We start from the raw sequence: 72,089 nt of genomic DNA on the forward strand, positions 1-72,089 counted from the left end.
CTTACACCACACCCTTACACCACATCCACACATGACATCCTTCACACCGTCTTCGCATGACACATCTTACACACATCCACACACATGACAATTTTAACTTATATTTCACATGACACCCTTACACCACATCCGCACACAAGACACCTTATACACTGACATCCACACAAGACACACATTGACACCACATCCATATATTCACGCACCTACAACACCACATCCACACATGACATCTTACACCACATCCACATACACATCCGCATACACCACATCCACAAATGACTTCTTGACACTGATCTACACACATGACACCTTAACTTATATTTTCACATGACACCCTTACACCACGTCCACACCAAGACACCTTTTACACCACATCCACAGATGACACCTTTTACACCACATCCACATGATGAACCCTTACACACATCCACACATGACACTCCTACACCACATCCTCACATGACACCTACACACATCACACCCTTACACCACATTCCACACACGCTGACATATATTACACACATCCTCACATGACACCTTTCCCACCCACATCCACACATGACACCTTACACCACATCCACACATGACACCTTTCACCACATCCACACATGACACCTTACACCACATCCACACATGACACCTTACACCACATCCACAGATGACACCTTACACCACATCCACACATGACACCTTACACCACATCCACACATGACACCTTTCACCACATCCACACAAGACACCTTACACCACATCCACACATGACACCTTACACCACATCCACACATGACATCCTTACACCACAACCTCACATTACACCTTACACCACATCCACACAAGACATCTTACACACATCCACACATGACACCTTAACTTATATTTTCAAATGACATCCTTACACCACATCCACACATGACACCTTACACCACAACCTCACATTACACCTTACACCACATCCACACAAGACACCTTACACCACATCCACAGATGACACCTTACACCGCATCCACACATGAAACCTTACACCACATCCACACATGACACCTTACACCACATCCACACATGACATCCTTACATCACAACCTCACATTACACCTCACACCATTTCCACACAAGACACCTCACACCACATCCGGACATGACATCCTTACACCACATCCACACATGACACCCTACACCACATCCGCACATGACACCTTACACCACTTCCTTACACCACATCCACACAAGACATATTACACACATCCTCACATGACACCTCACCACATCCTCACATGACACCTTACACCACATCCACACATGACACCTTTCACCACATCCACACAAGACACCTTACACCACATCCACACATGACACCTTACACCACATCCACACATGACATCCTTACACCACAACCTTCACATTACACCTTACACCACATCCACACAAGACATCTTACACACATCCACACATGACACCTTAACTTATATTTTCACATGACACCTTACACCACATCCACACATGACACCTTACACCACATCCACACATGACACCTTACACCACATCCACACATGACACCTTACACCACTTCCTTACACCACATTCACACAAGACATCTTACACACATCCACACATGACACCTTAACTTATATTTTCACATGACACCATACACCACATCCACACATGACACCTTACACCACAACCTCACATTACACCTTACACCACATCCACACAAGACATCTTACACACATCCACACATGACACCTTAACTTACATTTTTACACGACACCTTACACCACATCAACACATGACACCTTACACCACATCCACACAGTGAACCTGTAAGGTGTCATCAACACATGACACCTTACACCACATCCACACATTACACCTTACACCATTTCCACACAAGGCACTTTACACCACATCCACACACGACATCCTTAACTACCACATCCACACAATACATGACACCTTACACCACATCCACACACCTGACACATCTTTTACACCACATCCACACAAGACATCTTACACCACATCCACACATGACACCTCCATACACCACATCCACACAAGACATCTTACACCACATCCACACATGACACCTTACACACCACTTCCCACATATGACACCTTTTACACCCTCACATCCACACATGACACCTTTACACCACTTCCACATATGACACCTTACACCACTTCCACACATGACATCCTTACACCACATCCGCATATGACACCTTACACCACATCCACATTGCACCTTTTGCCATCAAGACACCTTTACACCATACATCATCACAAGACACCTTACACCACATCCACACAAGACATCTTACACCACATCCACACATGACACCTTACACCACATCCACACATGACACCTTTTCCGTACACCACATCCACACAAGACATCTTACACCACATCCACACAAGACATCTTACACCACATCCACACAAGACATCTTACACCACATCCATATGAATGACACCTTTTCACCACATCCACACAAGACATCTTACACCACATCCACACAAGACACCTTACACCACATCCACACAAGACATCTTACACCACATCCACACATGACACCTTACACCACATCCACACATGACACCTTACACCACATCCACACATGACACCTTACACCACATCCACATGACACCTGACACATCCCTACACCACATCCACAAGACACCTTACACCACATCCACACATGACACCTTACACCACATCCACACATGACACCTTACACCACATCCACACATGACACCTTTCACCACATCATCACATGACACCTTACACCACATCCACACATGACACCTTTCACCACATCATCACATGACACCTTACACCACATCCACACATGACATCCTTACACAAGATCCTCACATGACAACAATCACTTTTCATCCTTACATGATACCCTAAAATAGTACATTCTAACACAATAGTACATTCTAACACAATTTTCTTACATTCTTAAGTAACATATTTTCATGACATCCTTACATGACATCAATATTTTGCATCCTTTTCAAATTAACATAACATCGTAAAATCCTTCCGTAACATCCTTACATGGCCTTTCATGGCCGCATAAGGTATTTACATAATGTCCCAACATGACATTCTCACATGTTAACTTTACAAACATCCTGAGACGACACTGCTTAAAACGCACAAAGATCCGTAATGACAAATTAGTTAGCATCAGACATTGCGAATTTCAGCTTGTCTGCTTCTCGCGACGTCATTGTCCTATCAGCTCTAATCAATACTAGCCCGGGTTACACAGGACAGGCTTTTGTTATTGTTAATGCACCGAAACAACAAACAGGCCGGATTCTACCGGTCACCGTTCACTGGCTTTCCAGGTCACAATGCCTCCGCGGTCACCGTCTTTAGCTGACATTTGACTCACACTTGCAGTTTTAATGTTGATGATGATGCTGATTTCTTTGTTTTATCCCCTTAATGCCTAGCACCGGGAGGGGTATTACCAGGAACCATCCTTAATGCCTAGTACCGGAGGGGTATCACCTTTATCCCCTTTAATGCCTAGCACCGGGAGGGGTATTACCAGGAACCATCTTTAAAGTATATTTGTAAAGGTATTTGTTTCAAAGTAACACTTATGCACAGAACAAATTAATGGATTCACAAATTGGTAAACAAGTCTCAACATCGAATGCATTTGTTCAAGGAACGTTCTCAGTGTTTGATGGCCATGTCCTATCGTGATCTAGATGTTGAAACCAGTACCATGTTCGTTCGTTCGTTCGTTCGTTCGTTCGTTCGTGTGTCTGCAAATCTCACTCAACAGAGAGTAGTCTGCAAACAAAAATTATTCTTGCATATCATCGTATCCCAGTTGCGTGGAACAATGCCAGTGTTGTCGATCACTGGATTGTCTGATCCAGTTTCCATTTTAACAAACCGCCGTGACAGGAATCTGTTGAGTGCTGCATTAAACAACAACCAAGACATCAGTGTGACGGTACGACGCAGGTAGTGAACCTGTGCCAAAAGTTCTTTGCGGACAATGGAATCGTGAAACTATTATCCTCGGGATGCAAAATCACAGAGCCATCAATGAACAAATATGGCTCATCTCCGCAATGTGCTTAACACTTAACAATATTCCAGCTACATGATCTGTACAGAATCGAGTCTGGATCAGACAAGCCAGTGATGAACATCAGGGGCATCGACCTACGCATTTGGGATACAATGACATGTGTCCACCAAGTCAGCGAGCCTGACATCCCGATCGCGTTAGTCGCCTCTTACGAGCATGGGTTGGTAAAAACCAATTCCAACCCGAATCTCCACGGGTCGTGCAAATTAGACACGACGCACGTCTTACTTTGCAGCAGTTGTAAACTCTTACCTTAAAAACAACCTTTTTTAGAAGATTAAGTTAAGGAAACATTATCTTACCTGGCTCATCAAGCTTCACCCACGAGGTGCTGGAACAGAAAAACGCCTCGCGTCTATCGCCTTTATTTCTTGCGGATGGAAGTATTGATCAGAATGATGCTTATCTGTCCGTATTGTTCTCTCATTTCCCATCGATCCATAATTATCGTTTCGCCCACTTCATTAAAAATAGAAAAACCGACTATCAATTAATCCTCTAACTTGAAAATATACCAACATGATATTTAAACAAACAAGAAATTCAGTTTCATTCAAAGAAATTCTCACCGTTTTTGTCGCAGGGTTTGCCCCAAAAGGGAAATAACTCTGTCGATTGTTGCCTTGTATTCTTTGGCTTTCATAGTATGCATGTAGTAGTAGTGTAGTAGTAACAGCAGCAGTAAGAGGCAGAAACAGTAGTAGCAGCTGCAGCAGAAATAGTAGTAGTAGTAGTAGTAGTAGTATCAGCAGCAGCAGTAGTAGTAGTAGTAGTAGTAGTAGTAGTAGTAGTAGCAGCAGCAGTAAGAGGCAGAAACAGTAGTAGCAGCTGCAGCAGAAATAGTAGTAGTAGTAGTAGTAGTAGTATCAGCAGCAGCAGCAGTAGTAGTAGTAGTACTCATAGTAGTAGTAGTAGTAGACCTTAGGTGTGTGTGTGTGGGTGGGGGGGGATGTGTGTGTCTTTCTGTATTTGTGTCCGCTGTGTCTACTTAGGTGAACGTCATTCTATTCCAGCGTCAAGTCCACTTTGGAGAACGTCTTTCTATTTGTATGTCTGCCTACTGGCATATCTACTGGAGCATTTGACAGCACACCCGCCTGTCGTAATACGTGTAATCATTGGTAAATACAAGCTAACGTTTACCCGCCGGTATAAATGTATGGTCCCATTATCCAATAGTTTTCTGGGGTGTATTGACCGATTCACTAACCTGTTTCCATCGCACACTAGAGATATGAGGGTACCAGCTTAGGTTGCGTATTGGGATTTCCCGTATTTAAGCCCACTCATAATTACGCCCATGGGCTTAATAACGGGATATTTCAAATGTTATTGTTTAGAGTGACGTGCTTTTGCAACAGCACATGGCAAACGTCAGCATATATAACGTTTGTAGAGCACGTTAGTTACTGAGTTTTCATGTTTACATGGAGTCCCAAGAGAGGTCAGGTCCTCTATACCCATATAGACAATCCCAATCCATATGACTCACACGCAGTCGCAATAAAATATCATAATAACATAGGACACCTTCCTCAAGAACAGTAAAGTATGTAAATATAAAAGAGAGGATGTCATTCAAGTTCAGGTTTAAGACAATACTTGGATGATTGTCTAAGGTTCTGGTTTCTGTATTACTCCGTCTATATTAAAGTTCATTCCATTTTATCGTGTCTTAGAATCATTTTCTTCAGTTACAAGCATTTCCCGAATTTAAGACCTGCGCTTAATTATGGGTATTTTTTATTTGTGAACGAGAAGGGTCATTTTCCGTTATTAAGCCCAGGGCTTAAATACAAGAATTCCCAGTACATTTGTGAACTGCCGGTACAATATTGATCCGTCATCCCTCAGTGTAACATAAAATAGTGTTTGAACACTTATCCATTCAACCGTTTTCCATTCTATACTTAAGGACCTTCGTATGATCAATACCCTACTTCATGTTCCAACTCGTGGACTCATGTGAGCATAAATTACTCATTTACCAACACAGTACAGTTCGGCAACCTAACTAAGACTATTTTATCATAAAGTTTCAGTGAGGTGAAATGGGGTTTAACAGCGTACTTACTAGTAAGTTTATTTCGCTCATATGACGACGTGCATGCGTGTGTATGTGTGGCTGCTTGTACTAGCCCAGACTGAAGCTGGTTTTATAGTGCTAGCTCACTGTGATACCATGCCGCAGTCAAGCATGAATACCCACATTATACTGACTCGAGCCGACCAGTCCTTGTTGTACCCATTAATGCCGAGCGCCAGGCAGGGACCAACAAGTACCATATTTTAACGTCTTTTTGAAATGACGCGGTCGGGGACCGAACTCGCGACCTTCCGCTCTAACCACTACACCACGGAGGCGGCCTGTTAGTAAACGAGCTGTACGGTAGAACTACTCGAGGTCTTGTCCTCGGTCGTGTTGTGCACAGGTTCTTCATGTCAGTGTGTATGCTGCCAGTTTGTCCCGTTATTTGCAGACCCGTGAAGGTCCGGGTTAGAACTGATCTTCAGTACCTCATGCTTGTCGTAAGAGGCGACTAACGGGATCGGGTGGTCAGGCTCGCTGGCTTGGTTGACATATGTCATCGTATCCAAATTGCGTAGATCGATGTTCATGCTGTTGATCCCTGGATTGTCTGGCCCAGACTCGATTATTTCCAGACCGCCGCCATTTAGCTTGAATATTGCTGACGCGGCGTGAAACTACACTAACTCATTCACTCACTCGTTTATCTGAAACACTTGTAGTGATGCTGGAACTCCATAACTTCAACGTTACATCCGGTACTAACCAGCCACACATCGTGTCTGTCTTTCCGGTCCAGTGACATGTAACTGATGATGAACCGTGAGTTCCCGTGGTTCCAACACGAATTTCACATTTACCTTCATAGCTTGTATGTCATCGTATCTCGATTGCGTAGATGATGCTCATGCTGTTAATAGGGCTGCGCAATATAACCGGTTTACCGGTATTTACCGGTTCAGACATGAAAACGATACGTATTGCAATACGTTGATCGAAAACCGGTATTTTGACATGCATTCGGAAAACTTCATAACACTCGGATATCTTAGGAAATTTCCGTTTTTTTTAAATTGTTCCTTTCCTTATTTCCTTTGTGCCAAACATTATTTACATTTGTATTTTGTCATGATTAAAAGTTTTTATCAACGCCTAATCAAGCATTGTGATGTTGTTGTGTTTTTACTTTATAAATCAAGCATTAACTCAATTATACGTATTTTGTGTTAAAGAAAACTTCTTGCAATATATCGCAATACATGCTTTCGCATCGCAATTTATCGCAATATGAAAATTCCTTGCAATACCCACCCCTAGCTGTTAATCACTGGGTTTACAGACCGCCGCCATATAGCTGTCATACTGCTGAGTGTGGCGTTAAACAGCAAACCAACCAACAAACCATAGCTTGTACCCAGCAACATGTCATCAAATTATTGTATTTACCCTGCTAGTAAATATAATTCGTTTTGAGACAGAATACAATAATGGTTTCACACCCAAGATCCGGGTCAGAAATGGAAGTCAGCACCCATGCTTGTCGTAAAAGGCAACAAACGGGAGTCAGGTCAGCTGGCTTGGTTGAAGAATCAATTCTACCATGAATTCGTGAAATACTAGAATTTGATTGGACAATCAATAAATTAGACACTATCAATTTCGTTTGAAAAATGCATCATTTTATGAGCGCTTCACTGCGCATGTATAAAACACTGCTGCACTACTCCCGCTTGACCACCAACATGGCTGATATCAACAAAGGAGACGTGGCTACGCGTTCGGTTTCAAATGAAATTTAGAGACTATTAGTTCGGCTTACGTTCATCTAATGTTCAAACACTGTACGTTTTATCTCCTAAATCCCAAATGAGTCACTGGATTGTCTGGTCCAGACTCGAGTATTTACAGACTGCCAGCATATAACTATGCCAGCAAACAAACAAACACATAAACAAACCAATGGTACGACGCAAAGATTGCCTTATAAAAAAGTGTCTCATTACCTGCATTATATTGTACCGAATTTAAATACGCTGGACGGCCTAAGTGAACCCGCGTTGACCAAGGTAGAGCAAAAGATGGCTGACCAAGATGAGCACATGTGAACTTAATTTCGTCATATTGTCTGTACCCATTTCACCCCGATCTTGAGGAGGGATCAATGGGATCTTGAATAAGAACTTCCAAGTGACGTCAGCGTTAAAGTTCCTTAGTTATAGTTTATTGATTTAGTTATGACTTAACGCCGTGGGGTATGTGCGTGCGCGTGTGCGTGCGTGCGTATGAGTGCGTCTGTCGGTCCGATTATATAGTGCTATACGACCAGTCCTGTTTTGTCTCAATAATTTCGAGTGCCAGGCCAGGCATCCTAATGTCTGTATTTATTACCACCATACCTGTGCTCGTAAGAGTGAGTGAGTATAGTTGTACACCTATACATACATACAAACATTTGTATAGCGCCGATATCCAGTATAACTGCTCAAAGGCGCTTTGTTTTTCCTCGATCATTGAATATCCATCACAACGGCATATCGTATTTTTCAATCCCAACTCCCTGGGGATCATACAACTCTTCCTGCCTACTAGGCGTACCGAGTTAATGTGGCTTTTCCATCCTTACGAGGTACCCATTCACCGCTGGGTGGACTTGGACACATAGTCACAGTACTTTGTCCAGGTTCACTGAACGTTGCTGTACCAGCAACTGGGTGTTTGCACGTATTCATGTGGCCAAATCTGGTCATCTACCAACGGATTCGTGGGTTCTTTTAAGTGCACAGTGTTGTGTACTGTACACTAGGTTTTGTGACAACACTGAAAGAGTCTGCACACAAAGTTGACTCCAAGGTTTTTTATACCCGGTCACAGGTGGGCTCGATCCCGGCACCTCCAAGATCGCTGGATTACTAGCCTGGCGCCTTAGACAGCTCGCCCACCGCGCCCCCACTTATCAGTAATAGTCCAGCAATCTCACGGTGAGGGGACAACCGGAAATGGGCTTACCATATTTAACCCAACTGGGTAATCGAACCAAAGTCTTAGGTGAGGGGACACCAGAAATGGGTTTTACATATACATTGTACTTATGGAACTAATAAATGGCTGCAAGAGTTGTAGGATCCCCAGGGAGTTGAGATTGAAAAATACGATATGCCGTTGAGATTGATATCCAATGATCGAGGGAAAGACAAAGCGCCTTTGAGCAACTGAGCTCAGCTGGATATTAGCACTATACAAATATTATATAATAAATAATAATAAATTATTGTTTGACAAGTGTTTTACTTTGACGTATGCTTAGAGATCCCTAATGTGCCAGTGGTTTGTAAATACTTCACTGATGCTGTTCAGCAGCAGCCCTCTGAAACTTTAATGGAGTACGTGTCGATTCCCAGGTTGAAATATACTCATGGAAACGAATATGGAACACATGAAAGTACAAGTGTTCCTTTATTCTTTTCCGGGTTTCTTCACAAGGTATGTATTGCACTGTGGGTGAAATTCTGGAAATAAATAAAGGAACACTTGTACTTTCATGTGTTCCCTTATTTGTTTCCATGAGTATATTTAACCCAATTGTGTAATCGAACCAGGGCCCCGTTCCTCAAAGCGATCGTAGCGCTACGACAGTCGTAAGTCTATGTTAAAGTATGGGAGTTACGATCACCTTAGCGGTACGATCGCTTTGAGGAACGGGGCCCAGAGTCGTAGGCGAGGGCACATCAGCAATGGGCTTAACATATTTAACCCTACTGGAGAAGCGAACCAGAGTCATCGGAGAGGGGAAATTCTACACATGGGTTCAATGTGTGAAGCCCATTTCTGGTGTCCCCCGCCATGATATTGCTAAACACGGCGTAAAACTAAACTCACTCACTCACACTCACTTAGGCGAGAGGACACCAGAAATGGGCTTAACATATTTAACCCAGCTGGGGACTCGAACCAGTCTTAGGCGTGACGAACACCTTAGCCGCTGCACTATCCACCTCTTTTCGTGGTAAGACCTACATCACCCCTGGCTTCCCTCCAACATCGAGAGGTCATAACTAAAATACTTTAAAGATGGATCAAAACACAACTCATTCATTTATACCAGTTGCCCACTTCGCTAGCCAGATAGCTGCTATCCAAATATAATGTCTTGCACAGCAGCGGGCGCTGAAAGAGCACGTGTCAGTTTAAGAGCAAACAAACACTGTTTAATGTCTCATATATGTCGTAAAAACAATAAATAATCATGTTTCGTAAATTGTTTTATTGAAAATAATATTGATTGAATGTGTGTTTAAAAAACCAAAAACTGTCAAGAACACATGGCCTCACTTAGCTGTTTTCATTTGGAAAGTCCTCCATGTAGTGTACACTCAACACATGGTCAGATGCTGGTGAAACATATTGCAGTTTGTCATCGCATACACGTGTTATGTACTAAATTGTTTGTTCATGCGATTTGCATTGCAGTTGATCTGTCACAAGAGCTCTCTGGATGTCAATGCCTCGTCTTCTCGAATATCCGGATATCTCGAAGTTATAACACGATTTCGCTGGGTTCGAGATGGGTTTCAGCTTCCATGAATTCACTACAAACTGTGTGTAACGCCAGATGCACAGCATATGTTCATGTAACCTGGCGTACCAGTGATGTTTTATGACATATTGTGTTGTGCTTGATAAGTAGTAGGCCTCAGAGGTGATTTGAGTGAGTTTAGTTTTACGCCGCTTTTAGCAATATACCAGCAATATCACGGCCAGAGACACCAGAAAGGGGCCTCACACATTATACCCATGTGGCGAATCGAACCTGGGTCTTCAGCGCGACAAGCGAACGCTTTAACGGCTAGGCTAACCCACCGCCAGAGAGTTGATTTGAAGAGAGATACACACAGGTGAGGTGAGGTGAAATTGGGTTTTACGTCGTGCATGAGAATATTTCGCTCATATGACGACGTGCATGCGTGTGTATGTGTATGTGTGGCTGCTTGTACTAGCCCAGACTTAAGCTGGTTTTATAGTGCTAGCCCACTGAGATACCACGCCGCAGTGAAGCATGACACATTATACTGACTCCGAGCCGACCAGTCCTTGTTGTTCCCATTAATGCCGAGCGCCAGGCAGGGACCAACAAGTACCATATTTTAATGTCTTTTGGTATGACGCGGTCGGGGATCGAACCCGCGACCTTCCGCTCTCCGAGCGGACGCTCTAACCACTACACCACGGAGGCGATGATTTGAAGAGAGACACACAGAAACAGTTTGGGCGGTCAAAGGTTGTGTTGTGCCATTTAATAGTCACGTGAACGAAAATACGTCCAACATGGATTCCTGACCCAATGCGCCTTTGAAAATCGTTCCAAGAACAGTTTCACGTTAGGTTTGAAATAAAAAACACGATTACCGACTACTGAATTCGTTGAATATTATTTTACAAAAGCAAATATATTCTGTTAATGTAATGATGTGTCTACAATCATAATTCCTCTTTGTGAATATGTTTAGAGTTCTGTTTCCCTGCTTTGATGAATGCATGATGGAAAGTCACGTGATCTGCTGCCCTTCGAACAAGTCGAAGAGTTTCATGTGAGTCAAACTCGTAGTCGACAAACTTGGCCTCGGCACCTCCTTTGTAGGCGTCGTCCTGTGACAGAACAGAAACATCGGTGAGTATATACTCATGATGACAAATAAGGTGACATAGGAGTATTGCATGGATATATTATTTATGGTTGAATAAATATGCTCCATAACAATGTATAGCTGCCTTTGATGTTTGTTTCTTAGCCCTCCAGTATAACTGAAAGCAAAACGATCAAACAGGACCCTGAAAATTACCTCTTTCCAAACAAAACTACACATTTTGACAATAATTCTATTACTCGATGTGTGTTTTTGCCCCGAACTGTTTTTCCCTTCTTGTGTTTTTTAGAATAGTATAGGCTGCTGTGAGAGTGAGTGAGTTTAGTTTTACGCGGCTTTTAGCAATATTCCAGCAATATTACAGCAGGGGACACCAGCAACAGGCTTCACACATTGTACCCATGTCGGGAATCGAACCCAGGTCTTCGATGTGACCAGTGACCAGCGACCTCTTGATTCTGCATGAGCTAAGTAGCGGATACCCCGTCGAAGGGCTAAGGGACCGCAATTCGCCACGTGTGCCCATAACCAACAATAGCGGGTTCAAATAATGTCAGGTGTCATCAGTATTTCAGCCATATTCTTTCCTGTTTTTTTAGAATTGCTATTAGAAGTAGGTTGGTTGGGTTGTTGTCTAACACCCCACTCAACATGATGTTTCTGGACACCATAAATAGTGTAGGTAAATGGTTCACCAATAAAGTCAAACGAACGTGCACAGTACAAACTTTTAAACCTAGAGACCCCATCGGAGCTAACCCGAATCAACTCACCACTTTGATGGTCTTTAGCTTGTCAACGTTTTCCCAGGTCATATATTTAATCCCTCGGAGGCGGGCAAGATTGAGGTAGCAAGAAGGATCCTCGCAATTGTAACTGAAAATAAGGATATCTGTGTGATATGTTAAAAGTAGCCACCGATCAACCATTCGAAACCGAGGCTTAATTTATAGAAATGAAATAATACGCAGTGAATCCAGGGCTTAGTGAAGATGTACCGAAATGTGAGCCCTGGCGATACAGAAGAATCTTGTGATGTTCAATGACTTCACAGACCTCTTTAACTGATGTGTCTACCAATGATGAAGCAACCTATTTCTTCATCTAGAGATTACATCGCGCCCAATGCAGTGATTTGACCGGTTCCACCTTTCATCAGGACTGGTTCCTATCTGCGAGTACGCTCAACCACCGAGTGAGTGAGTTTAGTATTCAGCAATATTCCAGCCATATCATGGCGTGTGACACCAGAACTGGGCTTAACACATTGTACCCATGTGGGAAATCGAACCCGGGTCTTCGGCGTGACGAGTGAACGCTTTAACTGACTGACTGACTGAGTTTGGTTTTACGCCGCTTTTAGCAATATTCCAGTAACATCACGGCGGGGGGAACGCTTTAACCACTAGGTTACCATACCGCCCCCACCATTGGAATGGTGTGAATTGACCTTCCTACATTTACGCGCAATATTTTTCTCTGCAAAGTATATATGCCCGTAGCTATGTTGCTATTGCACTTTATTTGACAATCGAGTGATCCAGTGATCAACAGCATGAGCATCGATCTACACAACTGGGATACAATGACATGTGTCAATCATGTCAAGAGCCCGACATCCGATCTCGTTAATCGCTTCTTATGACAAGCATGGCTTGCTGACGACCACTTCTAACCCGGATCTTCACAGGTCACTTAAAGAGGAGAGTTATGACGATTTGTTACAACAGTTATTATCCTTCTGTAAATCTGAACCACTTACATTTCAAACACCACCGCCCAGTCCGGTAGAAACAGCATGTGTGTCAGCCCCGCGCCGTGGATGCCGATGAGGATGTCAGTGTTGTGGGATATCTGAATAAGAATTTAACGTATGTTATATTTGGGATTACACTTTCTTAGTAAAGTACAGATTCTAGTACTTTTTGGGTTGAGTCCCATCCGGGATTCGAACCCACACCCTCAGAGTCTGGCACCTAATCGCCAGCACACAAAGTCAGACGCCTAGACCGCTCAGCCACCGCGGCTTCCACAAAAATGGAAGTCGGACAACTGGTAGTCTAGACTGCGGACTTTGTGTACCCCTCTGATAAGTGTTATTTGGCACGGCTCCCACGGCCGAAAGCTATGAAATACACAATGCCATTTTAGAAAGTGGTCAAATGCAACGTATGTTATATTTGGGATTACACTTTCTTAGTAAAGTACAGATTCTAGTACTTTTACTTTTTCCAGTACAGAATCTGTACTTTACTAAGAAAGTGTAATCCCAAATATAACATACGTTACATTTGCCCACTTTCTAAAATGGCATTGTGTATTTGAATAAGAATTGAAAATTAAATCTACAAAAACTTTTCAATGAATTTTAAGGTGAACTATTCTGGTACAACGCTCTTCTTCAGGGTGGTTAGTGATGTAACATTGTTCTTCGTACATCATCACATGAGGTTAAAAGTGTTTGTTAAAAGTGCTGAACATTTTTGTTTGTTTTGTTGGTTCGGCTGTTGTTGTTTTTAACTCAGCAATATTCCAGCTATGTGGAGACAGTCTGTAAATAAGTCTGGACCACACAATCCAGTGATCAACATCATGTGCATCGAAGGGATATGATGACATGTGTCAACAAAGTCAGCGAGTCTGACCACCCGATCCCGTTAGTCGTCTTTTACAACAAGCATTGGTTGCTGAAGACCAATTCTAACCCTGGATCTTCACGGGCTGCTTGCTGAATGAGGGACCGTTAATAGTTAGAGTTCTCCTTGAGGGCGGCACAGTGTTGTCCTGCTTCGTCAGGGTCGGTGGGTGTTGTTCTACTCACTATTTATATCAGGTTCAGTATGTGAATTATGAATCGGTAAACTTTCAGTTGTTTTCTTCCTAAAGGCACACAGCTGACCTTGCTTTAATGAGGTGAGGTGAGGTGAAATTGGGTTTAACGCCGCGCTGGAGAATATTTCGCTCATATGACGACGTGCATGCGTGTGTATGTGTATGTGCGGCAGCTTGTACTAGCCCAGACTTAAGCTGGTTTTATAGTGCTAGCCCACTGAGATACCATGCCGCAGTGAAGCATGAATACCCCACTCAGACACATTATACCGACTCCGAGCCGACCAGTCCTTGTTGTACCGATTAATGCCGAGCGCCAGGCAGGGACCATCAAGTACCATATTTTAACGTATGACGCGGTCGGGGATCGAACCCGCGACCTTCCGCTCTCCGGGCGGACGCTCTAACCACTACACCACGGAGGCGGTCTGACTTTAATGAACTAGTACGATGGTGTAGCATGCCATTTTTACTTTCTACTGTATCTGGTAAATCAAAGGTAAAGGCGATGTTACCAATCTAATTTCCAGTCGGGCGGTGGGGTAACCTGGTGGTTAAAGCATTCGCTCGACACGCAGAAGAACCGGGTTCGATTCCCCACATGGGTACAATGTGTGAAGCCCATTTCTGGTGTGCCCAGGCCGTGATATTGCTGGTATACTGCTAAAAGTGGTGAAAACTAAACTCACTCAGTAATTTTCATTCGCTTCGGTGTTCATATTATGACCAACAATCAATTATACATCCGAATGGCGCTATTCGTGAAGAAATGCGATGATTTTACGCCGCTTTAAGCAATATATGTGCAACATTACGGCTGTGAACACAGAGTAATGTACAGTTTGGCTTCTTAAAAAAGGATCTCAGTGTATTTGAAACTCAAGGACAGGTGAGGTGAGGTGAAATTGGGTTTTACGTCGTGCTTGAGAATATTTCGCTCATACGTGCATGCGTGTGTATGTGTATGTGCTGCTTGTACTAGCCCAGACTAAAGCTGGTTTATAGTGATAGCCCACTGAGATAACATGCCGCAGTGAAGCATGAATACCCCACTCAGACACAGTATACTGACTCCGAGCCGACCAGTCCTTGTTATACCCGTTAATGCCGAGCGCCAGGCAGGGACCAACAAGTACTATATTTTAACGTCTATTGGTATGACGCAGTCGGGGATCGAACCCGCGACCTTCCGCTCTCCGGGCGGACGCTCTAACCACTACACCACGGAGGCGGTCCTCAAGGACAGGAGTAAAGCTACCATTTTCATATAACTCAGCACGAAGTGTCCTTACCTCTAATTGCTCCGGAAACGGTATATTTCTGAAGAAGAAAGATATGTTGTAAATATATACATTTTAGTGTACATGAATTCTTGCATGGTGCATGTGTCTGTTGTTGGTTGGTTTGATTGTTGTTTAACGCCGCACCCAGCAATATTCCAGCTCTTTGGCGGCGAGCAGTAAATAATCGAGTTGGCGTGCGATACAATATGGGCGGGATACAAATAGAGAATCTCACCCGAGTGTCTTTTGATATCAAATATATTTTCACTTTTATCAACGAGGGTGAGATTCTATTTATCATCGACAATCACTCTTCTTAAGTTTACAATGAAATATGTACATCTCTGAACACAGTACTGCCATTAGACTTGCAGTGCAGCGATGACAAAGCATAGTGACGTCATCAAGTTCATGACGTAATAGCATTGTCAGGGCATTGTACAAAATATACTGTCAAAACGATATCTCCTGTTGGAACACAGTTTTGGATGATAAATAGAGATTACTAAACGAGTGTCTGTCAGATACCATTTATCTTTTGTACAACGAGTCTGTTTCTTACATAATTTTAAGGTCGATAGGATTGACATTTCATATTTTCCTCATCGTAGCTGCGACAGACAGCGTTTATGAATGAGTGACGTCATTGGTAATATGTATCTTCCCCATAGGTGACCCTCCACAAAAAAGTTTCTGCCACCTCTTCGCATCATCAAGCAATAGTGATAACGAAAACTAGATAACATCACAGAAAATTAATTAAACCCTCTAAAACGATGATGTTACCGTCCAATGTGGATGATTTAATTCTTGCAAGCCAAAAATATTTGAGCGTGTGACATCATCGTTATCGCTTGGTGGTTGTCGTCATCGGAAGATTGTTTTGGATATCTCTGGACGTTGGGGATCTGTACTTGTGTACCAGTTTACGTTCAGTGTTCTCCCATCGACCGGAGCCAAAACTATTGAGTGTGCGTAATTAGGTGTAACCCATGTGCTTGAATGTGACATTGCTGAAGTTACGTTCACTATCAATGGGGGACTACTCTTCTTCGCCACATCCTTCTCGTTTTCCCGAGCCAGAAACTGCCACTTGGAATGTAACGGAATTTACGGAGTTGTCAGTATGAAATGTGAGTTGATTACATCCTGTATGTTATCAAGACATAAACTTTGCATTATCATGCGTCGGAGGAATATCTTGAGCAATGACTTATGTGTAGATCAACCGTTCCTGTACATGTTCGATTGAATAGAAAGGACGTGTGCCGCCATTTGCACTCATGAAGCCTTGCAAAACGTTCCATGTTGATACATTGTTTCAACGAGTGTGTTTTTGTTCTGATTGTCATGAGTGAATTTGATAACATTGGAATCACATAGTATCTCGGAGCTGGAAGTGGGTCTTCATCATGTGTATCAGTGAAACATGTCATCTTCATCAATGCATCAAAGAAACAACGAGGCAAATCGATCTCACAATGGACAGACACTGACGTTATCGTGTCAGGTATTTTTGCAAGACGATACATGACGCTTGTCGTATCTCTCCAGTAAAAGTACCAACGTTGTACATTTTGAATATTCGAAGGGAATCCCGGTCTTTATTTCTAACGGCGATTTTCACATAATTGTTTACACAGGTATCACTGATTGTTCGAGCCATTTTGAATTCATGACTGGAAATCTAAAGTGTTAATAAAAGGAATTAGAAAATAAATAGATTCGTGTTATATTTATTCTAATTGTGTTTCATTGTATACATACCTGTTTATGTTGCAATCGTGAAAATAACAGGCAGGTGTAAAGGTGTTTTTTGGGCACGAGTAACAGGTTTCTGTTCGATTGAAGCAAGAGTAACTTATCAATGAATTTTAATCTGGAAAGTAGTCCGTCATAACCTGACCCTAGGTCATCACCATGGAGTAGCCAATCACGGGATTAGAAATCGATCTCACACATATGTGTGATACCAGTTTTCTCACATGGGTTTCTAACCCACGGGTGTGTAAGAAATCATATCATTTCAATAATAGACCATATCTCTGAAGTGGCATGTTTAGAAGGAACACATGAAATACATACCTATTGTTACCAGGAAGACATGAAACACATACCTATTGTTACCAGAGTTGTCGAGTGTTTAACTAACTGTTCACAGGGTTTTCTGTTTAATGTTTAGGTTAGGTTTTCGTACGTTCTTCAAACATAGTGAAGCATATGAAATATTGGGAATGTTTATTTTATTTATTCATGTTAACATTCAAATTTTCAACATATTTATTGATCCATGTAACTTTCATGATCGATAACCGTTGTCATGTACAAACGCAACCTTTGTAGTGAGGAGTGAGTTTAGTTTTACGCCATTCAGCAATATTCCAGCTATATGGCGGCGGTCAGTAAATAATCGAGTCTGGACCAGATAATCCAGTGATGTATGAGCATCTGTCTACACAATTGGGATACGATGACATGTGTCAACCAAGTCAGGGAGTCTGGCCACCCGATCCCGTTAGTCGCCTCTTACGACAAGCATGGGTTACTGAAGATCAATTGTAACCTGGATCTTCACGAGTCAGATGGGATACGTAAACACACTCTTCTGTAGAATATGTAGCCATTGTTTTAAAATCATATTCTGTAGCCTAAAGTAAAATCTCACCTGTTGTAGTCAACTACTTTCACGTCGAGGTCGGAGTGACTCTTCAGGGCGGATTCCAACTTGAACGAATTAAAATAAAATTTGAGTTGTTACCTTATGACACAGTATGAGGATTCTAGGAGCTATTACTGTAACATCGTGATCAACACTATTCCAGCTATAAATAATTCAATCGGAACCACGCAAACCAGTGACTGATATCACGAACAACGCGCTACTTAGTTACACTGACCAGCAGTTCCCCATGTCTATTTTGTCGGGAGGCCCTTGGGGAACCTTACTACATCATTAGTGTCACATTTATAGTATCGGTAACATTATCATAATCATCATTATCATCATCCTACCACCATGACATCATCATTATCATCACCATCAACAACAATATCAGCAGCAGCAACCTACCTTGTCAATATTTCGTATCTTCCTGTACCTGGTGTTTCGAGACATGAAGGTCACACGTACTTTCCTCGCCTGTTGAGATAAATTATATGGTAGCTTTCCTGAGGGCTGATAGTTAGTATTATTGTGAGAGTTGCACTATATATTTTTAGAGAAGTCTGATGTGCCTTTAACATTCAATGACTGATCATCGGCACACATGAATTTATAAGGCTTATATTTAAGTATTCGAACCGTTGATGATTTTGAAATTGGAGCAAAGGTATTAAATACTATAGGCAAAAGTCTCCTCATTTTGATTCGATACGAATAATAATATATGGATTCAAACAGTTTAATTATGTAGGGATATAATTTAGAGATGTACACAGCAAATACATAGAAATTCCGGAATCATTTCATTTACGTAAATGTACGAAGTGTTGGCGCAACAGCCTCGAACCCTGAAGGTCAGAGATCTTGGCGCATGTTCTTCACGTCACATGTTTTCACAACTGTTGCATGCTTGTATCGGTGTAGTCACGAGTTTCGACGCTGTATCCTCAGACTGTGCGTGTATACACATTTTGTAATGGGACACATCTGAAGTTGATCACGTTGTGAGACTGCTGCTGTGATGTGCTGAACTGGGGTGATGTGCTGAACCGCGTCTCGCAGTCAGCTCATATCCGGTGTTTGTCAACCACAGCCCGCCGGGTTATAACTGGTCTTCGCATGCTTTACGTAAGAACACTATATATCAGTGCTGACTTTGTCAACACATTTTATCGACCCGTGAAGATCCGCTATAACAGGATGTTCAGCAACCTTGTGACCTTGTGGTCAGGGCATACAGGAAATATTGCTGCTGGTGAGCGACAAACAACAAACAATCTACATGTTATCAAACAGTGTTTGCCAACAGTGTCCTATGCCTGTGCAGAGTGGGGGATATCCGTTCGATCGTAAAAAACGGTGCCACAGCTTATCAGGATACAGGAAATACGGACTAGTGTGAAAGTGGGACATCGGGATAAATTGCCACAGTCTATCAGTGGGTTACTGACTGACTGACTGACTGAGTTTGGTTTTACGCCGCTTTTAGGCAATATTCATGCAACATCACGGCGGGGAACACCAGAAATGGGCTTCACTCATTGTACCTATGTGGGAATTCGAACCCGGGTCTTCGGCGTGACGAGTCAACGCTTTAACCACTAGGCTACCCCACCGCCCCGCTAGCACTCAGAACAATATTAGTTCGGATAATTACAAGCAGCTACGCTAACGTGGAGCTGCTGGCGCGGCGTAAAACAACGTTCACGCACTCAAATATATAGGGACTGAGATCATGTTGACAAACGTATCAGACAAACCAGTGGTGGACAGCATGATCACGTTTCCACATTGGAGCACAAAATCGCAATCTGAGTCATTCTTGAGATAGGTGTGTGGTCCAGAGAAGCCAAAACGAACCGCCTTATTAACCCATTTTAGTCTGTATCTCCAGCGTAGACAATTCAAATTGGCGTCTGTTTTTTCGGACGTGTATGCGCACACGTGTATAGAGTAGCGGTGGTCCGATTAATTGAAATAATCGAAGATTGGTCGCAGTGACCAAACGACCAAGCAATCGATCACATTTTCTCATAATCGAACACAAACGATTTTGGAACTACTTTTTTAGTGTTTGAAACATTTGACACTGGAACATATCATAGAAGTTGTCAGGGCCCGGAAACGTGTTTAATTCTTAGTAAACTCACTTCACTTACTGAAGTCATAACTGAATATTTCTTAAAGACTCTTAAAGTTTATGTTAATGATATATTAGTCATCACTTTAAAGTTGCATCATTTTGCATTGGATGTGACATTTGCAAACGCATTATGCAAGTTTCTAACTAAAAAAAACAAAAGGAAAGGAAAAAAAAAAAAAGACAAAAACCTAGACAAAACCAAACAAACCCAAAACAACAACAGGCAACCATGTTATGCTTATCTGCAAGGTCAACTTGAATAGGAAAATCTGAAAAATGACGCTAATCAATTTTTTCGATGATCGGTCGTTGGTAGTGAACCAATCATCAATTGTGAGATTTCATCCAATTCCCCAACACTAGTATAGAGGTGAATGTGAATGTCAGTCTGTGCGTCTGTGAAACAGTTTGACGTACCAGAGGTCCGTGTTGACGTACCCCCAGTCTGTGGAGGATGTGCTGGGAGAACGCCCTCATCAACCCGCTGTTGTAGCAGTTATTCACCTGGAAAACAGTGTAGTAACGGACTGTGTTTGTGTTCTATATTACAAATACAAGAAGTGAGGCTAGCCTAGTGGTTAAAGCGTTCGTTCGTTGGTCACTCTAAAGACCCGGGTTCGCAGAAAATCACATACATTTCTGTATATGTTGATGTGATAATTTGCTTGTATACAGTTACAGATAGTAATATTCGAGCTTTGTGGCGGCGGTGGTTGAGGGGTTAAAAATAACAATTCCATCATAAAATAGAAACGTCCTAAGGATTTAAAGTTCAAATTCATAAAAAAAACATAATTCATCAACTTACTGTATATAATCTCCATCTTTGGATTTAAACGGAGTGATGTTAACAAGCATTCATCTTGACTCGGCTGACTGAGTTTAGTTTTACGCCGCTTTTAGCAATATTCCAGCAATATCACGGCGGGGGACACCAGAAAAGGGCTTAACACATTGTCCCATGTGGGGAGTCGATGCCACGATAACAACCACTCAGGGCGGTCTCTACTTATATATTTGCTTGTCCCTGCAGTATGCCATACCTAACCGGTTCTCTATATAATTTGGAGTTTGGACCAGACAAACCGTTTTCTTCCGCTTTTAGCAATATTCCAGTAATATCACAGCGTGGATACACAATTGTCTTCCCACGCTATACCCATGTGGGGAATCGAACCCGGGTCGTCTGTGTGACGAGCGAACGCTTTAACCACTGGGCTACACCCAACCGTCACCACAATGAACCAAGTCACCGAGAACTCGCTCTAACTGTCGCCTCTTTCGACAAGCAGAGGTTGATGGGAACCCGGCATCTCATCGAGGTCACATACATGTTATGCGGGGTCAAACATAAAAGCGTTAGTCACAGGTTAAAAGCAGGGACACAGCCGTCTTTACAGCATTACACCCTCCGGGCCAAGCAGTGCATTGGACCGCTACCACAACCACTCACAGGAATAAAAATTAAATGGGCTATAGAATTAAACATATATTTTTTGTTACTTCGAACAAAGCAGTGTTCAAACAATAAAAGACATGCTGTTCAGGAATGAATCAACAGTGTGGCGCTCTAAGTTGGGATCCGGCAACTGCCGAGCGAGCCCATGCGCTAAGAGTGAGTGAATGGTTTTTGGTTTTACGCCGCTTTTAGCAATATTCCAGCAACATCACGGCGGGTGACACCAGAAATGGGCTGCATATATTGTACCCATGTGGGAGGCTGTGGGGTAGCCTAGTTGTTAAGGCGTCCGCTCGTCACGCCGAAGACCCGGGTTTGATTCCCCACATGGGTATAATATGTGAAGCCCAGTTCTGGTTTCCCCGCCGTGATATTGCTGGAATATTGCTAAAAGCGGAGTAAAACAATACTCACTCACTCATTGTACCAATGTGGGGAATCGAACCCAGGTCTTCGGCGTGGTCAGCGAACGATTTAACCACTAGGCTACCCCTATCGCCCCAGAGTTGATTTGAAGAGAAACTCATACAGAAACAATTTGGGCTACCCCATCGCCCTGTCTATTGAAGAAAAATAAGGACCTACGAATGATTACAGATATTCTTCGAGGTATGAATTAATTTTCCAGTTCGGCGCCACGGAAAATCCGTCATCCTTAGTGGCTCGGGGTTTCCTTTGACTAACGTACGATTTACTCACGGGTCGAAGGGCGTAGAACAGCCCCTGTGTCATCCGGGCCAGGAAAGAAAAGATGGCTTCCTTGAAACAAACCTGAAACAATACTCTGGTGACTGCCATGCTTAATACGTTCAACTAAGAAGTGAGTGAGCATGGTTTTACACCGTGTTTCGCAATATTCCAGCAATATCACGGCGGGAGACACCAGAAATGGGCTTCACACATTGTAATATTGTGGGGAATCGAACCCAGGTCTAGCGGCAAGAGTTACCTTTTCCCTCTCTAACCCAAGATGGAAGTAAAAAAAAAACAAATATTTTTTTTAGAGGCATTACAGAAAGAGAGAAGAATATGCCTCTTTAACATAGCAACAAATTTTTGATCAGATTTCTGTTGCTAAAATGCAAACATCAATTAAATCAGTTAAAATAATTGGAAATATGATGAAGGAGCTTGGTGTCAATAACTGGCAGCAGAAGCTGTACCCATATGGGGAATCGAACCCGACTATTCGAAGAGATGAGGAATAACCAACGGGCAAACTCACTAAGAAAGGTATTTACTTCGATCTTCGTTGTGACAAAGGAAACGTTCTTTATAATTTACCAACACAGTCCGACGATCCCCTTCTAAAAATACCAAAGCCTTTAAAGTGCCCCCACTTTCGTGACAGTAAACCGCCAACAGATATGTTACGACCAGACGCCATCTTGTTTTCCAGCAGACGAGAGTCTATTAATCACGTGACATATCAATACTGATCACGTGACGAGTTAAAATTCGCGATCACTGTCAATCACGTGATTGAATTGTCCAATGAAATGTAGTGTTTCGTGGAAATATAAGATTCTCAACAGAGGTATATGAAAACAATTTGTCCACAGATATAAAGGCACTTACTCTGTTCCCTTCAAGGTCAACCAGCATAAGGCGCGGATGGTCAGTAAAGGCGTCCCATGTCTCCCCGAAGAGTTCCATGTACTTGCGAGACTGGAAGACAGGTTCAATGCTTTCTAGAAGTTAAACTAGAAATTATCAAGCGTACGTTGAGGACATACTTGTTGATTGATTGAGTAAGTTGGGTTCAATGTTGCCTTTTAACAGTATTTCTGCGGACATTGTTGAATGTGGGAAGAGTAAGTCAGTGAGTTTAGATTTACGCCGCATTCAACAATATTCAAGCTATATGACGGTGGTCTGTAAATAACTGGTCCAACAGTATAAGCATCGATCTGCGCAATTGGGAATGTGGGAAGAAGGCCCGAAGTGTACGCAAGTCTCAGACGATTACCACTCTGGTGAAACCAACGAGTTAGGGCATCGCCCTGACAAATCTAGAAGCAGAATCGGAGAGAACCTGGATTCGAACTCAGAGTCATTGGTTTCTGATGTTACCAAGGACGCCACTCAGTCTATTCTAAGATGACTTGGCCACCCGCCCCCACAGGGTGTTATTCAAGGTCATTGTCACTCATCGTCAACGACATGGGCTGCCAGTAGATGTGCCATTAGATGTGCCTTTAGATTACCATTAGATGTGCCATTAGATGTGAAATTAGACGTGCCATTAGATTGCCATTAGATGTGCCATTAGATTGCCATTGGATGTGCCATCCGATTGCCATTAGACGTGCCATTACATTGCCATTAGATGTGACATTAGATGTGCCATTAGATTGCCATAAGATGTGCCATTAGATTGCCATTAGATGTGCCATTAGATGTGCCATTAGATTGCCATTAGATGTGCCATTAGATGTGCCATTAGATTGCCATAAGATGTGACATTAGATTGCCATTAGATGTGACATTAGATTGCCATTAGATGTGCCATTAGATTGCCATAAGATGTGCCATTAGATTGCCATTAGATGTGCCATTAGATTGCCATTAGATTGCCATTAGATGTGACATTAGATGTGACATTAGATTGCCATTAGATGTGCCATTAGATTGCCATTATATGTGCCATTAGATTGCCATTAGATGTGACATTAGATTGCCATTAGATGTGACATTAGATTGCCATTAGATGAAATGAGATTTCAAGATGTCATAAAATATTTATTGAAATAAAATCGATTTTAGATGTCAACAAATGAGTTTATTATATACCAATGCTATAATTATTGTTACCCCTACGAAGATCTAAGGTGCAACAATTAAGAACGTGTGGATAAACAAACGTGCGGCGTCAAACAAAGATGTACTCACCGTGTCCCACACAAGGATGTTGACGTCAGGGGAGAAGGAGTTGTTGAGATGCTGACTGATGTAGAGGTTGACGAAGTCGCAGAAGTGGTGGAACATGTTCCCACCTGAAGCGGGATTACGATGTTACTGTCGTGGAACCAACACTATACACTCTAGCTGCCGCTTAAAAACGAGACTGAATAAGTCTGTCTCATTGAGTTCACGGGTTTGGTTCACACATACATTCTACCATGACATTTTAGTATGTTCGTTTTTTGATTGGCTGTTACTAAAAGATTAGAAATGAATTTTTTTCAATAACCACTTCTGAGAGCCGGTTCACTGCGCGTAGTGTCAAAACACTACGCAAGGGTAATGAGTGCATATTTAAAACGCGTTTTATTCATGGTGCATATGTCATGGTAGAATGGAGATAATCCTTGTGTGTTTACATTGTGGAAGTGATTATAGTTGGTTGAACGCTGCTAAATGTTTCACGCTAACGCGTGAGGTCTTAAATAAAAAAATTATCAGCGTTCAACCAACTATAATCACTTCCAAAATGTAAACACAACAGGATTATCTCCTAAATAAACTACGATTATAACGAACTCAAAGGGAGTACTAAGTTTAGTTCGTTATAACCGTAGTTCCTTATCTGCATTTCGGCTAAAATATACAGCGAGTGGCTGGGAATCTACTGTATAAAAGGCCTTACACTCATCTTAATTACTCGAGGACCCGTGAAGATCCGGGTTGGGAATTGATCTTCAGCAACCCATGCTTGTTGTACGAGGCGACTAACGGGGTCGGGTGGTCAGGCTCGCTGGCTTGGTCATGTCATCGGTTCCCAATTGCGCAGATCGATGCTCATGCTGTTGGTCACTGGATTGTCTGGTCTAGACTCGATTATTTACAGACCGCCGCGATATAGCTGGAATATTGCTGAGTGCGGCGTTAAACAACAACCAACCAACCAGCTCTCTCAAGTTTCTAGACATGAAACAAGTCAGCAGACCAGTAACAAACAACCAGTGTCAAAATACAAGTTCTGGTTGTTTTGGGTTGTTGTTTTTTTAATCACAGCCGTTTGCTGTATATTTTATACGAACTGCGTACAACGTTATCATGAACTAAAATGTTTTGAGTTCGTTTTAACCGTAGTTTACTACGCAAATGTTTAAGAGTTGCCGTCGCCTTTCGAAAGTAGAACAATTCTTCGAATTTCCTCATGCTATTTTCTGATCCAAGAGGGAAGCAGTGTATATGAAACAATCGTTCACTCACCTGCGTCAAGCTTTATAATGAACGTTGGTTTGTCGATAATGACGTCACATTTGCCGGATTGTAGTGGGCGAGAAGTAAGTGAGGTGAAATGTTCCATTTCATGATACCTGAGTAGAGAAAACAACCATTTGCACAGAATCTGGTGAATGTCATTTCATGTAAGACGACATTGTTATGGAGGTCTAGAGGGGACAACCGAGTCCAGTTTCCGCCTTTGTCGAAGTCCCGTTTTAGTATTTTCCTCCTTGTTTTCATCGTAGTATTCTTGTTAGCTTTAACAGTTATGAATAATCATCTAATACTCGACAGTTGACTGAGTGATGGTGTAAATGCAACTGAGGTAATTGCGTAGATCAATGCTCATGCTGTTGATCACTGGATTGCCTGGCCCAGACTCGATTATTTACAGACCGACGCCATATAGCTGGTGTGCGGCGTAAAACAACAACCAGCCTATCCAAATTTGCAGAAGTAGCGTTAGTCTCCATGGTCAGTATAGGGGTGGCCAAAGTTTGGCTGCTGGACATCTATAGCTCAGTGATATATAATATTTCAATGATTACATATTTATTCTAAATCAATCTCTCTGATACTCCAGTTCTTTTCCTTTCCTGTGGCTGAGAAAAGCTTGAAAATTGCCGATTCGGCGTAAAGCAATATTCATTCATTCATTCATTCCTGTCCTATGTCGACAAATATAATAAAATATAATATAATAACATGTAAAAAGGAAAATGACATTAGTGTGTATTACTTGTTTTAGTCCCGATATGGCTGACTATGACTATAAATATCCACTCACTCACTTAATAAAGTCGGCTAAAATTTCGTGGTTCTATGTTACGCTCGCCACTGGTTGCTATAAACAGTTCTGTCCCTTAGATGCCCCTTCTATTAACCAATCAGATTGATCCTCTCATGCCATGTGCATTTGCTTTAAACATCTTGTACAAAACGAGCCTTGTCTCGTGAAGTACAGCGCTACCTTGGAACAGTTGATTCAGAAACAAACAGACCTGGAAACTATCGACGTCCCGATGACCCTACACACGAAATTCGGAAATCGACCGCAATCTATACGGCAGTGTATGAACCGGATGTCGATTTCGTGCCTCAATTTTGATTGGGCTACGCATAGACTCTTTTCGCCAGCCAAAACGTAACTCCAAAATTTCAGCCTTTTTCGGCATGGGTGGAAATTTCAGAGTCGATTAACTCCCTTGACTAGAGAAGATGCGGTGAGTGCGCTAAAAGAAACATGGTTGACATACTGACCAAGACGACAGGAATCCAGTGTTGTCCTTCTGGGCGAGGAGTCCAGCCTTGTCCAGCCGGCAATAACCACCAATCTGACCACTCTTTAATACGTCCTGGCGATAGCTGAAGAAGTTTCAGACACGGATGTAAATATAATATTGACTGGTGATTGTCTTTGCTCATAATGTGTGTTAGTAATTATTTTGAGATTTGGCACATGATAAATGTTCTAAGTACTGTGAACCTAGGATTTCGAAGTTCCACGCTGTTTCTGTGAAAATCTACGCAAGCTTAATGGTGCCACTTTGGTACCACAAATTGTTGTTTTTTTGTATATTTTTAAACCGTGTTTCAGTTGTTGACTTATTTTTCGTAATTTCTCGTTGATTCGATTTTTTTTTCGTTTTTAATATAAACCTCAAATAACGAGAAAATATTAGAATATAAGGAAATAACGCGAAAATATCGAGAATTTTGTAAAACTACACAAGTTTTTCAAATAATGAGAAATTTTCATTTAAAAAATTGATTTATGCTGCCAATTGTCACCATTAGGCTTTCGCAGAAAGCAAAAGTACAAATCGTAAAATGGTTGACTGGCGTCAAAACTTGACAAATACAGATGCTCTTTGAGATATGATATATTGTAATCTTAACCGTTCCTTGTAGGCATCAGCATGTACAAGAATCAAGGAATCTAGGCATCAGCATATATAGGAATCATAAGTATAGGATACACAGGAAGTTAGGAATGTAGGCATCGGGATATACAGGAAGCTTGGAATGTAGGCATCGGGATATACAGGAAGCTAGGAATGTAGGCATCAGGCTATACAGGAATCTAGGAATAAAGGCATCAGGATATACAGGAAGCTAGGAATGTAGGCATCAGGATATACAGGAAGCTAGGAATGTAGGCATCAGGATATACAGGAATCATGAATGTAAGCGTCAGGATATACAGGAATCATGAATGTAGGCATCAGGATATACAGAAATCATGAATGTAAGAATCAGGATATACAGGAATCATGAATGTAGGCATCAGGATATACAGGAATCATGAATGTAAGAATCAGGATATACAGGAATCATGAATGTAAGAATCAGGATATACAGGAATCATGAATGTAAGAATCAGGATATACAGGAATCATGAATGTAAGAATCAGGATATACAGGAATCATGAATGTAGGCATCAGGATATACAGGAATCATGAATGTAAGAATCAGGATATACAGGAATCATGAATGTAAGAATCAGGATATACAGGAATCATGAATGTAAGCAATCAGGATATACAGGAATCATGAATGTAAGAATCAGGATATACAGGAATCATGAATGTAAGCATCAGGATATACAGGAATCATGAATGTAAGAATCAGGATATACAGGAATCATGAATGTAAGAATCAGGATATACAGGAATCATGAATGTAAGCATCAGGATATACAGGAATCATGAATGTAAGAATCAGGATATACAGGAATCATGAATGTAGGCATCAGGATATACAGGAATCATGAATGTAAGAATCAGGATATACAGGAATCATGAATGTAAGAATCAGGATATACAGGAATCATGAATGTAAGAATCAGGATATACAGGAATCATGAATGTAGGCATCAGGATATAAATCAGGAATCATGAATGTAGGCATCAGGATATACAGGAATCATGAATGTAAGAATCAGGATATACAGGAATCATGAATGAATGAATATAGGAATCAGGATATACAGGAATCAGGAATGTAAGAATCAGGATATACAGGAATCATGAATGTAAGCATCAGGATATCAGGAATCATGAATGTAAGCATCAGGATATACAGGAATCATGAATGTAAGCATCAGGATACAATCAGGAATCATGAATGTAAGAGGATCAGGATACAGGAATCATGAATGTAGGCATCAGGATATACAGGAATCATGAATGTAGGCATCAGGATATACAGGAATCATGAATGTAAGAATCAGGATATACAGGAATCATGAATGTAAGAATCAGGATATACAGGAATCATGAATGTAGGCATCAGGATATACAGGAATCATGAATGTAGGCATCAGGATATACAGGAATCATGAATGTAAGAATCAGGATATACAGGAATCATGAATGTAAGAATCAGGATATACAGGAATCATGAATGTAAGGGTCAGGATATACAGGAATCATGAATGTAAGCATCAGGATATACAGGAATCATGAATGTAAAGGAATCATCAGGATATACAGGAATCATGAATGTAGGCATCAGGATATACAGGAATCATGAATGTAAGAATCAGGATATACAGGAATCATGAATGTAAGAATCAGGATATACAGGAATCATGAATGTAAGGGTCAGGATATACAGGAATCATGAATGTAAGCATCAGGATATACAGGAATCATGAATGTAGGCATCAGGATATACAGGAATCATGAATGTAGGCATCAGGATATACAGGAATCATGAATGTAAGGGTCAGGATATACAGGAATCATGAATGTAAGCATCAGGATATACAGGAATCATGAATGTAAGGGTCAGGATATACAGGAATCATGAATGTAAGCATCAGGATATACAGGAATCATGAATGTAAGGGTCAGGATATACAGGAATCATGAATGTAAGAATCAGGATATACAGGAATCATGAATGTAGGCATCAGGATATACAGGAATCATGAATGTAGGCATCAGGATATACAGGAATCATGAATGTAAGAATCAGGATATACAGGAATCATGAATGTAAGAATCAGGATATACAGGAATCATGAATGTAAGAATCAGGATATACAGGAATCATGAATGTAGGCATCAGGATATACAGGAATCATGAATGTAAGCATCAGGATATACAGGAATCATGAATGTAGGCATCAGGATATACAGGAATCATGAATGTAAGCATCAGGATATACAGGAATCATGAATGTAAGAATCAGGATATACAGGAATCATGAATGTAAGCATCAGGATATACAGGAAACTAGGAATGTAGGCATCAGGCTATACAGGAAGATAGGAATGTAGGCATCAGAATATACAGGAAGCTAGGAATGTAGGCATCAGGCTATACAGGAAGATAGGAATGTAGGCATCAGGATATACAGGAAGCTAGGAATGTAAGCATCAAGATATACAGGAAGCTAGGAATGTAAGCATCATGATGTACACGAAGCTAGGAACGTAGGCATCAGGCTATACAGGAAGCTAGGAATGTAGGCATCAAGATATACAGGAAGCTAGGAATGTAGGCATCAAGATATACAGGAAGCTAGGAATGTAGGCATCAAGATATACAGGAAGCTAGGAACGTAGGCATCAAGATATACAGGAAGCTAGGAATGTATGCATCAGCGAATATGAAAACAATGGAAGGGGACAGCTTGGGCTTTAGGCACTTTGGAATCAAAACAACAAATCTTGATTCCCACGATGCTCCTATTCTCACGTTGATATTCTCTTTTTTCGCGCTGACTGAAGTTAAAAACCTGTTTCCTACACATCACAGTCATGACTTACCAACGTACCTGCTTATATACACATGCAGCGGCACGTACATTTGTGTTGAATGACGGTACTGATGTTTACCTAAACAGAAAAGATGATGCATGCATGCTTTAAACACACTTGACCATCTTAAGAAAGAGCCCACTTTAAAACCATGTAAGCAGTGTAGCAAGTTGTACGGATGAGCACAGGGTGTGTGTGTGTGTGTGTGTGTGTGTGTGTGTGTGGTGGTGTAGGTACACACGGAAACAGACAAACATTACACACTGTTACGTATGAGAACTTTCAATATTTCTATAGCGTATTGTAACGTACGCAAATAGACCAGGAAGCTTTTAAGGTTGTACAGTTAGGGGATGTACCTATGAACGCTGAGTGTCTCCCTGGGTGAAATGAGCTGCGTGAGGTACTGTTTAACACAACGGTTAATTATGGAATCCTAGAAGGGATATTGTCGCGTTGTCGCAATGTCGCCCTCTCAAAAACAAGCAAAAAGAGGTAAAATTAAACCAAAGAGCGACAATGCGACAACGCGAGTATGTTTCTATTCACCCAAACGGCGACAGAGCGACAATGTCCCTGCTTAGATTCCATAGTTAATTGTGTAACATGCAACTGTACCTTTTTCCCTGATCTGCCAGCCCGGCTGTACGGAGGTCAATGTACATGTTTGTTGCGCGGCAGTACTTTAGGCCGTCCACGCACTCCAGTGACGAGTCACCCTGTAGGTATAGAGTACATTCAGGGGTATTTTATATTCTAAATATTTATTTACAGGATAGACAAATAAATCGAACTGTGTTAACGTACCAGAACTCATATTCTGACTAGTTCAAAACTTCCGAGGTAGCCTAGTGGTTGAGGTGTACGCTAGTCTTGCCATAAGTCCTGGTTCGATTCTTAAATGGGTACGTGTGCTTCATGTCCCCTCCCAACATATGGGTTGAGTAACAGCGGAGTACAACGATGCAAAGTCGTTTAATACGTCGTCAAAGTCCTGGACACTGTATGGCTATCGTTCTCATAACCTATGTCGCCAGAGCATCCAGGTTTGTAAAGCGTCCCAATTCGATGTGAAGAGTTGCGTCCCTTTGGCACACCCGAAACCTGTGAACACTGGTTCGAGTCACAGGTTCACGCCAGTTATATTTCCTGTAAATACTTGCGTTCGAGGTTTCCCCCCGAGTGGTAAACAAACTAACTCTGCATTACTTTGGATTTCCTCTCAAATCAGGATGACGGACCTTGATATAACTGAATTACTATTCACAGAAGTACTGCTAAACCCAACTCACTCACTCACTCGCTCACTTGAACAGGTATCAAGATGGGGATCCAGACAACGGGGTTCGTCTGTACGTGGGGTTTAACGTCGCGTTCAGTAGAGTTCATATAAGTGTGCGTGCGTGCGTGCGCGTGCGAGCGCGCGATATGGTCGAGATGTATTTCCAGAGGCAGCATATTATTTGTAAGTGGGTGGGCGTGTATATGTGTCTGTTTGGGTGTATGTATGTATGTATGTATGTATGTATGTATGTATGGATGGATGGATGTATGTATGGATGTATGTATGTATGTATGTATGTATGTATGGATGGATGGATGGATGGATGGATGGATGGATGTATGTGTGTGTATGTATGTATGTATGTATGTATGTATGTATGTATGTATGTATGTATGTATGTATGTATGTATGTATGTCTGTCTGTCTGTGTATGTATGTCTGTGTATGTATGTGTGTATGTATGTATGTATGTATGTATGTGTGTGTGTGTGTGTGTGTGTGTGTGTGTCCGTGCGTGTGTGGACGTACTTTAGTCAAGACTAATTAATGCCGGTGTTACACTGGTAGCCCGCTAATAGTTCCATATGGATACCAACTCAAACACAGCATACACCCAGCTGACCACTTGCTTAATGCCCTTAAGGTCGAGCGCGAGCCAAGGAAACAACAAATACCATGTTATCTTTTGACATGACGCGTCCTCCCGCTCACCAGAGGATATTCTGCCCAGCACCCATTCCACGATTTATGATGGCAAAAAAGTAACCAACAAAAATGATTATTCGATGATGAGTATTTTTTCAAGTGATTCTGCGACTGCTTTCAGCCTTGAGAATTGACAAGACAAGAAATGGTTATTCGGTAGTGAATCTTTTGATGCTGACAATATAGTTTTGGACCTGAAACTTGCAGCGTTTTCATTACGAAAGGATACTTGTCTTCCCAGCTGCGTGTTGATGACTCTTATACTTTCTAAAACAGTCCACAATACATGATGTCCGTATTAAAGGGTTCAGACAAACTGGGTATCCGTCTACATGCATACTCCGCATTGATGCCTGGCTTCGGTCCACGTGACACTGAAATTAATCGAACTCACGTTCGAGACATATTGTTGCAGCACGTTGTGCTGTAAACTGTGCGCGCAGCTAAATTCAAGCCAAGTTGAGTAACGTTGGTCGCGGTGACCAAATTCGACAGCTTGTGTTAATTGGGCTTAATTCGGTAACATATGTTGCATGTGGTATCCCTTGGCAAGTGGCCTTCGAATTATGTCTCCCAGCAGTGAATGGGTACCTAGTAGGACAAGATTGAACTGTGTCGTTAATTTCTAGCGCAGATTTGCCTGCATTCCCCCTCAGGGAGTCGAAAATAAAAATCGACTGCATACTGATCCATATACCGGGTAAATAACATAATGGGGCAGTGGGGTAGCCTAGTGGTTAAAGCGTTCCCTCGTCACGTCGAAGGCCCGGTTCGATTCCCCACACGTGTACAATGTATGAGGCCCATTTCTGGTGTTCCCCGCCGTGATATTGCTGGAACATTGTTAAAAGCGTCGTAAAACTTAACTCACGGAATGAGTGTTTCAGATTTATAATAGTATATACTGTTTTATGCAGAAGAGACATTTCCATCACATATTAATTCATACGGTCCAGACTCGATTATTTACAGACCGCCGCCATATAGCTGGAATATTGCTGAGTGCGGCGTAAAACTAAACTCACTCACTCATAAGGCGCACACTAAGTTTCATATAGACAGTGTATTTATTTAAAATGCACTAAAAATCACTATTACACAATAAGGAATTGCATATGAGTTTGGGACAATTACACACTCACTCACTCATTCACTCAATAATGTAGTACTCTCAGTATGCCTTAGGATGTGGATCTGACGCGTTATAATCATACATATTTTTATCGTCATTATCGTCGTCCTTGATGCTGTTAGATAACACCACCATCGTTTTGATGTCATTCACGAACTGACAGAATGATAAATATCCATCTGTCGTGTAGAGAGAACGCCAGCCTCCTATATACACCTGTTGCGCGATGCTTGTCACATTAACGTGAGCCAGGAACTGTTTCAAGGACGGCTGGGTGGTCTGGTATGACATAATCGCCATCACAGGTGTTATGTATGTAGGTGGTGTATCAGATGCTGAGGGGTTTTGTTGCATTAGTTCGTGAGACATCGAACAGGATTTCATCTGGGTTACAAAATGTAAGGCCTTAGGAAAACTATCAGCAACGTTTATATGGACATGAAGAGGACAGTTACAAAATATCAGTGAGTGAGTGAATTTAGTTTTACGCCGTTTTGGCAATATTCCAGCAATAGCACGACGGGGGACGCCAGAAATGGGCTTGACACATTGTGCCCATGTGGGGAATCGAACCCAGGTCTTGGGCATGACGAGCGAACGCCTTAACCACTAGGCTACCCCAATGTCCCTACAAAATATTATTACCGGCGACCAAAATATTGCCCGACACAAAACTCATGATTTTAACGTGTGCCATAAATCGCCGTATTTGTTCAGATAACATTTGAACTGCCTTTGCATGTGTTTGTGACATGAACAACCGGTGGATCATAGGTATGTTAACGCTTATGGCAACACCTGGTGTCAACACTATTTGATAGGGATTCATAAGCATGTGCTCTTGTCATTGTACAGCGGATTTTGCGAAACCACGAGCTACAGCTTTGTATTATCAGAACAATGACACATGTGTGAGAGAGTATTTTAAGCCGTTTTTAGGCGGGAATATCACGTCTGGGACCACCAAATATTGGCTTCGAACATTGTACCCATGTGGTGAACGAACCCGGGCATTCGGCATGAAGAGCGAACACCTAAACCACATGGCCTCCCCGTCGCCCTGTAATTAAACAGGACGCTGAAATATATATCAAATCATGAAGACAGAGAATGACATTATGAATATCTATAATCTATAAATGTATTCTGATCGGTCAGAGTGGTGGGGTGGCCTTGTGGTAAAGCGTTCGTTCGTCGCGACGAGGTCCCGGGTTCAATTCCTCACATGGGTCCCAGTATGGAATCCCATTATATTCCGGCGTAAAATGCAATAAATCAGTAAATATTAAGAATGGCATTAAGGAACAACCTGTGCTTGTGGGCTGCAATATGTCCTCAGGTTGTTTCTCCTCTCTTTAACGTAGCCAAAATCTGCCTGCTTCCAGAATATGTCTGTGTTCGTCTCCACCACTGAAGGTTGACCCCGTCTGTCGACAATGAACATTTCAATAAACATATTCTGAACGTAGCCGCAATCCTATTGGCTGGAAGACCAGATCAAATTAAATTCGATACCCGAAAATCTTCGGGACTTACTTTCATGCGTCCTGTGTGATCTTTTAGCGTATGGAATAATATCACAATTCCCGCAAATGAGGAAACATGTATGTCCTCACGGTATCATACACATTCGTGTTAAGCTGGGGCTTAAAAAAAATGTTGCAGTTCCGATTACCCGAGCGACCCTTGAATTCAGGTGCCGATCCTAATTATTTAAACGGTAGGAATAAAATAAGCTTTAAGATACCAATGTTTTTCCCGGCACCGACGGACATCTGTCATTCTGATACTGATAGAGAAAGTCGACTTGATGGCCGCAGGCTTGAGTGAATGAACAATTAAACGTTGATAAATGTGTTATTAGTTTGTACGTTACTCCTGAAAAATTATGAAAAAATCCAACCTACCCACCCTAAATTTTAAAGAGGTGTAATCGGATCCACAACTTTTTTATTTGGCCGGACATGTAAAAGAAAGTATACACGCATACATTTCCGATTATTTAAAGAAATAAAAACGCAACGTAAATATTTTGAAAAGCGTTTGGATTGTGAGAACAAGTCTCCAACATTGTGTACCCGTTTCCAAAGCACCACAGAGACCCATTATAGTGTTGTGTTATGGATAGCATGAAAATCAGGGTTGCACCGCACTGCAACCATAACACGACTACACAACAGTGCGGGGCAGTGGGGTAGCCTGGTGGTTTAAGCGTTGGCTCCTCACGCCGAAGACCCAGGTTCGATTCCCCACATGAGTACAATGTGTGAAGCCCATTTCTGGTGTCCCCCGCCATGATATTGCTGTAATATTGCTAAAAGCGGCGTTAAACCATACTCACTCACTCACAACAGTACACTGCATTGCACCGCATGAAACACGCCACATAACTACAATACTGGTTTTTTGTAACAATGGCACTGCGAATATCATTGAGCGATCTTGCGAATAACACGTAGTTGACTTGTGATACAAAGCCAATTAATCTTTCCAACGTGGATACCTTTCAGTTTACCTTAGGTTCTGTGACTCATCGTCGGTGCACAGGGGCGTACTCATCCTCTCTCCGACTGGGCACCCGTCTTCATATCCCCAGCATCTCCTAATCTCCAAGGAGGACTGTCAAAACAGACAGAGCAATAGATGACATCGTCAATTCAAAACAGGCTCTATACACACGGACTGCTGGCTCGTGGTATAAAAGCGAATATTAGACGTTCAAAACCACATGTACCCCTACTGATACTGGTGAAGCTTATGGCATACATGCACCTGAAGCACTAGCGATGCATGTGAGTGAGTGAGTTAGTTTTACGCAGCACTCAGCAATATTCGATGCATGTAAACTGTTAATTCACACAATACGTTGTAAGTAAAGAAACAAACCCTTCAATATCCATAAGAAATCTCTTCTAAAGCAGAGTCGACTAATTCCGACTAAATTGTCATGATCATGTGTTTGTGAATCTATACACAAAGAACCCTGGCAAATCTCACGATTGAATGAGCCCAGATCTTAACCCTTTGGAGCATATCTGGAACATGATTGGTCGTTATGTGCAACAAAGGGATCCTCCTGTACAGAACCTGGCCCAATTGGAAGCTGTTTTACACGAGGAATGGCGTAGACGGTCCCTTCAAGAGGATGAGTGAGTGAGTTTAGTTTTACAGCGCACTCAACAATATTACAGCTTTATGGCCGCGGTCTGTAAATAATCGAGTCTGGACCAGACAGTCCAGTGATCAACAGCATGAGTATCGATCTGCTCAACTGGGAACCGATGACATGTGTCAACCAAGTCAGCGTGCCTGACCACCCGATCCCGTTAGTCGCCTCTTACGACAAGCATGGGTTACTGAAGATCAATTCTAACCCGGATCTTCACGGGTCTCAAGAGGATCAGGAGGCTGACAGGGGTATGAGTAGGAGAGTGCTGGCTGCCATACAGTCACATGGAGGTTACACTCGGTATTGACCTTGAATCGTGTAAGACACGCAAAATGATATTTTGAATGTTCACATTCACAATATAATAAATGCAACGTTGAACATTCTTGGGCCATACTTGTACAGACATGATTTTGTATGAAAATCAGTGCTTTTTAAAGATATGAGCAATTATCATCATAAAATCAACAGGGATTCCAATCATTTTGTCGTTTTTTATGAGTCAAAGGATCATACGGGTCATAAAAACTGATGTTGTTCCATCGTGGTCACCACGAGAAGTGTTATGTACGTGTTGAAAACCTATCATTGCAAATATACAGGGCGTGCTTAATTAAGTTCTTTGTGTATATATAAAAGAAGTGATTATGCCAGGTGTGCGCGAAAAGGTGACCTGCCCACCGGTGGCATCCGTCATAAACACGTGTAAAGGCAAGTCAATTGTTTACCTGAAAAAACTCGGGAATGGATGGTCAAGGCAAAATACGGAACCTACTACCATTAATGTTTTTGGAAAGCTTTACAGAAGCCTTGATCAAACTTCTGAGCAAGAATAGTAAGACGCTCATTGGAATCCTGGTAAAACGAGCATGTTCAATTTTACCTCAAAAGTTGTGAAATGTAAACACCCAAGCATGGAGCTGTTGCAATAATGCTCGACATGACAGGGAAATTTGACTACTGAAGACATTAAGCCTTTCTGACAGAAATTAAAATATTTTCTCGCGTGAACACCATTCGCTAGGACATGTTTAACATGTTTTTGCTCTTTTCTGCTAATGGTTTTTATTCAGCTAGATGCAACCAATTTCGCCAAACGTTGCATCCGAGTTTCATCTTTTTGATACTACATTCATATTACGGCAGAGAATTGTGAATCGAACAGACACTTTTGCGTCACAGTGAGTGAATATGGTTTTTCGCTGCTTTTAAGCAATATTCCAACAATATCACGGCGGGGGACACCAGAAATTTGTCTCACACATTGTACTCATGCGGGGAATCGAACCCAGGACACCCCACTGTTTCATTTGGCGTCACAGGGGCGGTAGGATAGCCTAGTGGTTAAAGCGTTCGCTCGTCTCGCCGAAGACCCGGGTTCGATTCCCCGCATGGGTACAATGTGTGAAGCCCTCTGGTGTCCAACGCCGTGATGTTGCTGGAATATTGCTAACAGCGGCGTAAAATTCACTCACTCATTTGGCGTCACAACGGTTTAATCTCCAAGCTGTTTGTGTCTCACCTTATAAGGGCAGCTATCCTCATCCCTACAACGCTGTTTCATGTAAGGATTGTTCCTGAAGAAGTAGGGCACATGTTCCAAGGGGAGGCTCAGATCCCCCCAGTTAGTGGCGCCGTCTACTGTCACAAACAACGCTGACGTCACAACCAGGGGAAGTAACCCAGACCAAGTGCCCATAGTCCACATTCTGTGAAATGAATTTTTTTTATAAAACGGTATAAAAAAAGATGCATTTACACTTCCATCCATCCGTCCGTCCGTCCATCCATCCATCCTGGATACAAAGTGACCACCCGATCCCGTTAGTCGCACCTCTTACGACAAGCATGGGTTGGTGAAGACAAATTCTAACCCGTATCTTCATGGGTAGTCTAAGATGTAATTTGGGAATACTCTTGATTTTGAGGAATAATGGTCCTCAAAGAATATCCCAGGATACCTGCGATAGGGATCTGGCTGATGGCACGTCATCACAAGGTGGGCCGTTGTTCATGCTGCGGCGTTACATAACATTCAATCAATAATTCATTTACTCACGATATTCAACCTCTTTCGTTATTCGACCGCCTCCGTGGTGCAGTGGTTAGAGCGTCCGCCCGGAGAACGGAAGGTCGCGGGTTCGATCCCCGACCGCGTCATGCCAAAAGACGTTAAAATATGGTACTTGTTGGTCCCTGCCTGGCGCTCGGCATTAATGGGTACAACAAGGACTGGTCGGCTCGGAGTCAGTATAATGTGTCTGAGTGGGGTATTCATGCTTCACTGCGGCATGGTATCTCAGTGAGCTAGCACTATAAAACCAGCTTAAGTCTGGGCTAGTACAAGCAGCCGCACATACACATACACACGCATGCACGTCGTCATATGAGCGAAATATTCTCAAGCACGACGTTAAACCCAATTTCACCTCACCTCACCTCATGCTGCGGCGTTACATAACATTCACTCAGTAATTCATTTACTCACGATATCCAACCTCTTTTAAATACATGTATGTACTATAATAATTCACCATCGTACATGCTTAGAATACACGTAATGCCGACTACGCTATCAAACGCCATGGTACAGCATATACCTGTAAGAAAAGAAAATGTTTTTAAAAAAACACCTGGTCATACAAAAAATCATCAGTTTTACCTTGATGCAACGTCCAATTTCACAGCTCTAACGCACTTTTACAATTCGTTGTGCATAATGGAATATGCCCTTAGTCTCCAGTATTCCAATGTCACAGATATATCTTGTGATGGTCGCTGACAGTCATCCTAACATCATATGAGCGCAATGTTACAACCCAGCCGCTATTATTAACGTACAAGCCTTAGAGAGGCTGTTCACTGTTGTCGTAACACGCCCTTGCCCGCCAGCAGTGTGTGCAAATATTGTCGGCAGGCATATTGTATGGATCCCATATTGTCGGCCGGCTGGATTGTATAGATTTGATGCGGTCTAGAAAGGTCGTATTATTTAGAGGTTTACTTACGGTGAGATGTAACACTGTATTATTTGTGTACAGAGGTATATGAATGTACACAGAGAGAAGGAAGTTGGTTGTCAACTCTCTCTCTCTCTCTCTCTCTCTCTCTCTCTCTCTCTCTCTGGTGGGGTAGCTCAGTGGTTAAAGCGTTGGCCCCATTTCTGGTGTTCCCCGGCCGTCTGTTGCTGGATCTTACTCTCTTATTCTCTCTCTATCTCTCTCTCTTTCTCTCTATTCCCTCTTATCTCTCTCTCTCTCATCTCTTCTCTCATCTACTCTCTCTCTCTCTCTCTCTCTCTCTCTCTCTCTCTCTCTCTCTCTCTCTCTCTCTCTCTCTCTCGCACTGAACTGAATGTATATTATTCAATAATGACCAACTTCCGTTGCGTGATAACATTTGTTTAAAAAGAATTTAACTGACTTTATATATTTATATATATGCCGCACGTATCCAGAACCAGGGTACACAGTGTCGCTCTTTGATGTTACTATAAGCGACGTAAAACCACTCACTCTCACATGTCACCTACCACCTAAACAATGCAATGTCCATTTTGTCGATACATGTACATAGATTAGCATGTTTATAAGCCTTGAATGGACAGAGCCGGAATTTACATCCTGATCAATATAAGAATTGTATGAATTTTGTTGACAGTTGGCTTTGACGTATTGTTCTGTGACAGGCCTAGAACTGAACACTTGTTGAACAATCAGATGTATCAAAATATTGGCAGCTCCACAGTCACCACAACAGAAGCTCATAAACATATTTACATCAAGCACTAGGCCACTCAGTACTCAGTAGCGTTCTTGGCCACGAAGCTTTCATCAAAGCAGCTAACCTATTGTCGGTATAAAGATTAAAAAAGTCAATAGCTCTTAACTTTGAGTTAAGAATTACATGTTGTACAATACTTTCTGGAAATCTGAAATCGTTTAGGGCAACACAGATGACTATTAGCACAAGCACATCGAAGGTCTGGGATCGAATCCTCATATTCCCTGTTTCTGGTGTCCCCAGCCAAGATGTATATTGTTGGAATATAACTAAAACGGACTGTGACGATTAGAGAATATTGACCTATATTTAGCCTGCACATATATGTGAAGTCTATATTGGAGAAAATACCTAAGTTTGTGAGTTGTCTTTTTTTAGGTAAATAAATAAATATTTTAGATACAGTATTTGGATCCATAACCTTCATCAAATGAAGTACACTAATGTGCAAAAGATAATACACATGACTGGACCATAATACATACATGGTTTGGAACAAAACGTTACAAGCGTTATACAAAACGTCACCAGGCTGAATACATCCGCCGAAATACAAGTCCAAAACACAACCCATCGTTGAATAATCATTTTTTTGTCCTATTCATTTTGCCACAATCAAACACAGGTGTATACTACGCTTTGACAGGCAGTGTACATTCTACATAATAGTGAGTGAGTGAGTTTAGTTTTACGCCGCTTTTAGCAATATTCCAGCAATATCACGGAGGAGACACCAAAAATGGGCTTCACACATTGTACCCATGTGGAGAATGGAACCCGGGTCTTCGGCGTGACGAGCGAACGCTTTAACCACTAGGCTACCCCACCGTCTCAAGTCTCCGAGACAGATGAAAAAAATGCAGATTCACATTCTACAAGATGCGTAGATGTAGATGTGATATTCTTACCTTATAGGCTACAAGCGATGTATGTAGTCTCCAGTGGGTCTGGTGATTTCTTTAATTTAAAAAAATCCCGATCTTGTGATCTTGTTTCAAGTAAAGGATCACTAAATTTGATCTTTGCCTCAGATGTATATTTAAGACTTTCCTCGAGTACCTCCGTGTCAGCTTGTCAAAAATCCTTGATCTTTACGTCGTACCAGCTGGATTGTTATTAGACAATCCTCGGTAAGGGCTTGTCAACATTACAATAAGCCCCCTGCTGTGTTTAGTAGAACAACGCTGCTTGTAAGATATAGATCAATATACTACACGTTGTGAGGTTCATTGTCTGTTCGATATGGGCTTGAAGGAAATTGCATTTGGCCCTGAACGTGGATATTACGATTTCTCCAAACGGAAATGAATATGCAGGTACGTGGTCAGAAGATGGATTAATAAACATACAGATAGATTACAGGGGCGTAAGGTAGATATGGTTTCGTCTTGAAAAAAGCCCCCCAAGCCCCTCCTGTCCCTACGCCCCTGGGATTAATGGATATACACGCTGTACATCACACGTGTCACACAACTGGAAGTGAGTGAGTGAATTTAGTTTTACGACGCAATATTCCAGCAATATCACTGCGGGGGATACCAGAAATTGGTTTCACAAATTGTACCGATGTGGGGAATCGAACCCAGGTCTTCGCCGTGACGAGCGAACGCTTTAACCACTATCCTACCCAACCGCCGTAGAAGTAGTGGTGGTGGTGGAGGTGGTGGTGGCGTTAGTTGTACTAAAGTACTGTCGGAAATAGAAAAAAACTGTTTTTAGGCTGTTACTCTGTATCCCTAAAATCCCACAACTGCAAATAGTATATGTCGAAATAACCAACTACGGCCTAACTTGGCATTCAGTGGGATGCGTAATAAGATATCCAGAAAAGCATGTTTACTCGTAAAATCGGGAAAAACTTAGATAAAATACGAATAGCTGCTGAAAACAATAGATCAGACTATAGATGGCAATTAGGTCGCTCAGACAGGTATGACGACGGACCGTCGACTCACCTGGCATGAAATGCACGTGCTGCCTACAGGCACAAGCATTAAGGGGTCATCTCAAAAATATTTTGTGCTTTTTCATGTGTGTTGACTATGTCTCATCTATTGATTAACATCTCACGTGTCTTTCTTTCATATAGTTTATGTTGAGATATGTAAAAGAGTATGATACCTGAGAACCATAGAAACGCATCGTATTAAATGTCTCAAAATATATAGGTGGTATGACCACCCGATCGCGTAGGTTGACAGGACCGGATATTACTTGTAAATTGTTATGACGTGTACTTCCCCAGTATAATTGCCCTGAAGGATTATCTTATCTTAGCTGATATCTCTATCCCCCAGCCCGACCCCAAAGATCGTCTGCGACACCCGTTTTGCTTTTGAGACGAACCTTCCTATCTGTTTCTTTTCGTAGTGAGAGGGAGACTACATGGTAGCTACATCCTTAATAGTTTCAACATTGGAAGTTATTATTTTTCACCCCAGCTCGCGTTTATAATGAAACTAAGTCTAATTTCAAAATGGGCATTTAAAAAGTGTCCTTTGTAATACAATATCGTCGCACACTAATTTGCATAAAGTCATGGTCTGTTCCAAATAAATCGTTCTGCACTAATCTCTCCTCAGTAAAGTCCCTTTTTCTACGTTTCCTATGTCTCTACCACTGAGACTGCAGTTAGGCCGAACTTAGTTTAACAGATATTTCACACTTGCACATATCAACTACATAAATTGTAGAGATAAATGAGAAAATACAGTTAGTAGCAGTAGTAGTAGTAGTAGTGGTAGTAGTGGTGGTAGTAGTAGTAGTAGTAGTAGTGGTGGTGGTGGTGGCGGTGGCAGTAACCACGCACGCACGCAACGCACGTACAAACACACTCATACACATGCGCCAAACGCATTTCACATTCCATTACAAATCGTGCTTCACTTTACTATTGATCTATGCCTATTTAGTTAATTAACTGTATTGACATTATAACAAATCGCTTGTGAGAAAACATGTGATTTATCACACAGATATCCAACACTCACATATCAGTTGTATATCCTTAGATCATTCGGATGCTGCATCTAGAACCATGGCTTCATACAAAATCTCGGAGCGATGTCCATTACCAACACTCACTTCATACCATATAAAGATGGTGGAACCGTGCCGCACGTGTCAGTAAACTCACGTGACCATGAACACTCTTTCCGTTCAGATGCTAACGAACCGCTGAAGAGAATCGTCTTTCTTCGATCTGTTCCTGGGTTGTATTCCTTGACTACGGGCCACGTCGTTGACAATGGACAGCTCCATGTGACATCAGTACAGTAGAATGTCAAGTTGCATGGACTCGCTAAAGCAACGCGTCGGTCTGTAGCATCATCAATAAATATCACTAAACCGCTTCCCGTGGGCAGGGAATCTGACGAGCTTCACGGTTGGATTAGTATGATATGGTACAAAGCAGTTTTGATAACCGCGTTTGCCACAAGCATTCTTGCGGTACGCAGCAATCGATTGGAAACTCTACGTCGTTTCACGTTTGTAAAAATGTGATTAGATTGTCTTTTCCCCGATTGCATTAATATTGTTTTGAATATTTAAACACCAGGGTTGTTGTGTGTCAGTCGTATTAATGATGGTTTTCTGAAGTCAGACTGACTGACTGATTATGGTTTTACGCCGCTTTTAGCAATATTCCAGCAACATCACGGCGGGGCACACCAGAAATGGGCTTCACACATTGTACCCATGTGGGGAATCTAACCCGGGTCTTCAGCGTGACGAGCCAACGCTTTAACCACTAGGCTACCCCACCGCCCCTTCTGAAGTCAGAGAAGAGCCACTATGATAGGTATCATAGGCGGATCCAGAGTGGGGTGCAGAGGTGCGCACCCCCACCCTCACCTCCCTTTTGTCCTGAGTGAGTGAGTTTAGTATACGCCACACTCAGCAATATTTTGTCATGGGCCCTGTTTCACAAAGCTCTCGTAAGCCTAAGATCTCGTAACTATTCTCGTAGCATTCGTACCTCGATCCTATACTGTAACATAGTGGGAGGTACGAATGCTACGAGCAATCATACGAGATCTCAGGCTTACGAGAGCTTTGTGAAACGGGGCCCAGAACGTTTACTAAATGACCATTGAAAACGGGTGAAAATGAAGTGTACATCCGAGTGAGTAGGGTTTTACACCGCTTTTAACATTATTTCAGTAATATCACGGCGGGGGACACCAGAAATGGGCTTCACGCATTCTGTCCATGTGGGGAATCAAACCCGGGCATTCGGCGTGACGATCGAACGCTTTAACCGCTTGGCTACACCACAATTCATGAAACCCTTATATATATATACTAAAGAGGTAGGGGCGGTGGGGTAGCCTAGTGGTTAGCCTCGTCACGCCGAAGACCCGGGTTCGAATCCCCACATGGGTACAATGTGTGAAGCCCATTTCTGGTGTTCTCCGCCGTGATGTTGCTGGAATATTGCTAAAAGCGGCGTAAAACCAAACTCAGTCAGTCAGTCCTTAAAGAGGTAAGCGTTACCTCTCAGCATTGTACATTAGAATATCGAACTTGTCATTGTGTCCTCCCAAACGTTTATCGGTAATGGATTCCTCTAAATATATCCTTAACACTCGTTATACATTAACAAAACGTGGCACTCATTCTCCATCTGGTTTGATTTGAAAAGTTTACATACGCTTTCTTCAACCAGTTTATTTGCAGCGCTGTCCTTTTCAGTTTCAAGTGGTAACACACCACATCGAAATTATGTGACAATATATTTAAATTTCTTCAACAACAGCTATAACGAACTCTAAGGGACCACAATTTTAATTCGTTATAACCGTTATTCGTTATACACATTTCGACTGATTACACAGTGAGTGGCCAGGACCGGAAAATAGCTACATACGTCCACTCGTTTTGAGCGTGTTCTTTGTAAACGTAGAAATATTGTACCCTCGACTTCAATATGTTTGTGAGGTAATTTTGATGCCTACAGGAAACGTGGGGTGGCCCAGCAATATCAGTGGGGTGGACACCAGAAATGGGCTTCACATATTGTACCCATTTGGGGAATCGAACCTAGGTCTTCGGCGTGACGAGCGAACGCTTTAACCACTAGGCTACCATACCGCCCCCACAGGCAAAGGAAACACACAACACATTTTGTATATTTAATGTTAGCTGTACCTTTAAACGCTCTTAAAACAAGCTTAATGACATCAACACGTTTATTAAATTATATTTACAATCCCGTCAAATGTCAAAGGAACTTTATTGTTCGTTTGACCTACGGGCTATATACTGTGGTAAAGGTCACGTGAAATTTAATGGATATCAGACGTTTTAACATTCCCGATTTCTAAACGATATGTTAACCTCCGGGCAAAAGAAGCTATAAACTTGGAAATTGGATGTTACCATTAAATTAATAATAAATGTTATCAAAACATTACTATTACCTGAAAACGGTCGAACTCTACAGACTTAAGGCCTAAAACACACTATGAAACATGTTTCAAATACATCTCCATCGAATAACTATTTCGTGTCTGTTTTGGACAAGTGGTGGTGGGGTAGCCTAGTGGTTAAAGCGTTCGCTCGTCACGCCAAAGACCCAGGTTCGATTCCCCACATGGGTACAATGTGTGAAGCCCATTTCTGGTGTCCCCTGTCATGATATTCCTGGAATATTGCTAGATGCGGCGTAAAACCGAACTCACACACTCATTTTAGACACCATCAAACACTAGTGCACATCCTATTTTGCCCGCAAAAGTAGATAGGGGGCAAGGCAATGCTGAATAATTTGTTTATGCATGACAAGAAGTTTTTTGTTTGTTGTTAAACGCTGCACTCCAGTATAGTCCAATTACATGGCGGCGGTGTGTAAATAATCGAGTCTGGACCTGACAATCCAGTGATCAACAACATCATAGCCATGATAGTGTGTCATCGTCGCCCTGATTGTGTGTCATCGTGGCCCTGATTGTGTGTCTTCGTGGCCCTGATTGTGTGTCATCGTCGCCCTGATTGTGTGCCATCGTTACCATGATGGTGTGTCATCTTCGCCCTGATTGTGTGTCATCATATCCCTGATTGTGTGTTATCGTAGCCCTGATTGTGTGTCATCGTAGCCTTGATAGTGTGTCATCGTAGCCCTGTTTGTGTGTCATTATATGGCTATGATAGTGTGTCGTCGTGGCCCTGACTGTGTGTTATCGTAGCCCTGATTGTGTGTTATCGTAGCCCTGATTTGTGTGTCATCGTAGCCATGATAGTGTGTCATCGTAGCCCTGTTTGTGTGTCATTATGGCTATGATAGTGTGTCATCGTGGCCCTGATTGTGTTTCATCGTGGCCCTGATTGTGTGTCATCGTGGCCCTGATTGTGTGTCATCGTAGCCATGAATGTGTGTCATTATGGCTATGATTGTGTGTCATCGTGGCCCTGTTTGTGTGTCATTATGGCTATGATTGTGTGTCATCGTGGCCCTGATTGTGTGTTATCGTGGCCCTGACTGTGTGTCATCGTGGCCCTGATTGTGTGTCATCGTGGCCCTAATTTTGTGTCATCGTGGCTATGATTGTGTGTCATCGTGGCCTGATTGTGTGTCATTGTGGCCCTGATTGTGTGTCATCGTCGCACTGATTGTGTGTCATCGTCGCACTGATTGTGTGTCATCGTCGCCCTGATTGTATGTCATCTTCGCCCTGATTTAGTGTCATCGTGGCCCTGATTGTGTGTCGTCGTGGCCCTGATTGTGTGTCATTGTCGCCCTGACTGTGTGTTATCGTAGCCCTGATTGTGTGTCATCGTAGCCATGATAGTGTGTCATCGTCTCCCTGATTGTGTGTCATCGTGGCCCTGATTGTGTGTCATCGTGGCCCTGATTGTGTGTCATCGTAGCCATGATTGTGTGTCGTCGTCGCCCTGATTGTGTGTCATCGTAGCCATGATTGTGTGTCATCGTCTCCCTGATTGTGTGTCATCGTGGCCCTGATTGTGTGTCATCGTCTCCCTGATTGTATGTCATCGTGGCCCTGATTGTATGTCATCGTCTCCCTGATTGTGTGTCATCGTCTCCCTGACTGTGTGTCATCGTCTCCTCTGATTGTATGTCATCGTGGCCCTGATTGTATGTCATCGTCTCCCTGATTGTGTGTCATCGTGGCCCTGATTGTATGTCATCGTCTCCCTGATTGTGTGTCATCGTGGACCTGATTGTATGTCATCGTCTCCCTGATTGTGTGTCATCGTGGCCCTGACTGTGTGTCATTATGGCTATGATAGTGTGTCATCGTCTCCCTGATTGTGTGTCATCGTGGACCTGATTGTATGTCATCGTCTCCCTGATTGTGTGTCATCGTGGCCCTGACTGTGTGTCATCGTCTCCCTGATTGTATGTCATCGTGGACCTGATTGTATGTCATCGTCTCCCTGATTGTGTGTCATCGTCTCCCTGACTGTGTGTCATCGTCTCCCTGATTGTATGTCATCGTGGCCCTGATTGTATGTCATCGTCTCCCTGATTGTGTGTCATCGTGGACCTGATTGTATGTCATCGTCTCCCTGATTGTGTGTCATCGTGGCCCTGACTGTGTGTCATCGTCTCCCTGATTGTATGTCATCGTCTCCCTGATTGTGTGTCATCGTGGACCTGATTGTATGTCATCGTCTCCCTGATTGTGTGTCATCGTGGCCCTGACTGTGTGTCATCGTCTCCCTGATTGTGTGTCATCGTGGACCTGATTGTATGGCATCGTGGCCCTGACTGTGTGTCATCGTCTCCCTGATTGTGTGTCATCGTGGACCTGATTGTATGGCATCGTGGCCCTGACTGTGTGTCATCGTCTCCCTGATTGTGTGTCATCGTGGACCTGATTGTATGGCATCGTGGCCCTGACTGTGTGTCATCGTCTCCCTGATTGTGTGTCATCGTGGCCCTGACTGTGTGTCATCGTCTCCCTGATTGTGTGTCATCGTGGCCCTGATTGTGTGTCATCGTGGCCCTGACTGTGTGTCATCGTGGACCTGATTGTGTGTCATCGTGGCCCTGATTGTGTGTCATCGTAACCATGATTGTATGGCATCGTGGCCCTGACTGTGTGTCACCGTATATATCATAAATGTGTGTCGTAGCTGCTAACTTTGTCAACAGTCGCCTGAATGTATTTGTTGCGACCTATGACGTAAATTATGATAACGCATTTCTACCTACTGACCCTTGGAAAGCGTGAAGATCTGTACCCTTGGAAACCGTGAAGATCTGTCGTCAGCAGCCCATGCTAGTGGCAAGAGGTGGCTGATGAGGCTCGCTGATTGGGTGGATGCATATCATCGTATCACAATGTCATCGTGGATAGATGCTCACGATACCAATCACGAGCTTGCCTGGCCCAGACTCGAAACTTTCCACCTTCATATAGCTGGGAGATTGTGACCTGAGTGTGACTTTTTTCTTATCCAGGGGTATGTAGACCATCGGCCCATCATACAGTTATTGACGATAGACAACTGACAAAAAACTGTTTTACTGCGAACCAAGGTCATAAAACGTCCCCATCACCTAAAATCAAAATGAATCAATTATATGTTTTGATAATTAACAAAATATCTTGGATTTCAGAATTGTCTCACGACATTTGGTTCTAATTGTATATTATTACCTACATGATTGAATTACATGATAGCTATGTAATCACCAGCTATCTATCAAAAGAAAGCTGTAATAGTTGAAGGCGCATTAATGGGATATTATTTTATGATCACATTGATGAATTTCATTTCCTGTTTCAGTGTCCATTAATTTCTGGTGTCCCCCGCCGTATTAATGCTGGAATATTGCCTAAAAACTCACTCACTCAATTAATGTCTATTATTACATAGCTCTTGAAAAAAAATAAACAAATAAGAACATACACGATCTGTTTATAATTAACTTTATTATTAAATTATTATTTATCTGTTTCTCTGATGCATCTTTATTAAATCACGATGCGACGATGTTGCAACCCTGTATGACTGCACGTGGACAGGCGTATCGGGGATATTGTTTCCATGTTAAAAATATGTATAATAACGGTCTTTATTAACTGACATTATATGCAGTGTTTAGATTGGATGCAGTTGGTGGTTTGATATACTTCAGTGATTTTTAGAGCACTAATGAATATTTTTAAATGTATTCAAATAATAGTGATTGCTACTGCCTTACTCTGCATATCATATTTCTTTGATCACTAATAAGTTTGCGTGCTCGCGTGAGCTACCTCATTGTTAAAGGTGTCCTTAAACACATTACTCAGTAACTGGTATAAAACAGTTACCAAAAAACAAAACAAGTTGAATCTTTAAGAAGATGAATCGTCTAAAAAAAGTATAATATTCGTTGAAATCGGGAATGGTTTGTGATTTTATGTATGCTTCGAACACTGTGAAGACACCTGTTTATATTTTCATTTTCTTTGTTGAAAATACTCGGAAGGGAAAACATATTCAAATAATGTTTTCTGTGTGGTTTGAATACATGAACACGCTTACTGACACTGTGTAGTTCCATGTTGAATTACCTTGAATCCAAACAGGCACATATCATTTATTGGAGAAAGTAGAGTAAAATCATCGCGCACTAACAAAGTCGCGCGAATCCACACGTGGTGACCCGAGATTCAAAAGGGTTGACGTAAGATTCAGCCAATCACATTTTGTATCCTCTGCGTCTCCCAGCATAGGTCACAACCTCTGACCTTTATTCCTGTCTGCCCGGACGTAGAAGGATTTCTTGGGATTTTGCAACTTAAGCAGTGGGTTTGAAGACAACAACAATCTGTAAGGTATCTAACATTCAAATGCTTTAATTTAGTCCAGTGTGTGTACCACCATTTTGTCGCTATGAGCCGTTTACCATGACCGACTGTCGGGATTGAAAATATGTGCGTCGCCGCCATTCCTTGTCGGGTTTTTCTTTACGATTATGATTCTCACAGTATCAACGCAATTTTCAGGCTACGTGGTCCAATGTGGGCTATATCCCACGGTTGTTCCAACTCTCGGGGACTATACAGAACGATGTAGATGGTCCCAGCGGTATGCGTTGCATGTTGTAAACATAACCCTGTGGCTAGTCACCCACATGGGTTGAGTGCATGACCTTTGGGTGTTTGTATATCATTGACACGGTCAACTTGCTCAAACCCGTCTTTAGCTGGCTTCTGACATTTGTCAACACAAACAACATGCTGTATTTATACCTATGTTTTTTGTTTTGCTGATCTAAGTCAACGGGCGTATCGCCCCTGAACTGTTTTCCCGCAATTTGTCGAAGAGACGTATCGATTTTTGCGACCTTTGTCCTTTAGCATATGGTCTCACGAGAAGTAGGTTATGTGCATATTTTATGCAAATGAGCGGTCAAAGGATGCGGTACTTCCTTGTTGAACTGAAAGGTCATTGAAACGAAAGACTTCTCCAGTTCTAACATTTGAGCACTAATCGTGTTTTTAACCTTATGAATAGCGTACTGGAAAATAAGAGGCTGTTTGCAAATATGGAGTCTGCAACAGGATAATTTTAGAAGTCGTGATTTGCCTGCAGAAATAGGTCATGCTGTCTGCACGAGGCTGCAATGCATTTGTATGCACCACCCAACTGCAGCGTTGCTGCGGTTATTGGGGGTTACTTTTAAAAGACTTTTGCAAAAATGTACTTTGAAATAGAATGTTCATCCTATCTTTTGAAATGGCACTGCAAACATGAAAGGTAATTGGAGATTGGGCTTTGATATGAACCGAAAATGAAAATAGATTTCGAGCTTGCAATAAATGTGGTAATAATTATTTTAAACACAAACATATTTGTCAGCCTTTATCAATTATTTTAAATCTAATGATCCAGGAGATGTAGATCTTCCAAAGAATCAGTGGTCAAATGTCTGTTGTCGTGAAAATAACATAGACCTTTGTTGAATTGACGAGTATTATTAACACACAATAATGCAATATTGAACTATCAGCCCTCAAGGTCATGGTGTTTAAGTTACTGAAAATAGTGCAATACATTGTTCATGTATATTGATTGTCAGTATGGGGAAGTTTGTCAAGGTTCTTAATTCAGTAACATGAGAATTCAGCATTAAACTCACAGGTTCCTTCTTATATTAACACTAAAGATTTAGATCGGATTTATACAGATTGACCTTCCTCGGCTAAGACGCTAAAATATGTCCCCGGATGTGCTTCAAATGACAGTTAATATTTCCAGTTTGAGTGTAAAATTTCCAAATTCCTCCGATTCTGTGAAAAAGGGCACATTATAACTATTCTCTCATACACAAAACATCATTCAAGAAGGTACAATGCTTTTGTGGTGCAACAGCCCTCCTTACATCGCAAGTAAACACTGCCGTCCAAAAAAGTGAATCCGAAAATCTAGGACAATGCTGATAGTAAATTATTACAGGATATTGGAAAGTATTTTCATAATTCTGAAAAAAGCATGTTACCATAGTGACATGTTATGTAACAGTACTTCTTATGTAATCCTAACATCAGCTGGCCATTAATAGTCTTTAGTCCATGTGTGACACTCTCATTTCATCTTTGATGCTTATTGGAGGATGCCAGCCATTAAAGTCTCTTGTATATGATGAATTGTTAATGTAGATTTCTTACTTGATATTTATTGAGTGTTTTGGGACAGTAGGGTAGCCGAGTGGTAAATGAATTGCTCATCATGTCAAAGATCTGGGTTCCATTCCTCACATGGGTACAATGTGTGAATACCTTTTCTGGTGTCCCCTGCCTTGATATTGCTGGAATATTGGTAAAAGCACCAGGAAACTTGACTCATTTGTTTAGTGTTTCAGATTAACAGTATTATATGCTGTTTTATGTACAAAATTTATTTTGAACCTTCTTTGTTGAGAAATTTTCATCATAGATTAATTCATGAAGGACACATCCAGGTCCATATACAGACTTTGTACTTATGTGAAAATGCACTAAAAATCACCATTACACAATAAGTTTTTAGGACAGTTACACATGCACTGTTTTAATATTCCAATAGTGTACAGCCACAGTGAGTAATTACCCAATACATTCTCCCAGTATATGCCACAGATAATTTAGGCTGCTCGTCCGATCATAAATTTTCCATCAAATTCGGTATTATAATGTAATAACTAAGCTTACTCAACTTCACAATTTTACTAGACTCTGGTTTTGAACAAGTTCTTATAGTCACAGATGTTTTTTTTAGTTTGCATGCTTGGATTTCTTTTCAGATCTTTATTATCCTAATCAGTTTGCAGGCATCAGACATACGAGAACTCTGCTACAGTGTATAGATAATAGATAGAAATGTTGCGAAGTCTGTTTGGAGTTTATGCAACATGTTACACACTTGGGTCGACTCACAGATGCAAAATTATGAGTCACACAGCTTTTGGTAAGTAGGGCAAATTGCTCATTGGTAAAAAATTATTGATCAAAACTATCAAAAATGAAACAGATGAGATGCATACCATGGATCGAAATAGTGCTGAATTTGTGTCTATGGCACGATAAATATTGAAATAATACACACCATGATTCGTTTATTAGAAAATGCAATATATACTACTCCAAACAAGTTACGGGTCAAAACTTTTAATGGCCATAACTACAAATATAAATAACAGCTTAAATGTAGCGATCAGGCCTTAAAAAAGGCTTGTGGGTTCCGATTTCCGACCGACCCTAAATATTCCCACCGAGCCTAACAATTTGACTCACCACATAATAAATTAAATTTATTTTCTGACACATGAGTAATGTAAAAATATTTTGCAAAAAAAATTAAAACCTACCTACCTACCCTAGTTCTGAAATGTAGGAAATCGAACTACAACATTTATTTTTGGCCTCATTGGCAACTCGAGCCAACATTTCATGATAACAATAACGGAGGCAAAACAGCAGGAATGTCAGTGATTGTTGATCAATAAGGTCAAAGTGACCTACTGTCAGAAGTGAAAATTCAAACGCCAACATTGGACTAATAACGGATGTAACCACCTCGAAGCAGTAAGACAAGCAGTACACCTCTGTCTCCAACTGTTCACTAGACGCTGGAAGAAGGCTTGGGGTATTGCCTGCCATTCTGCAATGAGATACTGGGCCAGTTCTGCCTACATTGTTTGGAGGGCGCGGTTGTTACGGCCGACGTCCTAACTCGGCCCCAGCATGTTCTATAGGGGCTGAATATGCCTGGCATTCCATGTGCTGAACACTGTTCTGTTTAAGGAAGTTCGCCACAACACGGGCACAGTGTGGTCAGGCATTGTCATCTTGGAATACGGATCCGGCTAATCGACACGCTGTTAACTTGTCAAAACAAGGAGTCTGATAATCTCCCAGAGAAAGCAATTTCCGGTCAGGTTACCATTAATGAGAGGTGTCCTTTGATGAAAGGATAACGCACCCCAAACCATGAAACCCCCGCCCATATGGCAAACGCTGGTTGACGCTAACGCCAGCAAACCTCCCTCCTGGGCCGATAAAACACAAGTTCTACCATCATTGAACTGTAGAGTAAACCTAGACTCGTCGGAGAAAAGAACCGATGCCCACTGAGCACATTGCCAACGAACATGGCGTCTACACCAGTCATGTCTTGCCGTCATCTGTCGCTGAAGGAGCGGTTGTCGTACTGTTGGTCGCCGTGCCCGAAGATTGTTCTTCGTCAGTCGGTTCCTGACAGTCTGATCAGATACCAGGGTACTTGTGGCAGTTCTCAGTTGGTCACGGAATTGTCTGGCAGTTACTCTGGCGCTGTGGGAGGGACATATTTGTTAGGTATCGGTCTTCTCTCGAGTTGTTGATGGAGGCCTGCCAGAACGTGGGTCGATATTCAGCATTCCAGTGACACGAAACCGCGTCATAACCTTCCAATGACACTCTGACTCACATTTAGTCTCTGAGCCACACTGCGTTGAGGTTCGCCATCTTGAAGCCAAGCAAGAGCTCTTCCTCTGTCTGTCATACTCAGTTGTCGTCTTGCTATTGTTGAATTTCAAGTGACAATAACAATGCGACAATTACAAGTTTTATAGTGAAAATAAGCATGCACAGCACTAATCCCACGAAGAACACGTGCAAATGTTGTTCATGATGAAACATCATCTTCCACAAGCACAGTGGTGGAGCTTCTGTGAAGCACTTGATGTTTCAATTTGTTCATTTTTTTAACACCCTACCACATGATGACTGTTGGCACCACGTTTATCTGCAGCCTTTATCCAAGTTCTGCAATGGTTTTGAATAAACTACCATACACGGAATGTAAAGTTTTGTTCATGCATAATGCGACCAGCCTCATCAATACCATTACATGATGACATCGCATGACCCTTAACTTGTTTTGAGTAGTATATTTGATCAACTGAAATAATTCAAAACCTACTTTTGCATCCTATCAAACTGTTAATTGGTAAAACTATTCTTGCAGTCATGATGGCGTTCAGGGAATGCAACTCTCAAGTTTGCATGTCTCAGGGGGTACAGATAAGCTGCGTATCTGCGTAAATTACACAAATATTTACATGAAAACTCAATTCCTATCAGGTCTATTGCGTACAAGTATCCTTGAAGTTTTGTAAATACTCAATAAGTTTGATCTTACATGCACACACACATAAATGTCGCTTTTTAGCTTGCGTACAGGTGGTTAGATAAAATATCTGAGGTATATTGAGATGTTTTATTACATTCAACACATGAACTTGGCTACTTGTAGTCTTCCTTATCGTTTCTCATATTACAGATCAAACATTACAAACATGTAAAACAACATTTAAACTTTATTACTTTCATACTTATTTATGGGATATAGCAAAATACCCAATTGAGTTTGATTGAGGTGGGTACAGTATATTTGATTACTCAAACGAAAATTAGGATACCCAACTGAGATGAACACAAGCGAGTACATAACTCAATGACCCCAAAATTTATATGTAGCTCTGATGTCTATGTCAGGGTAGAGACTGCGATCTGGTAGAATCAGAGATTCTACCAGTAGAGATTGCGATCGGAGTCTCTTCCAGTAGAGACTGCGATCGGAGTCTCTACTGGTAGAATCTCCGATCCTACTAGTAGAGATTGTAATCGTAGTCTCTACTGGTTGAATCAGAGATTCTACCAGTACATTTTCCAATTCAACTGGTAGAAACTCCGATCCTACTAGTAGAGGCTGCAATCGTCTTCAACTGGTAGAAACTCCGAGTGATCTGTGGGTAAACAACAAAGACACTTTTGTCTGAACAGTACTATGCATTTTATTCAGATATAACACTAGACTGTTTCCACTTCTACAGATATATTAAGGACTAAAAATACAAATGTGAGATCATATTACAATATATACATATATTACAAAACTGATTACAAGCAAGATCAATTGTATAATCAGTGTTTTTATAACAATTACTGATCATAAGTTTTGAAATACATCTGAATGAACTTCCTACTTTTAACTGAGACTTTGATAACAAACATTTAACACCTCACTGTAAACAATATCAAAATAAAAATAAAAATGGTTTGTAACACTGTATTTACATCATGAGACCAAGCTGCCAAATTTGGACTCCACTCCAAAAACAAAAACAAATACCTTACTCCAAAACAGATTTAACAAATAAAGTTAACAAGATAACAATAAATAAGTTCAATTATAACTGGCAAATAATAGGAAAACATTATCCCCACTTATTATACTTGCTTGTATAAGCTTGCACTTGCTTGCATAGGTTATTCCATATAATCGTAGTCTCTACCAGAAGAGACTACGATTGCAATCTCTACTAGTAGGATCGGAGATTCTACCAGTAGAGACTCCGATCGCAATCTCTACTGGTAGAGACTCCGATCGCAATATCTACTGGTAGAATCTCCGATTCTACCAGATCGCAGTCCCTACCCTGACATCTACATCATGTTCACTGATTTATTAAAAAATGAATTGTTGTGATATTTTAAGTTTATTTGAGCATTAATAGTTATGGGCACACTTATTTTCACAAAGGCACACCTAAATTATCAGTTTGGTACCCTATGGCACTGTTTGATAAAATGCTTTCTATCCCTGCATATACAATATCGGAATGGGCAGTGTAAGATGTGGCCAATCCTCACTGTGCTGCAGGGGGTATCCTGGGTAATACTACTTGCATGGAACTCTGGGTAGGGGAGAGTTGAAAACAATGGAACAGCCAATCAACAGAAAGCTAAAATGTAATTCCTGAAAATATATCTCTGCTTCCAGTTGGTAATTTCTTACATATATTTAATGAAATTACAAGACCAATTTGAATTTAAGTTCTTCTGTCTGTACATGATACATGGTTGAAAATATATACATATGTAGGGATGCAGTATTAAGTATCTTAATGGCAAATAAAATTTCAGGCTTTACAAAATTTTATGTTTGTCCTGATCATAATTGCTGTTAGTTCCAGCTGTTTTGGGGTAGGGGTTAAAAACTTGACAAAAGATTTGCTGTCTGCATTTTTGAATTTCCTCGCTTCAAATGTATCTTTTTATTTCCTCCAAATGCTAAGAATGGAGGAAAAAGGTAGGGGTCAATAGATAAAAAAATTATTAGTTTATTAAGTAATGTTTTTATATTCATGGAAACACTAAATGTTGTTTGTAAGAAATTGGACCATTTAACTTATTTCTGGTCAGAGAGTAACATAAAACTACTATTCATATTATGATTTTTTACATTTTGATTGTTTTGAGTTGGCAGTTTTAAATAATTGTTTTTTGTCTAAAAATGTTTCAGGAAGGTTTCATCCCTCTTAGTGCAGTGAAAACAGTGTTAAAATACAATGTCATAATGACTGATATTATAGAAAATATGAAGAACTGAACAGATTCCAATATGGATTAAACACAGTTCTCAATTTGCTGCCAGCTTGCAATTAATGATAATGTCTCTGACCTTGAACAGATGCACACATTAATTGGCTGTCATTTTACAAAATATTAGAAATGTCTATTGCTGTGGAAGATGTCCTTGACCTTTACAACAATAAATGTGTGTGATTACTGTGAACTTCTGCCTAATATGTAAGTATTTTTAGATGGCCAGTTTCTCAGTACAGTGTTGCAGTTACCACGGTAACATTGTGTGTTTGACAGTTTTCCTGAGTTCTGCTATGGAACATCAACAGGAAATAAAAAACTTCACATTGACTTGTATTTTGAAACTATATGTGATTACTGGTAGTCCAACTTCCAACTCAGTGAATCCTGTTTCATCATGACCTTGAGGTGTTTGCGTAGCTTAAACAATTAAGTATGTTCGTGATTTGTTAATTTCGTATGGTTGGTTTTGTATGGAAATGAATGTGTTGTCGGTAATAAATTGTACAGCAGTCTGTTCCAAGACTTTTATATCTACTAGTTTTTTCGCGCTTTGTGCAACATTTGGTAGATTTTATTGATATTGCAATAATAAGATGAGCACAGGAAACAGACATGTAATTGTTTTTGTTTTTTTATGCCCACCTCCAATGGTGTGCATTAGACACATTTGAACTTAGTACATTTTGCTGAATTTCTCTCTGATGATAGTGTAATAGGGGATGAAGTCTCAACTATACTGGGTCCTAATCAAAACCGTGGGAAGGTCACGCCATGTAACCTTTGAGCCTACCTATGACCGGCCCAATCAAACGCGAGATGGCCAAACGGATTTAACCAATCAGACAACAGCTACTATTTAGGGCTCAAGCGGACTTACAAATGGATTTTCTCTTCCCGCTCACCAACACTGATCTCCCAACAAATGAAAATTGCATAAAACACAGATATTTGCCCTGCAGTATATATGCTTTGGGGTTTCTGTTGACATGGCTATCATTAGCTAATGTTTCAGCTAGCTGACATGCTTGCATACTGACAAAAACGCTTATTTTCAGCGACTGTTTACTCACTGCTGTGGCGCGCTTCACTAGGAACCGCATCGTCTGACGGAAAATAGCATTCGAATCGCTCTCGTACAAACTTTTTGGAGGTAAAAGTTCAAAAGGTATGTGCTAATGTCAACTTCGCAAGCATTTGGTAAGCTGTGTTCTGATTGGTCAATAGAAAAGGTTATCTGACGCCGACCTTCCACAAGGTTTTGTTAGACTCAGTATAGAAGTATAACAAATAATACTGAGCCTAAGTTTACTTTAAACTGAGCAGAAGGTCTGTGTTTTTGTCCTTTGTCTACAAACCAAAACTAGGCATCATGGCAGTACTTGTTGTTTACCAGCCTTATAACCATCCATTTTTTTCTTATGTTTACAGTTATTCTTTCATGACCAGTTTGCAGCCCCATCCTAATATCCTAGTAAGTTCAAGAACATTAAATTCTGCATATTACTCAAAGAAGCTTTCAAGGACTGCCCAATTATTTAGTTAATAGATCATCTGGCGCTGGGTCTTCCAGCTTACCCAACTCCTATTGTTTCAGAAGAAGAAATCACTTGGGTGTCATAATCCCCCTATAATCCCATCTGCGCTCCTCAACTTGTTTTGAGTGGTATTAAAGCACTAGTAAATGAAAACAAAATTATGCTGAGAGCCAAATTTAGGCTACCAGCCTCAAAGATCTTTGGCACAGATTGAACTTGTTAAATTTCACTACAGATAAATAAGCATATTTAATATCAGATTTTATATGCTGTAAAAAATACCATTTTTCAGTGTTACAAAAAACACCAATCCAATTACTCTGCCCTATTTTGGATGGGTTCAAATTCGTAAGCACATGTTTAATAAGCCTAACTTTACCAGCTCTGCGGCATATATGATAAATAACATCTTGCCCAGATGATTTGTTTCCGTTTTGTTGAAAAACTGTCTAATCCAGGGTTAGTGATAATTGAAACTCAGGAAGTGTGAAGATTGAACCTGAGCCGATTTGATTCTAACAGGACAGGGAAAGTAGCATTATCTTTAGCAAGGAAGCTTAATGATAATGATGTGTCTCTGAATATCATTAAGATGAACTCACTCCATAATTGAAACTTGAGAGCTATGGTGCTTGGTTAACAGTCTTACTTAACGTTATTTGCAGCTTTCCAAAAGATTATTGAAATTAATTCTTTTTAGTCGTGACTTTGATAAGAAATCTAAGCCTCCAAATCTATGATTTCAATTTAGCTATTAATTTAACCAAAACATTGTGGATTGATCAATAAAAGGTGTCTGTCTCTGAACCACATTATTTTCCCTTCTGCCATGCACTTCCTTCAGTGCAAAATCCCTAAATGAAACAAGTCTAGATTTTCCCCAGGTTCTGAATCTCCCATCTAAATAGGGCTCTTTTTAAATGGAGTAGGTTTGTTTTTGGCATTACCCCCAGACTCTATATTTCATTAGAAAATGTCCACTTTAATCATGCCCACTCCCTAAATATTTGTATTGTTATTAAATCCTCCATTAGTAGGACGGGCCATCGATATAGGTCATAGAGTTCAATAATTGTTCACTGATCAGTTATCGATAAATATCCGAGAAGTAAATATATTGGCATAAATGACAAAACAAATCTGAAAGAAATAAACCTATTTCACCTCACTAAAACAGCATCCTGGACATAATTTACGAGCAGCCCATGGATAAAGACATAAATTTGTGTAAAGTCTGAGTAAATTAAAACAACATTTTATGTTTGATGTTATCAATGATACACTTTTAATATTCATAATCATTATTAATTTTTCCCATCGACATTATTTCCGATTATCAGTTGTGTCAGATTGCCCTATCCACTGGAGACCCAATTTGTTTTCAGAGTTACCTGCCCCTGATTCCGTCTCAAGGGAAAACTATGGACATGTTAATCAAACAATATAAACAGACAGAAATGTCTTGCATTTCAATTAAATTGTTTGAGGTTGGGCTCCAGGCCGATTGTTAAAATTGTGCAGTAGGACAAAAAAAAGAGCAAATACTTAAAATGAATCTTGAAAATCATGGAAAAACAGCACATATTCACAAGAATATTTGTTGTATGAACATGTAGATGTGTTGACGTGGCACATTGTAGGGGGCATGACTGGCCCAGTTGTCAACAGCACTGCAATTCATTCTGCAGATTTATGCCCAATATGAGTTCATCATCAACCTGTGATTGTAGGTTTGAATCCAAGTTTCCTTTTGTATGTTTCCAGGTTTGTTTGAACTAGTTGTGTTCTGATGATCGAATATAATCGAAAATTGATCAAAAGAAGGATTAAAATGTTTATTAATTGTAAAAAACATATTTTTGATTAATCAGAATTATGTTGTTGAATGAAGTAAACTAACCATTAAATTTGACAAATGTTCACGAACAAACATGCACTCAACAGCATAAAGCTATGCTCATTGTAAACTTTTAACTACTTTTATTGTTTAATTAGAATTCCAGTGTCTTTCTTGCATGAGTGCATTTCATTGCATGACAGTATAAGTTATAAAAAAACATTGGTTAGAAACAAAAGTGGGGAAAAAATCTTAAAATTGGTGATTACATTAAAGATACATATGTTTCGATTATAATCGATAATCGTTCACCACAAGTCCTCTGATAATCGATAGTGGATTTGGTTTCCGATTCCCAACACTAGTCAGAACCATACCGGTGCTCTTGGGTTGTACCAAGGTAGTAAATGAGTGAGTGAGTTTGGTGCCAAGCCTCTTTTAGCAATATTTCAACAATATCTCAGCGGAGAACTATCATGGAATAATAATTCATACGAAAATTCATTATTAATTATAACCACTACAAGCGATATATTAGGATTCAGATATTAGGAAAATATAAAATATAGAATATATTTAGTTCATCATGTATCTGTAATAGCTTAGAGAAAGACTCCAGTCAAAAGTAGTATAACTCATCTCACAGACATACTATTGAAAAAGATATAAGTTACAATATCACAGATGTTCAAGATAAATCCTAGCCCAAGGTTTCAAGGACTCAAACCTTTCAGTAAGACAAAGTAATGTCTAGACGATTTAATGAACTGCTTTGATAAAGTAAACATGTCATCACCTCCATTAAAATATATTGTGCAAACACTTTAAATTAGGGTCATTAAGCCATCTATTGTAACACCATAACTATCCAAGCAACATGTCAGCACAATTAGTGCCAGTTAAATTAGGAAGCTTCCAGGACATGTGTCAACACAATTAGTGCCAGTTGAAATAGGATTAGTAGGGTTTAGACTCCCAACACTGGTCATCTCTAACCCTCAGCCCAGAGGGTTGTACCGACTCTCTGTGGCCACCCCATGTTATTTTTGTTCTTGTTAATAAAACTGTAATTAGCCTCTTGTGACTTCGGACTCTTTGCTGAGCTAATTCCCCCAAGCAGACCAGCACGTCAGTTAGGTAAGGGGTTTCACCGGAACCATCACTTGGACCCGAGACCCTTACCATAATAGTTGGCGGAGAATCAACGATTTTCGGAACCTCGGAGCCCAGGAACTAACTACAACCAGTAACAAGAACATATGGAATAACAAGAGACTGCATCCACCTCTGATCTCAGCACTGATTAAGGACCACCAACTCTTAAAGTCACCAACCAAAGAAGAAAAGTCTTCAAAAATTGTAAGTTACTACTTTACATTGTTGATTTCTTGTCTTTCTTAATTATAGTACGGTACATACTATAAGGTGTCATGGCCAATATGGAGTCTGGTATGGAAAGTAACTTTGCAAGTGAAATTCCAACTGTGTCCTTAGTTACGCCCCTTGCCAAAAGTGTAATTCAGGTAACATTTGGCACTGAAACAACAACTTGTTTAATAGATACAGGGGCATCCATTTGCTGCATTTCGCTTGCTTTTCTAAACAAAGCTTTCAACAACCCTGTACTTGGAAACTCACCTTTTCCACACATTCAAGGTGTTGGCGGCGAATTGCACAAAGTGTTGGGTTCAGTTGTGTTAGATTTTGTCATTGAAGATCAGGAATTTTCACAGCAATTCTATATCCTGCCCTCATTACCACAGTCAGTCCTACTAGGTGAAAACTTCCTCAATGACAATGATGCAGTCTTAGATTATAGCTGCCATTCCCTCATAATAGGCAACAGCACCTCAGATAGGCAATACATCAATTTCATTGCCACTGCAGTTCAAGAAATTTGTGGACTAGCAAAAACAACTCAAATTTATTTGCAGGGAAATGTATCTCCATATATTTACTTCATGTACATTTCATTTGTATGTACTCCGAACACTTGAAACCATCAGAATAAGTTTTCATATATTTTGACCGCAAGCTAACTCTTATTTGTTTTGTATTTTCATGAAAATCATCTATCTGCATGGGATAATTGACAAATCAACTCCAAACTCGAGATGTGGAACCATCACAAGGCGTTCTTGCACCTCCATCACTTCAAGATGAACCAGTACAGTGCCAAAACCAGCCAGATTCCACATCCAGATACCCTGATGACAACAGAAACAACCTCTGCCCAAATACCAAGAAAGAATATTATATATATAATTATTATTTACTGTACTACCAGTTTCAGATGATTGTCCATCAACTAAGTTTGTACCATTGTCCATCTAAGAATCATTTTTCTCTTTTGTCCAAGTTTGGGGACCAAACTTTTTCAGACAGCGGGGAAGTTATCATGGAATAATAATTCATACCTGAAAATTCATTATTAATTATAACCACTACAAGCTTATATATTAGGATTCAGATATTAGGAAAATATAAAATATAGAATATATTTAGTTCATCATGTATCTGTAATAGCTTAGAGAAAGACTCCAGTCAAAAGTAGTATAACTCATCTCACAGACATACTATTGAAAAAGATATAAGTTACAATATCACAGATGTTCAAGATAAATCCTAGCCCAAGGTTTCAAGGACTCAAACCTTTCAGTAAGACAAAGTAATGTCTAGACGATTTAATGAACTGCTTTGATAAAGTAAACATGTCATCACCTCCATTAAAATATATTGTGCAAACACTTTAAATTAGGGTCATTAAGCCATCTATTGTAACACCATAACTATCCAAGCAACATGTCAGCACAATTAGTGCCAGTTAAATTAGGAAGCTTCCAGGACATGTGTCAACACAATTAGTGCCAGTTGAAATAGGATTAGTAGGGTTTAGACTCCCAACACTGGTCATCTCTAACCCTCAGCCCAGAGGGTTGTACCGACTCTCTGTGGCCACCCCATGTTATTTTTGTTCTTGTTAATAAAACTGTAATTAGCCTCTTGTGACTTCGGACTCTTTGCTGAGCTAATTCCCCCCAAGCAGACCAGCACGTCAGTTAGGTAAGGGGTTTCACCGGAACCATCACTTGGACCCGAGACCCTTACCATAATAGAACACCAAAAATGAGCTCCACACATTGTATTTATGTGGGGAATCGAACTTGGGTCTTTTACGTGACGAGTGGACTTTTTAACCACTAGGCTACCTAACCACCCCTTTAAATGTCTGAGATCGCTATCACTTCCCTCCTCCGACATTAATGCCATGCTTTGACTTGAAAACTGTGTAAAGCAGTGTTAACCTACTCTGTCGCTATTGTAGGGAGACTGAGTTTCAACATATTCCATGAAATAGAAATTGACTCGTCAAATTGGTTTAATTTTTCCTTGCTGTGATGCAAACTAAAACACTTTGAATCTATAATTAAATTTAGTCTTGGCAATACAAGTACATGTGCAGTGGAAAACTCTGACAGCTGATACAAATTCTGAAATGATGACTTATGTGCGCCTCAAGCTTGTTAATTATAGTGACAGAATATAAAATATAATTTGAAACAATGGTTTCCCATCTGCCAAAATAAGTGTATAAATGCCTTGCTTTAAAACCTGCTTTATTTTAAATATGGAAAATATTATATTTGTTGATTATTCTAATTATATCATTATCAGAAGACTGCTTAATGTCAGAAGATGATCTTAATTATGCAGCTTCTTGAGACATGTGTTTAAGACATGTTAATGTGTTCATTTAGGAAAACTATTAATGGTTTATTGGAAATTTGGCTCTCTGACACGCACTAGAGTATGTGTTTTATTAAACAATCACATCCATTACATCTCTGAATCTCATCCTCCACATCGTCAGTGTCTCGTTCACCCCTCTCCATTTCAACAGGATTCACGATCCAGAATTTATAGTCATCCCTCGAAATATATCACTTCACAATACCGCAGGTTCGGTTAAACCACACTGTTGTCAACGTGATCAATGGCCTCCATAAACATTATAAATGTTATTATTTTCACGACAAAATGTCATTATTTTCTCCACAATCAATGATCTTCGCGGACTTCAGAAATAACATATCAACAAGTATATACTGAATAGCCAAAATTATTTCTATCTTTGTACCTATTGTGATAGCACCAATTCACGATATTCGCATATTACTGTTATTGATGCCTTGATATGAACCTTCGGCCAGACCAATATATTTCTTGTTTTACGGATTTTTGTCCTCAGAAAACCTAAAGGCAGGAGGAAAAAAAAATAAAATAAAATAATTAAATACTAAAAGTATTTTACTTTTGGCAATTTATGAAGTGTATGTGGGGCAAAACCAATCTAAAAATAACTTTTCTTGTAAATTTACAGTTTTGACCAATAAAACATTATTTTTTGAGCGGGGAAAATTAACTTTATTTTTTTTCTTATCCGTAAAACAAGAAATAAAATTGGTCTGGCCTTACTGTCGAGAAAATAAAAAGCGAGGAATGACTGTAACTGTGTTTCATGTTAATCTCTGAGAACATTAACCAGTTATCTTAAACAGAGAAACAAACTATTTCAGTCCTGTTCTAGACTTCTATTAAATTATATGATTCTCATGCTGCATAAAATTATTAGTCATCATGTTTCTGAGTGTAATTTCTTTCTCTTTTCAAATAGTTTCAAATCTTTTCCCATCATAAGTTTAGAGTCACTAATTTTACATTTATGTAACTATAGCCACTTACTTCGGGCAACTGTTTTAAATTAGCTTTTGCAAAATATTCCATACTGTTAAAAGGTACTGTTAACACATGAACTGATGTATTGTAAAACAAATTCGTAATGTTGAAAAGAATTTTGTTATGAGTTCAGTAAATGATAAAAATCAGTGAAAATTGGCGAATTCTTAACAAAACTTTACACCAAAACGCAGCTGTTCACATGCACAATATCTGCATGGTTTTCACCAATTTGATACATGATCCTCGTGCAATTCATCAGCATAAAGTTTGCAGTTGGTTCCCCCAAGTTAGTGGAGAAATCAATCTTCAATGTAACCATACATATGCATAACATATAGTGAGTGTTTTAAAGGTCACATGCAACCAAAAAATCAAACATAATTAAAACACAATTCTCACTTATTCATGACACATTATATACATTGCTGATTATAAAAAAACATATAAACAAAATTATAAGCGTACAATCGCAAATCAAAAGTGCAATATTTTGTACTTGGGTTTACTTCCCTCGAAACAAAGCAGCCGGGATACCAAACCCAGTCAGAGCGGGTGGGTGTGCACTCAAGTGTAACGGCTGGTTCATTTGCAGATGCCCTCACGGCTCATTGTGTGTGTATATAGAGAGATGTTGGGTTTTGTAAATACATGCTCATTTTTTGTGTATAACATTTTGCAATCAACAGACATCATAACATGTCATGTGTACAAGTATCACACCTGCCTGTCTGTGTAATTACATAATGTGACAGAGACTGAACCCGGGCCATAAATCAATGCGTTTTGTTTCTGGTGTATAGCCTGATAGGTGTTAAGTTCAAATTGCATGTGGTCAGTGATCGAAGTTGTGTATTGAATATTGTCATTAGCTGACAGGCAGGCATACATAGGTGTCAATAAAACAGACATTGAGTTTTGTCTGTGACAACGACATATCTATATCACAGTTAGAAATTCTGTCAACGCTAAATAATGACATTGCTTTTGAGTATCGACCTGAGAAAGTGACTCGGTAAGAAGAACGTGTGGTGAAATAGACAAATGAAATTATATAAACAGTTAAATCGGTAATCTACTGTCATAACATATAAAAAGCTCGCACCTGTAAAATATGAACAAAATATTAGAAAAATAGCTCACACCAAAGCCTTCACCGAGTATTCACCGGACAACCCGCTTCCAAGCTACCCGAACCTATTTCACTGCGCATGTGCTATGAGCGCAGCCCAGCGCAGCGCAGCCCAGCTGTTGAAACCACTTTTCCCCCAAGCGCTGGGGGAAAATTAGTGAATCGTTTGAACTCCGATTTCGCGCGTTTTTTTTCATCGTGTCATTTTTCAACTTTATAAGTTGAATTTGCCTTTTTGATGATTTGTTTCAGTAAGTCCATACCGAAAGGTATCAGAATCTGCAAAGTTGTGTTTTACGTTGCATGTGACCTTTAAGTAAGTCTGAACTTTTGATGGGAAGTATATAAAGTCACTGTTCAACGGAATAAATAAAAAATTCAAATTATATGTATTTTTTTATTGTAACACAGCAAAAACGGAGTTTGCAAAAGACACTTTTGTTTCTCACAGCTTGAATGGTTCATTGTCACAGTTTGAAAGGGCATTGTCTGAAATATAATATAATCATATATATGCAGTCACGATATTAACACCTCAAATCAAGACAGCTAAACCAGATGTTTGGTGAAAATAGCTTAGGTTATTTACCTTTTGTCATTTCCCCCTGCTAAACTGATATTTTTATTTAAAAATGCCCTTACCAAATTGGGAAAGAATCTGTTTGAAAGTCAAGTTTACTGATATTTATACCAGGAAGTGTTCTGGAATATGAACCTGTCTGAAGCTCTGTTCCAGGTGAGACATATTATGAGATATCTTTTGGTTATGCATCTGTGACTCAGTGTGAGCTGCTGTTTTTCAGAAACATGGCTTACACATAAACATGTTTTTATGGTCATTTCAGGATATTCATGAAGGGCAGTCCTTGATTTATCTGGGAACCGAGGTCAAATGGAATATTCCATTTGTGCTTGTGGCTGTACTGACTACAATAATTACACACAACTGTAGGATTCAGGTTAGTCTGCCTCAGTCCCTAAACCACATTATTTTCTCTACTGCCTTACACTCTCTGCAATGCTAAAGCCCTAAATGAAGCAAGTCTAGGTTTCCTCAGGTTCAGGAATCTCTGGTCTCCCAGGGGCTGCTTTTTAATTTAAATGGGTTTGTTTGTTACAATCAAAATTATATATATACTACCCATCAAAAGTTTAGACTCACTAGTGTAAATGTAGCCACTTACTTGTCCACTGTTCTAAACTAGCTTTTTGCAAAATATTCCATACTGTTTAAAGGTACTGTTTAGTTATGAACTGGTGTATTGTAAAACATATTCGTAACATTGAAAAGATTATTGTCATGAGTTCAGTAAATGATTAAAATCTGTGAAAATTGGCGAATTCTTAACAAAACTTTACACCAAAACGCATCTGTTCACATGCACGACATTTGCTCATGCCTTTCGCAATTTGAAGCATCATCCTTGTGCAATTCATCTGCATAAGGTTTTCAGTTGGTTCCCCCAAGTTGGTGGAGAAATTCATCTTCGATGTAACCACATACATATACATAACATATAGTGAGTGCTTTAAGTGAGTCTAAACTTTTGATGGGTAGTATATATTTAGAGACTAAGGTGAGGTGAAATTGGGTTTTACGTCGTACTTGAGAATATTTCGCTTCATATGACGACATGCATGCGTGTGTATGTGTATGTGCGGCTGCTTGTACTAGCCCAGACTTAAGCTGGTTTTATAGTGCTAGCCCACTGAGATACCATGCCGCAGTGAAGCATGAATACCCCACTCAGACACATTATGCTGACTCCGAGTCCGAGCCGACCAGTCCTTGTTGTACCCATTAATGCCGAGCGCCAGACAGAAACCAACAAGTACCATATTTTAACGTCTTTTGGTATGACGCGACCGGGGATCGAACCCGCGACCTTCCGCTCTCCTGGCGGACGCTCTAACCACTACACCACGGAGGCGGTCTTTAGAGACTAAGCGTTAGTCTACATTCAGGTTTTCTGACTGACCCTGATCCTAAACTATATATATCATTTTTTCTTCAATGCAGATATAGTAGTCATTGTTATTTGTAGTTTTTCAGCTTTTGTTTAATGATAATATTCTGCATATTGTTTTTAAAAGAAAGAAAAAAGTTTTTAAGAATCAAATTAGCTGCCTTGACCTTGACCTTGGATGGGTAGACATGGGAAACATGTCTTTAACCTTGGGATGTCAAAAATTATTTGCTGTAGATGCAAGGTGGAAATAATAGGCATTGTGTCAGTGTGGCGATGTCTTTTAGGATACAACACTGTCCATGTTGTATCTTGATCAGATCAATGTGTAGCTATTTCGAGTGGTAGGAAGTTCAAATGTTGAAAGGTCAAGCACAGGTCAAAGGATATGACCTTTGTCCTTGTTGACATCCAAATGGCTATTTTATTATTGATTTATATTGTTATACCAGTAATGCCATGTTTGAATAAAAATATTGATTATTTATATCAGTTGGTGATTTATGTTTATAACACTGTTTGTATTTCCCAGGTTGAATTGTCTGTAGATATGGTACATTTCAACTTGGAGATTCTGTACAGTAACCATTGTAACCGATGATTCATGTACTCAATATTTTGTTGAGCAGTTAGGGAAGTAAGTCTTAAATGTCATATATATTTTAGTAATATTTTGTAATGGAGAGTTCTACCCCTTGATTGTACCAGGATCTGCTTCTCAAATGTTTATGTCCCAAGTTATCACCTTCAGTTTGTCGGCACTGCAAGGTTAACAAATATACTTCTAAGACCTGTGTCACTATGGCTTCCGTGCTTCAGTCAACAGTTTTGTCATGGTTAAACTGACTTTCACAGACATCTGTGTGGTAAGTCTGACTTGGTCTACCCGTGAAGATCCAGGTTAGACATGTTAGAACTGGTCTTCAGCTCACTCACTCACTCACTCACTCTGAATCAGTGAGTGAGTATGGTTTTATGCCGCTTTGAATACTGGTACCTTTTTTATCAATATTGGTACCATTATATGGATGTTTCGACCAATTATAAATATTGGTACAATTATATGAATATTAGGTCCAATCTTTTAGTGAGTGAGTTAAGCTTTACACCACTTTTAGCAATATTCGAGCAGTATCTCAGCAGGAGACAGCAGAAATGGGCTTCACACATTGTACCCCTGTGGGGAATCGAACCCGGGGCTTCGGCATGACGAGCGAACACTTTAACCACTAGGCTACCTCACTATCCCCTCACTGAAGCATGCGACTTTGAACTATATATCACATATGATAAACCCAACTCACGCACGCACTCACTCACTCACTCACTCACTCACTCAATCTAATTCACTCTCTCTGACTTTTTCATTCGACCCATGAAGATCCAGGTTAGAATTAGTCTTCAACTACCCATGCTTGTCATAAAAGGCAACTTATGGCATCGGGTTGTCATTGCTGGAATATTGCTGAGTGTGGCATTAAACAACAAACAAACAAATTGTAAACAGAAATATTTCCAGAGGCCTCCCACTGCATGTTGTCTGCATCCAGTCTGCAGTTTTTTTTTGTATGCAAACACCACGCAATGGTTTGTGTCCAGTAAAATCCTGGTTGACGTTCATTCCGATCCTCCAGTTTTTTGATAAGCTCATGTTGACTATTCATCATGAATCTAGTGTCAGAATGTTAGTGTTTTTTTTAAGAAACTGGGTTTACAAATCTGCTGACTCTGATAAAAAGAAATGTAATAAGATATATAAGGAAGTGCAGTGGGTTTTTAAGAGTATTTTGCTGACAAGTAAAGTGTTATTTTAAAAATGTATTAACTGACACCATCAGTACATATAATGTATTTAAAATGATTTAATTCTAACCCATTGGAACCATCAATCTTGAAATAATTAATGACATGATGAATTATGAGATTTCATATAGGTATTGTGTTTTTTCCTACTAGCCTACTTAAAACTTGCTTAATGTTCTGTAGAATTAAAATATATAGGTGTTTGAATCTGGAATTTCAATTTTCACCGGAGCGGGAGAGAAATATGGGGGGAACACATACAAACTCTCACACACAACAGGGGTGGAAATAACTCTTGTACAGTGGCACATGTAAAATCACTTGCCCTGATAATTTTGCCTCTATACCGGCCGTTTCTTGTTGATTTTTTTAAATAAGCAACATAATTAACATTGGAAAGTCAACTGGACACCGGTACAGTGTGATATACAAATTTGCTTGCCCAACAGAAAAAAACACTGGACTCGGACGTCAGGCAATGGGTTATTTCCACCCCTGACACAAGATGATACATCCCCAAGCAGGGAAATATTAAAAGTCCATTATTTTGTCCTTCATCATCTTCATGGTGTATCCATATGGCTTTCATATTCATTAATTGTACTCATTGTCACCGAAGACATTCTTCGCGTTGATTTGTGTTGATGTTCATAGAGAAGTGTAAAGCAAAACGAGCCTGGCTTCACTGTGGAATGGCCTTCAGACAAGGCTGAGGCTAGCCTCCTGGTTGTCCTGTTGTGTAATTATCAGTTCTGTTTGTAATCTGAGTTCATTGGCTTTGCAGAAACTGAGTCCCTTGAAACGGAAGAATAATGGCATCTTATGTTATTAATCCCGTTGTTGTTGCTGATGACTAATAGAGTTTGAAAACTTCATGTCATTATGTTTGGTGCTCATATCTCAGCTGCAAATAACATCAAATTTGTACAATTAGATTAATGGTGGTAGCTTAACAAGGTATTCAGATATCCGGAAAAGTCATTAATCTGAAAACTATTTCAAGAAATGCATGT

General features: G+C 40.6%; 1 protein-coding gene across 1 annotated transcript; it reads right to left on the reverse strand.

Moving 5' to 3' along the window:
* Positions 1-11,429: 11,429 nt before the first annotated feature.
* Positions 11,430-44,558, reverse strand: LOC124264437 (EGF domain-specific O-linked N-acetylglucosamine transferase-like). Its single transcript, XM_046699181.1, has 17 exons — positions 44,179-44,558; positions 38,928-39,114; positions 36,752-36,855; positions 35,546-35,663; positions 31,733-31,833; positions 27,605-27,709; positions 26,330-26,436; positions 25,064-25,167; positions 23,750-23,839; positions 22,871-22,942; positions 21,130-21,216; positions 18,978-19,046; positions 18,573-18,631; positions 15,917-15,944; positions 13,555-13,646; positions 12,566-12,668; positions 11,430-11,793 (listed from the first exon to the last, which is right to left on the reverse strand). Exons 2-17 carry the CDS (start codon positions 39,111-39,113, stop codon positions 11,626-11,628), a joined length of 1,593 nt encoding a protein of 530 aa, XP_046555137.1. The 5' UTR covers position 39,114; positions 44,179-44,558; the 3' UTR covers positions 11,430-11,625.
* Between the last annotated feature and the right edge of the window lie 27,531 nt (positions 44,559-72,089).

Source organism: Haliotis rubra, unplaced genomic scaffold (genome assembly GCF_003918875.1).
Source record: "Haliotis rubra isolate DU_JTF1 unplaced genomic scaffold, ASM391887v1 Scf923, whole genome shotgun sequence".
Lineage (NCBI taxonomy): Eukaryota > Metazoa > Mollusca > Gastropoda > Lepetellida > Haliotidae > Haliotis > Haliotis rubra.

Excerpts from the sequence above, each read along its gene's own strand:
- LOC124264437 (XM_046699181.1), bottom strand. The coding sequence starts at position 39,113 with ATGTGGACTATGGGCACTTGGTCTGGGTTACTTCCCCTGGTTGTGACG. Across the intron at positions 36,856-38,927 it reads AGGATAGCTGCCCTTATAAG|TCCTCCTTGGAGATTAGGAG; the intron begins GTGAGACACAAA and ends CTGTTTTGACAG. Across the intron at positions 12,669-13,554 it reads TGGGCGGTGGTGTTTGAAAT|TTACAATTGCGAGGATCCTT; the intron begins GTAAGTGGTTCA and ends CCTTATTTTCAG.